This window comes from Pantherophis guttatus, chromosome 3 (genome assembly GCF_059756535.1).
Source record: "Pantherophis guttatus breed Tessera chromosome 3, ASM5975653v1, whole genome shotgun sequence".
Lineage (NCBI taxonomy): Eukaryota > Metazoa > Chordata > Lepidosauria > Squamata > Colubridae > Pantherophis > Pantherophis guttatus.
In genome coordinates, this window is record NC_142065.1 from 137,815,288 (window position 1) to 137,887,376 (window position 72,089).

Sequence of the window (72,089 nt, forward strand, 5' to 3'; positions counted from 1 at the left end):
AAAGGATCTTTGGAATTCTAAAAAGGAGTGGAAGTGAGACACATACCAGAAACAAAGAAGTTGGAATGTTTGATCATAGAATTTATGATGTGGCCTAAATCCCAATATAACCATTTGCATATCCACCTTGGAACCTGATATTTTGTGAGCAGCAAAGGAATTTATATGCCTTTCATCACATGTGGCATAAACATTCAGTCCTTTACTGTGAAGTGATCAAGATTCCCTTTGATGAAACCTTTCAAGCCAGGGAGGAGACCTGATATCTTTTCCTGAAGATGAAAAATATTCACACAGTTTGTTTCAGTGAAACAATTCAGGGAGCCTGAAACCAGTAGTGGGTTTCAAATCCCGTCACTACTGGTTCGCTCGTGGGTGCACGTTCACACACATGTGCAATGCTTCTGCATATGCGCAGAGACATTTGGGTTGTTACCGGGGTGAACCCGGTAACAACCCACCACTGCCTGAAACCATGAAATCTTTTTTTCACATACAGAACTGGTTAAATTCAAAGTGGGGACTGTGGGGACACCAGCAGCATTTTAGCAATACCATGCAGCTTGCAAGGCCATCCATGTCTACCGCTCTCGCTAGGAGGCTGCAACTCCTGTATTACTATTGGTTACACCACAACCACTGGCTAGGCAATGCTGGACAGGGTAAATAATTTACTTCTTCCAGAATGTGCTGGCCAAGTTATGTGAGAAGTCATGCTAGGAGTTAATTTGGTAGCGCCACTGGCTTCTCTTCCCAGGATTGGCTGTTCTCTTCAGGATGTATTGGAGTTTTTGCAGCCGAGCAGAAAGATAGTGATGTCTATTATCTTTCTCCTATGCTGGCCAGGAATTTTTACAAACCAGTTTTAAGAATGGGAAACAGATAGTGAACCTGATTTTCCTGTCTGGGACATGTTGGTCCTGGAGCCAAAAGTAATGGTCTGGAGCCAGAAGTAGTAGGTAGTTAGCACTACCAGCTCATCTACCCAGGGGCAAGTTTTTACTAACCACTTTTGCTAAGTGATTCTGATGAATGATGTTTTACCTTCTCTAGGATGGACTGATAGTTGCTGCCAATAGCTAAGCTTTGCCAGGATGCACTAGGGCTGCCAGTTGACCTCTTTCCAGAAGCTTTGATCAACCAGTGCTGGAAGGAGAGAAGTGGATTATATTCCATTTGGTGTTGGAGGAAGACAAGCAAGCACTATTGCCATGGTACCTTCCATGACACACTGACAAAAAGTGTTCATCAGTTGGTGCTAAAAGAGATAGTGCTGAATGAGGCAGCAATCTCAGTCGACTTTTTTCTGGTCAAATTCTGGTCTTGGAGATGCCCAGTCTTGCAGATGCCAGCTCTTAGATGTAATCAAGACAAGAAACAAAATCATGAGTGCTAACACAACCATTTTTATAAGGTTACAGTAATAGAATCTTGCAAATCTGAAAACATTCTCTCCTCTCCTATCTTTACTTTCTAAAGAACTTAATGTTTTCAACACCTCCATTCCTTCTGTGGTCTGAGATATCTCTTGTCTAACAATTGTCTGGGCTGTGGCTCTTCTTTCTGTCTTCCAAGATTATTCTCACAGCCCATTATGGAAGATCCTACAAGACCTTCTCAAACTGCTCTTATAGCATGCACTCTATGGGAAAAAGACTGGGTGGATAGACCTCCAGAGAAAATCCCACAAGTAAGGAGGTCCCCATTGTTTCTTCCCAAAGCACCCTCAAGGCTCATTCAAAGTTTTGTTAAAGCAAAGCAGGCCTTTAAAGGCTCTTTTGGCAGCTAGTGCATGACACGTTATAGTCAGTATTTGACAATATTTGGCAGCTAAGATTTAATAGATATTAATATCTGCTAGGATCTATTAAGCAATTATCAGGATTTGGAAGTATGTTATACAGTAATCAATTTGCAAGTTTTACTCTTGGACATTTGAATAGCTATAATTTTGGTATTACATTTTTAACATATTAACAGCGTGGTACATCAGTTAGGGTGTTGGACAAGACTTGAAGAGACTTAAATTCAAGGCTATCATTGGGCATTGAAGCTGACTGAGTTATTTAGGGCCACCTATATCTTCTCAGCCCAGATGTGGTGGCTCAGTGGCTAAAACGCTAAGCTTGCCGATCAAAAGATCAGCAGTTCAGCGGTTCTAATCCCTAGTGTCGCATAACGGGGTGAGCTCCCGTTACTTGTCCCAGCTTCTGCTAACCTAGCAGTTCGAAAGCACATAAAAAATGCAAGAAGAAAAATAGGGACTACCTTTGGTGGGAAGGTAACAGCATTCTGTGCACCTTTGGCATTTAGTCATGCCGGCCACATGACCACAGAGACGTCTTCAGACAGCGCTGGCTTTTCGGCTTTGAAATGGAAGTCAGCACTGCCCCCTAGAGTCAGGAACACTAGCACATATGCAAGGCAAAACTTTACCTTTACCTATATCTTCTCAGTCCAATCTCCAAATAACTTAATAAATAAAACAAATAAATAATAAATTCCAGAACGAGTAGCTCAAGTGTTGACACCTACCTTATTCATTTGGCATTTGAAAATACATTCTGATTTTTTTTCAAATGTGCATATTAGTGTGGTGAAAGAGTTACATTGCTCCCTGTCAGAATTTAATTAAAAATAACTCCAAAGAAAATCATGTTTCACATTTCAAAATAGTAGTTTTCAAAGATTTCTAGGCATCCTGTGGGTTTTTCAGTCTTTCAGTTTTCTCAGTAAGAGAGAAAATACTCTTTCTGTGAAGAGGGGAAGAGTGATAAATCACAAAACAACATATTTATTAGTGTTCAACAGGACCAATATCAACACAAAGTATTTTAGTGCACTGTTCAGGTTTAGAAATGCAAGATCTGTCACATTTACCCTAAATATTACCATGAAATTTGAAAAGGTTGAACAAATATTTTCATTTGGGATTGGTATTTTGAATATGTTCTACTATTTTAGGAGAATGGTATTAAATTAGCTTTGTACAAGAAAGGCAAATTTAAATCTCTGAAGGCAAACTAGGCAATTTGGATTACATACTTGTGGATTTAACTCCTCCATTGGTAAAAGGAAAAGATGAAAAGTAGAGAATATTGTGATTATTCAGGGTTGAATTAAGGCATGGTTTATGCTGAGACTAAATAGGCTGTAATGGAATCTTATTTGTCTCAGCAAATATTATTTGTGGCGTGCATATCCAAGTAAATATATTTTATGTATATAAAAAAACCTCTATATTTTGGTATGTATCTTACTGGAAAATATGTTCCATGTTTCCCATGACCAAAAGACTGATGTCTAATAAAGGAGCCTATCTGTAGCTCAGGATTGAAATGAGGGGTCCTTGTTGCTCTCTTATCTTGCTTGTTTTCTTGCAGAAGTTCCATTACCCAAATTAGGTAACATCATCAGTGCTAGTAAAATGTGTGGTTTGCTGTCAGTTTATATTCTGGTGGCTTGTCCTATCAGTGGGGGTTGTCTTAGAGATTCTTTGCTTGGGCTATTTACTGTTGGCTCTTTGGCAGTTTCTTGATTGCAGTATTGTTTACTTGATTGTTAGTCTGATGTTAACCTTTGAGTTAATCTATGTTGATCTGGGTGCTGATTGCTGGTGGAAAGATGCTTGAATGTTTTTTTTCCTCTTTGGAATAGTTGGTTGCCTCTTTTGCATAGTCTATAGATATTGTTAATGTCAATGTGTCTATTGATGGGTGAATTGTCAGAGTGCCAGGCTTTTCGATATTCCCTGGCGTTTTCGGACTTGGCCTGGTCTAGGATTGTCAATTTTTCTCAATTGAAACTATGGTTAAATCTGTCTATAATGTCTGCTACAAGTATGCTGGAATTTTTTTCCCCCTTCAAATAAATAATTATTCTGCACCTTGCCTCTAGGGTTGTTCACAAACTGTAGAGCACAAGTATGGTGTTGTTGGCTAAAAACTTTGAAAGTCAGCAGCAAGTTTCTATACTAAGAAACTATCTGGTAGGATAGTGCCAGAACATTTTGAGCTGTATCACCAGCTTTATAAGGGTCAGAGATTTGCTTTTACTGCGCTTTACTTGAAAGCTGGAAATTTTGGCAAGCAAGTGGGTCCTCTGAAATGAAGGGCTGAGAATTATGGCTCCTTAAAATCCAACTAGTCTTCTGAGACTGTGCGTGTCACATAGAATTAAACTACTGGTGTTCATTTATTCATGTTCGTTTGTACACTGGTTTTTGCCAATCTCTGATATAGTCAAAGTCATCTGTCAAGTCCTCTTCATGCCAAGAAACCCTGCAAGCCATAGCAATAATGAAGAGTAGCACACTTTCCAAGAAATACCACAAGATATCTTTGAGAAGAAATATCTTTGAGAAGAAATGGTGGCAGAGTGGGGAGCGGGTGGTGGTGGTGGTGGTGGAATTCATAATTTCAAAAGGAAAAAAAACACATGGCATGAAAGAAGTCTAACACTGTCTCTGCTGCCAAAAAAACCCCACATCATAAATTACTTGAATGCTCAGGAATTCCTACGTCTTTTGAAATACATTATTTGGCAAAAATTAGACTTCTCAAAAGGATTAAAAGCTTTAGTTAAAATAGATGTTTACCTCTTTTTTTATGAAATTTCCTATGTAAGTATAGACTTCTGTTTGTACAAGCTGTAATATTAAGCTCTATCTGCGAGCTCTGATATTAAATTTAGGATTATTCTTATTTGAATGAAATTGTGGAAGGAGTTTCTATTACTGATATCTTCAGTCAGTGACCTGTTATTTTGTAAAGAGTTATCTGTATTCTTCCTCCAAAAGAAAGTGTCCTAAATATCACCTACTGTTTTTCTTTAAAAAAAAAATAGAGGAGGTAAGTGGCTGTATAATTGATGCCTGAGTTAGCTATATATTGACATGTATTCAGATATATTTCAGCTGAAAATCATTCTTGGAAGGAAGATTCTTGAAGACTCTTCTCTGTTGAAATCAGAAATACTTCCAAGAAGCTTTGAGCAAATTATCCCCTCAAAAGAACAAGGTATATAAAAGCAGCCCTTCATCCAATTGTAGTGAATTATCCCCAACTTTGGAAAAAAATAAATGACCAAAACAGGGGTGTGCCTAGAAAAAGTCAAACTTCATAGTTTCTTTTTGCTAAAATAAAAGTGAACTATGATGAATCAAGGTTGTATCATGGAGAGAAAATCATGACTGTTTGTCTGTGGAATACACCAAAAGGTAATCAATAGCTGGTTTGGACTAGCCTACAGGACGCAGTGGCTCAGTGGCTAAGATGCTGAGCTTGTCAATCGAAAGGTCAGAAGTTCAGTGGTTCTAATTCCTAGTGCCACGTAACAGGGTGAGCTCCTGTTACTTGTCCCAGCTTCTGCCAACCTAGCAGTTCGAAAGCACGTAAAAAATGCAAGTAGAAAAATAGGGACCACCTTTGGTGGGAAGGTAACAGCATTCCGTGTGCCTTTGGCGTTTAGTCATGCCGGCCACATGACCATGGAGACATCTTCGGACAGCGCTGGCTCTTTGGCTTTGAAACAGAGATGAGCACCACCCCCTAGAGTCGGGAATGACTAGCACATATGTGTGACGGGAACCTTTACCTCTACCTTTTTACAGGTCAATCAAGGAAGGGCCATGAAATGTAGACCACATTTAAATGCACACGTTAGGTTGGCCAAGACTTTCTGTGGCTTGTTAGGAACAAGATTGGTGCATCACTGTGTGCCGCGATGGAGAACAAAACTGGCAGATCTCACCAATATAGTTATCTCACCTGGACAGAAAGACATGCTTGATAATCTAAGGATTAATCAAGGTGAAATGCCAAATGAGACATTCAAATAAGCCTTACAGTGATATTTTCCTGCCTCATATTCCTTTTTTTTTTTTCTGCAGCTAGTATATAGAGGGATAACTTCTGAGTGGGTGGCATGCATATATGATTGAGCAATAAGTAATGAATAAGTAAAGGATATAGAGTTCCAGAATAGCAATGTTATGTAGCTGAAAGGCACTTGGCCTCAAAGATTTGCAAATAATCAATGTGTGGAACCTATTTCCCCTCCCCAATGTAATTTAATATGGAAAGGGAAGGGAACAGATACCAGGATAAGTATGATTAGATTGATCATCTCTTCTGCAGTTAGAAAAGTGTTCTCTATGAAGACACAGAAGTTCTATGAGTTTGCTTGCACCTGATAATACTTCTAATATGATTTATTGGCAAGGATTGTTGCGTGGCACTCTTTTCACATTTTTGTACACAAAAATAGAAAGAAAATGTCTTGCCAACCATAATCATTGGCCAGCAAGCCCCTCCATCATCAATAGTGCACTTGTAATGTCCTTTTGGCTTAGTTCACCATGGAAACATTTCCAGTATTGCTCACACATTCACATCTTTTGCATCCAAACCAACTTGTCTGCAAAGTAGATTACTCAAACATTTATTTCTTTTTTTCCCCAGAGGTAGTAAATGTATGTGTGTGTGTGTGCATGCTCACCAGGGGTGGGTTCTACTTACCTTTACTACCGGTTTGCAATGGGACTGTGTGTGCGCTTCTGTGCATGCGCAGAGCATCAATTATGATGTCTAGGTGGGTGGGCAGAGCCTCCTGCCACTTTTACTACTGGTTCTAAAGAACCGGACAGAACCGGTGTGCACACATACACACACACACACACACACACACACACACACACAGTATATCACAGAAGTGAGTACACCCCCTCACATTTTGTAAATATTTAAGTATCGGTATATCTTTTCATGAGATAACACTTTTCACATTTCTGTGAAGAAATGGCACTTGGCTACAATGTAAAGTAGTGAGTATAACAGTGTAAATGTGCTGTCCCTCAAAATAATGCAACATATAGCCATTAATGTCTAAACTGCTGGCAACAAAAGTGAGTATACCCCTAAATGATAATGTCTAAATGGATCCCAAAGTGTCAATATTTTGTGTGGCCACCATTATTTTCCAGCACTGCCTTAACCCTCTTGGGCATAGAGTCTACCAGAACTTCACAGGTTGCCACTGGAATCCTCTTCCACTCCTCTATGATGACATCATGGAGCTGGTGGATGTTAGAGACCTTGCGCACCTCCACCTTCCATTTCAGGATGCCCCAAAGATGCTCAATAGGGTTTAGGTCTGGAGGCATGCTTGGCCAGTCCATCACCTTTACCCTCAGCTTCTTTAGCAAGGCAGTGGTCGTTTTGGAGGTATGTTTGGGGTCGTTATCATGTTGGAATGCTGCCTTGTGGCCCACTCTCTGAAGGGAGGGGATCATGCTCTGCTTCAGTATGTCACAGTACATGTTGGCATTCATGGTTCCCTCAATGAACTGTAGCTCCCCAGTGCTGGCAGCACTCATGCAGCCGCAGACCATGACATTCCCACCACCATGTCTTAAATCTGCTTGTCTGAAGCAAACCATTTGTGGGCTTTCTTGTGCATCATCTTTAGAAGAGGCTTCCTTCTGGGATGACAGCCCTGCAGACCAATTTGATGCAAGGTGGGGCATATGATCTGAGCACTGACAGGCTGATCCCCATCCCCCCACCCCTTCAACCTCTGCAGCAATACTGGCAACATATAGTACATACATCTATTTCCCAAAGCCAACCTCTGGATATGATGCTGAGCACGGGCACTTAATTTCTTTGGTGGACCATGGTGAGGCCTGTTCTGAGTGGAACCTGTCCTGTTAAACCAATGTATGGTCTTGGCCACCATGCTGCAGCTCACTTTCAGTGTCTTGGCAATCTTCTTATAACCTAGGCCATCTTAGAGCAACAATTCGTTTTTTCAGATCCTCAGAAAATTCATTGCCATGAGGTGCCATTTTGAATTTCCAGTGACCAGTATGAGAGAGTGAGAGCGATAACACCAAATTTAACACACCTACTCCCCCTTCACATCTGAGACCTTGTAACACTAATGCGTCACATGACACCAGGGAGGGAAAATGGCTACTTGGGCCCCATTTGGACATTATCACTTAGGGGTGTACTCACTTTTGTTGCCATTAGTTTAGACATTAATGGCTGTGTGTTGCATTATTTTGAGGGGACAGCACATTTACACTGTTATACAAGCTGTATCCTCATTACTTTACATTGTAGCCAAGTGTCATTTCTTCAGTGTTGTCACATCAAAAGATATACTTAAATATTTACAAAATGTGAGGGGGTGAACTCATTTTTGTGATATACTCTGTGTGTGTGTGTGTGTGTGTGTGTGTGTGTGTGTGTGTGTAAATATAAATATATATCCATTAACAACATGTGAATAAAAGATTTGGGGAAATGGCAGCATGGGACTGTTTCTTCTCCAAAATGCCAAATGGAGATGGCAACGGAAGGACAGGGTAGAACATTCTGAATTTATGTTTCAGAGTTTTGTGCATCCAAGATTTTTAAAAAGCATGATTTTTTCCCCCCAACAGCATTGCATGACAAATATTCAATCATACCTTCGTTTGTAAGCAACAGTGACTGTCTGCTGTTTTCCTAGGACCTTTACAAAGTATCAGCATTTTTTACAGACACGAAATGTATTTGGTATAAAGATTTGTTGACAGTGGAGTGATAAGCCATTCAAAGCATGACACTGCATGACAGGGTTATGGAAATCACACAAGAATATTAAAAACTCATTACCCAAATCACAGTGAAGTGTGATTTCTCGTTTCCTAAAATTGTTTATTTCGCTTAGATATTTTTGTGAAAGAGAGTGTTTGCTTTTCATTTCCCACCACTGCTTTCTGTTAGAACTTTGCATTACCAGTCTATCTGCATGTGAAATGCAGGGATGGAGAAAGATTTAAATTATTCAAGCTTCCAAATCAGCTGCCAGCTATAATTCACTCCAACTTCTTGATCAGCAATTGGAAAGAAGGCAGAGAAGGGGGGAGTCATCCTCTTTCTGAATATTTTACATACTATCTGCATAGTTATTGGTAGCATAAAATGACATAAAGCAGAAAAACCTTCATCAAAATAACGATTACATATGGGGGCCATCAATTTTTATTAAGATAACAGATTCCCCAAAAAAACGCTAGCTAGGATTGTATCTAGCCAAAAGAATACCACATTTATCTTGGTGATACAGACTTTTATTTAAGAACATCCATACCAAAAATATTTGTAGTTATATTAAGTCATAAATATTCAGTGTGATTCCTACAATGCAATTACAAGCAGTTTACGAAGGACTGCCCATTCATCTAAAAAGTTGTCTGTTGTTATACTTTTAAAATGACTCCACTTGGCAAATAAGCAGGTGAACATTGTTTCTCAATATAATTTTTATTTTAAAAAAAATTAAAAGGAAGATTATTACTAATACAGACTAATATAAAAGAAGAAAAAGGAAAAGAGAAAAGAAGAAATAAGTTTGTTACTAAGTTTTCTTAAATAGAGATACTTTAGACTTTTTCAGATCATAATTCTATTAATTTAGTTTATAAAAGAAAATTGATTTTTTAGATGGACACTAAATAAACTGTTCCTACAGAAAGAAGCAATAGTGAAGAATACTAGATATAAATTATTATTATTTTTTAAATAATTCAAGGAAAGGCACTGATTTAAGAATGGTTTGTGATGCAAGCACACCTTTTATTAGAAATTATTTTATATAACATAATAGAGGTTAAAAAGAAGAATCAAGATAGAACAGAAACTATTTTTGATGAAATAAAGAGAAAAGAATTTTAAAAAATGGCAGAAAAGTATTTCTCAGCAAATTAAGCTTTTACAATGACAATTTTCTATGTTAATAGTAAGAGAAATTGAAAGAAAAATGAATTATGTACAACAAAAATAAGGCATTAGTGAAGTTGCTAGCATATAAATTTCAAAGAGAAATAGAAAGAAAATGATATTGAAATTAAAAGAGGGAGATACTGTATTAATAAACAATATGGCAATTTTTTTTCAATGTATATAAAAGAAGTGATATCTCTCTAGAAAAAAACAGTCAAATATCTAAAGAAGCAGAATTTATCAAGGTTTACAGAGGAATAGAAACAGATTGTTATAACAATAAAATTTCTGAAGCTATAAAAAGGTTAAATTAGAAAAGATGCTTGGACCAGATAGATTATCAGGTTATTATAACTATTTTGAGGGTGAACTTTATGTTACAATATGAATTTTAAAAATCATTGTTAGTCATGCCATATTGATAATATGGAATAGATACAAACCCAGATTGTGTCTGAAAACATGTTTTGGCTCTCAGCATAAGAAATGTTTATAGATGAGAAATAATAGGCAAACACAAATAGTTAATTTATCACTTATCCCTTTTGTCAAAAGGGATTAAAAGAAGAATTGGTGGCAGAGGATATAATTATTAATGAGTTTCTTGTTTACAATTAGAAAGATTTAAAGTACACAAAAGATTTTGTGGTTTTTAACAATCTAAGGTGGAATTTAAAATAGAACTCTGTACAAATGATCGTCATGTAATTGCTAAAAATGTATCTATTTTTATTGAAATTTGAAATAGAAGAACAAGTGAAAGAAAGTATGATAAAGTGCGCTGAAATTTTTGGTTATAATATACAGATGGAACAATCAGAAATATGTTGTAGAAAGGTTTTAATATTACATTATATTATAATCTGAGAGATAATTATTATAAAATGATGTACTATGATATGTGTCACCGGATAAATTGTCTAGAATGTATAAAAGCCCTTCAAATTGATGTTTTGAACAACAAGAAGTGACATTTTATCATGCTTGGTAGCTGTGTAAAAAAGAAAGAAAAATATATTTTCAAATACATATACTGATTAAAATGATTGAAAGATAAATATACAATTGAAACTAGAATTTTTATTTTGGAATTGATGGTCAAACAGTTGGAAAAATGTTATGGAACTTTGTTTTTGTATATGATAATTCCAGCAACATTATTTATACAGAAAGATGGAAACATTTTGCATTAGCTGCAATGGAGAATGGATGGTGAAGAGGGTGAAGTGGGTTACCTGCTGCAATGGCTAAATTGATCTGGGAGAAAACAATACATCAGGAGTGTCAAACTGATGGCCCACGGGCCAGATGCGTCATGTGCAGGCCACATCCACCCCAGCTCTGCAAAGCCAAAAAGTGTCATGATATGTCATGTGACATCATATGACGTGATCGAGTTTGACAGCCATGCAATACATAATCTACATAGGTGAAGATTGTTTTTCATCTCTAGACAGTTTACACTTTTCACTTACCTATAGTGGCAGTGTGAAAAGTTTTGCTGTAGAGAGCTACTGAAAAGCTTGCAACTGTACATTAATAAGAACTTGCCCCTAAGCTACGCAATCAGAACATTATATCCCAAATGCTTAGATATACTCTCACTCAGGGGTGGGTTCTACTTACCCTTACTACCGGTTCGCAACGGGATCGAGGCGGGCGCTTGCTTCGCTCATGCACGTGCCTTGCTTCTGTGCATGCACAGATCTCTGATGATGACGTCTGGGGCAGTGGGTGGAGCCTCACATCAGTTTTACTACCGGTCCGAACCGGGGGCAACCCACCACTGCTCTCACCCCCTCGTACTTTGCCACTGGTTGGGTGAAATTTGGTACATGGGAGACAATGCTATTAACTGCATTTATTTCATTTAGTTATAATTTTAATGGAATATACAGATGCATTTGAAGATAAATTCAATAAAATTGAATTTTTGTCCTGGTCATCCCCCAATGCTATTCCCTATTTGCAATTTAAAAGACATGAGCAGCTCTCAGCTCTTGTATGCACCAATTATTCAGAGTTCAGAGCAGCTCTCAGCTCTTAATTGTATACACCAATGGTAGCTCATTATTCTACCTCTGGTCCTTTCCACTATTACAGCATATTTCCATTTACCATTTTTACCCATTTACCAGTCCATCATATGGAAGTACTGAAATTGAATTTCTTTGATGAAGTTGTGTATGAACTTCAAGGTAGTTGGAGACTTCATTTATACTACCTAGTGTTCCCTATACCACTACTTGCAAAAACAAGAAGTTTTAGAATATGTAGTGTCAGACTGTTATAGGATTTAAAAGACTTTCTAAGAAAATAAAAGAAACTGCAGAATTGCCTGTTTGAAGAACAAACAATGCTTGTTGTAAAACAGATTCCTATACTTTATATATCCTGTTTTGCAGGTGCTCATTCTTATTTCAAAGCAAAACAAGAATATAGTATGAAAACAAATGATTTGGTGATTTTTTTCCATTTTAAATAAATGTTTTGAATAATCCAGATTACAAAACAAAAGCAAAAATGCAAAACAAAAAAATGAATCGACTAATAACATTTCACATATGTTTGGTCTCATATTGTTTATTAGACAATAGCCTTGTTGATATTTCTTACATAATATGGTAGTCCAAGCAGTCTACATCAAATCAATTTTTTTTTTTAGCAAGAAAAGGGTAGAATTTTGACATTAAGAACCGTGGTGGCACAGTGATTAGAATGCAGTACTGCAGGCTACTTCTACTGATTGCCAGCTGCCAGATGTTTGGCAGTTCAAATCTCACCGGCTCAAGGTTGACTCAGCCTTCCATCCTTCCAAGGTCAGTAAAATGAGGAGCCATATTTTTGTGGGCAATATGCTGACTCTGTAAACCAGTTAAAGAGCACTTTGAAGTGGATATAGGTCTAAGTGCTATTGCTATTGCTATCTCAATCCTATTTCTGCCTATTCACAAATAAGCCTCACTGAATTCATTGTTATTGTCCCCATAGATGTTTATGTTAGGCTAAATCATGAAAAATATGTTATTTTAAAAATATGTTAGCCAATGACTTACATGTGCAAAACATGCATTCTACTTTTGTGCTTTGGGACATCTCAGTCTCTGCCAACCACACAGCTAGCTAAAATACATTCATCACGTATAAGTACAGCAGAATTGATTGTGACAGTAGTCTTAGGAGAAACAGAAAAGGAGCATCTGTTGTGTAACATAACCTGTCATTCCATAATTAGCAACCTCAGAAAGGTAAGGGTTTCTTGTTGTAGTATGTGGAAGAATGTGTTCTTATTTACCTTATGTAAAATTTACACACAGATCATTGTCGCTCTGTCTAATTAAGAAGGATCTACTATGTTTGCAATTGTTAGGTAATATTAAGGAGGGAACTCTGAATGCCTGAGAGTAGCTCAAGCACATTTGCTTTAACGATTATTGGCAATATAACTATGTACAATAATATGTTCTCCTCCCCTTCCCCGCCATATCATCTGATCAACTCTTTTGGCCCATAGGCAGAATTATTTCATCACCTTGTTGTGATTCCCATATGTTGAAGAGGAAGCAGTGTTAAAAGAGGAAGCACTGGGATATTTGTGTGCCCGCCATTTGAAGAACATAATCTTTTCTGTATGAAGGCAACCTAAATTTGAATGGAGGATGCCCCATACATGTCAAACTATATGAAGAGACAGCCTTAACATCAACTATCAAGTACCCATAGAAAGAAGCTAGAAAAGATATGCAGCAGTGGTGAAATCCAATTTTTTTTTTACTACCAGTGGCTTGGTGGGCGTCACTTGGTGGGCATGGTATGGGAGGGATACTGAAAAATGTCCCCACTCCAAGGGAAGGATATTGCAAAATCTCAATTCTCACCCCACTCTGGGGCCAGCCAGAGGTGGTATTTGCCAGTTGTCCAAACTGCTCAAAATTTCCACTATCGGTTCTCCAGAACCTGTCAGAACCTGCTGGATTTCAGCCCTGGTATGCAGACTAGAGTTCTTAATCCCATACTGGCATCCATGTATATGCTTTGATATCCATACATTATATAAATCCCTGCCCTCATCATCTTTGTAGCAGGAAAACAGGGGCACATTGGTTAAGAAAAAGAAAGTTGGAGAAGAGAAGTGTTTCAGTATATGAAAACAAATGGGGAAAAATGAAACCTGCCAGGGAAAGACTAAGTGGGAGATGGAATGAAAAAAGAGATGCATGTATTGCCAAGAACTACAACAGTGAAGATTTGAAAATTGGATCAAAATAAGTAAGTTAATCTTTGAGTGAAGGCTTCTAGCTTCAGCTGGATTTTGGTGCAAAATAAGAGGAATTTAATTATATGTCAAGAGAAACAATGAGCACAATGGTTTTTTGTTTTTTGTTTTTCTGCTCCAACTTCTTTTTTGTTTTTCATGGATCAAAGACTTCTCAGCAATTGAAATGGATCGTTCAACTCCCATCCAAGATTTATTTTCAGTACCTTTTCTTTCCAGCCTCTTCCTCCTATATCAGTTCTTGGCTCCTGATTCACTTCTTCCCAGCTCCATAGATTTCATTATTGGCAGAATTGATAGAGTTTCACAAATGGTACCTTTTTTGACTGAACTCTATATCATCTTGGGTCAGCCAGGTCATTTCTAATTCATTTCTAGCAGGAAAAAAAAATGTCTTCAGCTGAAAGCTTTCTAGAAATCTAATCAAACAGCCAAAATCCCAAAAGTTTCATATGAAGCTGTAGCTTTAAAATCCCAAAGTCCCTTTTCAATAGGCTAACCAAAGTAAATTTTCTAAATGCCATATAACTGTGTTTAGGCCAAATGTTCCCAAAATTGTTCCTTGCTGCTTTTAGTTTGAATACAGATTTCTGTCATTCCAAGGAATTCCTCATTTTGATGGATGAGTCTCGGGGTTGATGGTTGCATAGCACTAGAGACTTCTGGGAGAACAAAGAATTGCTCACCATGAGTTGCAGAGAACTGGGACTAAAAATTTAAAGTAGGAAGTCTACAAGAGAATATCTATTTGCATCTCCATAAATCCTGAAGAATAGCAAAGTAACAAAGTCATGGAGAAAAAGTCTAGTAACATTGTGACACACTTGCAACATGTGTGCTATGTTTGTATTCTTGGCCTTGGAGGACTCCAATTCAGTGGTGGCATTCAGCCGGTTCTATCCAGTTTGGGCAAACTGGTAGCGGTGGCTGCGGGAGGTTCCCCCCACCCGCCCAGTCGTCATCACATCCCGTTTTTGACGCTTGCTCACATTTGCGAACCGGTGCAAACTGATCAGATTACTAGAAGAGAATGTGGGAAATCAAGCATTCCTTCAGGGCTAGGCCTGGTTTCCTAGTTCCTGATGTTGTCAACAGATACTCAGGAACTCTAACATATGACACAGTCCTTGTTTACCTGGGGAAGTACCAATTTAGTATAGGATTCTTTTTCTGTTTTCTCACCATATTAAATGGATTAATGAATACACTTAGTCTGGTTTTTCCTCTAAGACCTGTCTGACAGGGGTGACCATTCTGGTAGAATACACTACCACCAACAAAACTTCATCAGAGCATCACAAGCCCCTCTCTCATGACAGGGTTATGTATAGAGGAGATTATTGTTATTTAATACTAATTATCATATCATTGCCTGGGAGCAAATATCAGAAGGGCTGCAGATAATATATTGGTCCCTGAGAAGAATGGGATTATGGGACTCTGCTGTCAGAGTTTTTCATAATTTTAATAAGGATAAATTTCACACTACAGATTTTGACTTAAGAATTGCTATAAACCTACATCTTGTTTCTCATATGTTTTGGCATCTAGATCTGTAGATATGAGCTGAAGTGTTAGTTTCAGAACAGTTTATATTTTTTTACATATATACATCTACATATGTTGCTTTCTTCCCCTTGCCTCACCTGTTTTCCCCATTATCCCAAAGTTTCAGTAGAGTTGTTTTTAGTATATTCATGTGGGTTGGTGTGTGTGTGTGTGTGTGTGTGTGTGTGTGTGTGTGACATCAGGAGTACATCAGGCATCCATTGAAAATTAATTTGGAAAATGCTGAGCAGCCATGGCTGATGTAGTCTAATGAGCTAGCTCTCTAAATGTTGCAAAAGTTCAAATCCCAGCCTACTTCACTATTGTTGATTTGTATTGGAACTGCTGGAAAATCAGTAATTATTGGAAAGCTAAATGTTCTATCTCCTTATGTCCAGGTTAATTTGATTTGACTCCAACAAGACTTAACAGCAGCATAGCATAAAAGATGGAATCTCTATTGCAAAGAGGCATCTTCCATAAACAATCAGCAAACCATCTTTCCACAAGTATTTAAATGAATCCTAGTTATGATACTTACTAAGGTAAAGTAACTAATTTGGACATTAGAAGTTAAAACTGTTTGAGACAATCCTAATATTTTGAATGTAGAATTTCAAAATGAAAATCATGGTGATAGCATTAGTTCAAAGTAAGGATTTTCAGCAACAAAATGTCTTCTTTTTCATTTTATGAATATTAATATGGGTACTTTATTTGTAGGTGCATCTGAGAGGCAGTTTCTGCATCTCTCTGGTTTAAAGGTACAAATCCATAGAAAAGGATTTTGTTGAAAATTGTGTATTGACTTTGGCCAAATCTCAAAAATCTAAATCTTTAGCTCTAAAGTTAAAAGGGGCCTTCTGTGACTCTACAAGATGAAGTCAGAAAAGCAGATTTTAGGCCTCTTGAGGTATTATCTATAGTACCAGCAGCAGCATACCATAATTCAAGCAAATCAGAGAGTAAAACTGCTAGATCCCACATATTATGGTGCTAGCACATGCAGAAAATAACTGTAATGAACAGTCTTCTGATTCATACAGAAATTAGGTAACTGAAAATTAAAGCACTTTCCTCAAAAGAAAATAAATAATGATCAAAATTCCTAGGAACTTACTTTGAAGTCCTCCACCAAGTTTTTATTATTTGGTGAGCCAATTCAAAATATTTTAGTATCATTTTAAAATCAATCTATTTTTACAGAATGTTAGTAGCTGAAAAGAACACAACTGCTAGGAAATAGAAAGTTGTTGCTGTTGTTGTTGTTGTTATGGTTGCACATTTTATGGGATTCTTGAAAATTAATTCCAGTGAAAATTGAAAAGTTTAAATATAAGTAAAATATAAATGCATTGCATAAAGAACACATATTAGAAAATACTAATTAAATAACCCCACTATCTTTCACTTAGCCTGAATTTATTAAACTTTAAATAGATCACAGGGCACAGTATGTCATCAGGCATTTTGAATTAAAGCCACATTGAAATCACCATGGTGATCAGATTATAGATGGCTCCTTTGATTTAAATAAAGGGTCAATCAGTGTGTCCACCATAAATCCTGGATTTGTGGTTTATTATAAATTGTCACTGGGGTCAGACACATTGGGCAGTCTTTTAGTCCTTGATTATTTTTTTAATGAGGTACAATGAAAGACTTCCTAATTTTGATTGTGCAGAAGATATTAAATGTAAAGTTCATTTGCTGGGTTTTATTAGAACTATGAGAGTTTTCCAAAGGCAAAAAGAAGTCTTTATTTTAGCACTTAATCAAAAGTCCTTTATGTGAGGTTGAACAAATACATCTAACTGGTCCTGGAAGTTTCAGGGATATTGCATCCCAAAAGCTATAAAACTGATGAGAGCAAAAGCCGAAATATACCTTAGGATTTGGATTATTTACACATAGATATGTTAGAATTAACATTGAGAGGGAGAATATTTCCATCTTGATTTCCGTAGCTGCAATGCAGGGGTGGGTTCTACTTACCTTTACTACCGGTTCACATCGTGCTGCATGCGCGCATGGGCAGTTCGCTTTTGATAACATCTGGGTCAGTGGGCAGAGCCTCCCACCAGTTTTACTACTGGTTCTTGTGAACTGGTCCGAACCGGGGGCAACCCACCACTGCTGCAATGTAGTCCTACATATTGAATTCTGACTCTGATTAATTTGGTAATCCTAATTATGTTTCAATTCCACCATGAAAGTTCAAGTATCATATACTCAGATCAAATACTCTTCACATCAATATAGTAGTTGCTCCTTTTTACCATGTGCTAGAAATCAATATGGTTGCTCCCATCCTCTGTGGTCAAGATGTATTCCGCAGCGGAGCTTCTTGGTCTGCGAGACTCCCCCCTCTCGCAGGCTTGGCCCTCCACTCTATCGAGGGCCTACCTCGATGACGGGCTTTGGAACCCCGAGAGGTGGCATGCCGCAAAGAGGGGGTTGTGGGGTTTTTTAAGATTGTCTTTTTGTAATCTTTTAAGGGGCTTAGGGCGGGGGGTGGGGAGGGAGGGGCATAGGTCAGGCCCGTTACAGGGGCATGGAACGGAAGGCGGGGAGCGGGGTGTGGAGGAGCTCAGTGTGGATAGGGTGGAGGGCAGTTCTATCAGGACCGTGGTTGGGAGGGGCAGATATGGCGGGAGTAGGGGGCCACATCAGGTGGTGGGGGCACGCACCCGCTATCTCCAAGCGGTGGCATGCCTCGGCCCCCATGACTCTTCTCGTTTCCCCGGCTGTCCAGAGTCTCAGAGCCCAGGCCTTAGACTGATGTTGTGCAACGCCAGGTCCGTGGTTAATAAGGCCCCCCTCATTTGTGAGCTAATACAGGAGGGGGGTGCGGACCTGGCAGGTATTACGGAGACCTGGTTGGGCCAAGAGGGGGGGGTCCCCCTCGTAGAGATGTGCCCACCAGGTTTCCGCGCATTCCATCAGCCAAGGGCCCAGGGCAGGGGTGGGGGGGGTGGCGGTCGTTATAAAGGAAGGTCTTGATCCGAGGGAGGCCACTGTACCTCAGATAGCCGGATGTGAGTCTCTCCTGGTGAAGTGGGGCCATGGGATGCAGGTGGGCCTGCTGATCGCGTACCTGGCTCCCTGCCACGTGACAGCGGCCCTGCCCGAGCTTCTCAACGTTATTGCCGGGGTGGCGGTTGATACCCCCAGACTTTTGGTCATGGGGGATTTCAACCTGCCATCTACCGGTGGGGCGTCTGGGATGGCTCGGGAGTTTATGGCTTCCATGACAGCCATGGACCTGACACAATTAATTCATGGCCCCACTCACGCGGGAGGACACACTCTGGACTTGGTTTTTATCTCTGGTCAGTGGCGGAGTAGTCTGGATATAGGGGATATAGTTATTGAACCCCTGTCATGGTCGGACCATTCTCTCCTGAGACTGGACCTTTCGACCGCTGCACCCCACTGCAGGGAGGCGGAACCGACCAGGTGGTTCCGCCCCAGGCGCCTGATGGATCCTGATAGGTTCCAGAGGGAGCTTGGGCCAGTTCCTGAAACTCTGGCACACGACTCGGCTGAAGATCTGGTGGCTGCCTGGGATAGGACAGCCGCCGGTGCTCTGGACCGAGTCGTGCCTTTGCGGCCTCTGACCCGACGCCGAACCTGCCCGGCCCCTTGGTTTTCCGAGGAGCTGAGGGAGATGAAGCGCCGGAAAAGATGCCTAGAGAGTGGTTGGAGGGCGAGTCGCTCCGAATCCGACCGAACACTAGTTAGGTCTCATATTAAGACCTATCTAGTGGCGATAAAAGCGGCAAAGCGTAACCACTTTTCCGCTCTTATTGCATCGGCAGATAACCGCCCAGCCGCCTTGTTTAGGGTGACCCGCTCCCTCCTACATCAGGGAGCACGGGAGGACCCCTTGCAAGGGCAGGCTGAGGATTTTGCACAGTATCTGCACGATAAAATCGCTCAGATTCGGGAAGGCTTGGACTCTGACTGGGTAGATCCCGGCGGGGTGACTGAGGCTGGTCTTGAGAATGTTACCTGGGATGAGTTCGACCCTGTGACTCCTGAGGACGTGGACAGGATCCTGGGGAGATTAAACGCAACCACATGTTTATTGGACCCGTGCCCCTCCTGGCTGGTACTGGCCACCCGGGAGGTAACACGAGGCTGGCTCCAGGGGATCATAAATGCTTCTCTGAGAGAGGGTTTCTTGCCTCCCGCCTTGAAAGAGGCGGTGGTGAGGCCCCTCCTCAAGAAGCCTTCTCTGGACCCGGCCGTTTTGGCAAACTATCGTCCGGTCTCCAACCTTCGCTTTGTTGCGAAGGTTGTGGAGAGTGTGGTTGCGCGCCAGCTCCCACAGTTCCTGGATGAAACCGTCTATCTAGATCCGTGCCAGTCCGGCTTCAGGCCTGGGTACAGCACGGAGACGGCATTGGTCGCATTGGTGGATGATCTCTGGAGGGCTCGGGACAGGGGTTGTTCCTCTGTTCTGGTCCTGTTAGACCTCTCAGCGGCTTTTGATACCATCGACCATGGTATCATGCTGCGCCGGCTGGAGGGACTGGGGGTGGGAGGCACCGTGTTGCGGTGGTTCTCCTCCTATCTCTCTGACCGGTCGCAGTCTGTGTTGGCAGGGGGGCAGAGGTCGACTTCGAGGCGCCTTGCTTGCGGGGTGCCGCAAGGGTCGGTCCTCTCGCCGCTCCTGTTCAACATTTATGTGAAGCCGCTGGGTGAGATCATCCGTGGTTTTGGGGTGCGATGCCATCTGTACGCTGATGACACTCAGCTGTACATTTCCACCCCAGACCACCCCAATGATGCCCTCGAAGTGATGTCCCAGTGTCTGGAGGCCGTGCGGGTCTGGATGGGGAGGAACAGGCTTCGGCTCAACCCTTCCAAGACCGAGTGGCTGTGGATGCCGGCGTCCCGGTATAGCCAGCTGGTGCCATCGCTGGCTATTGGGGGCGAGTCACTGACCCCCACAGAGGGGGCTCGCAACTTGGGCGTCCTCCTGGACACACGGCTGTCTTTAGAAGAGCATATGACGGCCGTGGCCAGGGGGGCTTTTTATCAGGTTCGCCTGATACGCCAGTTGCGCCCCTTTCTGGATCGGGACTCCTTGTGCACAGTCACTCATGCCTTGGTTACGTCACGCCTGGACTACTGTAACGCTCTCTACATGGGGCTCCCCCTGAGGAGCACCCGGAGGCTCCAGCTGGTGCAGAATGCGGCTGCGCGGGTGATTATGGGAGCGACGTGGCGCTCCCACGTAACACCTCTCCTGCGCGAGCTGCATTGGCTCCCGGTGGTCTTCCGGGTGCGCTTTAAGGTGTTGGTTCTCATCTTTAAAGCGCTCCATGGCTTAGGGCCAGGGTATTTGCGAGACCGCCTGCTGCTACCGATAACCTCCCACCGGCCAATACGCTCTCACAGAGAGGGCCTCCTCGGGGTGCCGTCGGTCAGGCAATGTCGGCTGGCGGCCCCCAGGGGGCGAGCCTTCTCTGTGGGGGCACCCGCCCTGTGGAATGAGCTGCCTCCTGGAATACGATTGATCCCGGACCTCCGGACCTTCCGTAAAGCCCTGAAGACGTTTTTATTTCATCAAGCCGGCAGAGCCTAAATGGTTTTAATTGGGATTTTAAATTTTATGGATTTGGGGTTTTAAATTTGGGTAGCCAATGATTTAATTCTTTTAATTATATTAACTTTTGCATTTGTATGTTTTTTAATTTTGGCTGTTCACCGCCCTGAGTCCCTTCTGGGAGAAGGGCGGTATACAAATTAAATAAATAAATAAATAAATAAATAAATAAATATGTAGATCACTGAACTCTCTAGTCCAGCAGTCCCCTACTTTTGTGGCTTGGCGGCCCTGCTTGGAGGGAAAGAAGGAAACCGGGCTGCATGAGTGATGGGCCAGTATGGATGCACATGCAGATCAACTGCAAGTTGAGCTGCATGAACATCCATGTGTACACTAGCCCACCACTCATGCTTGTTGAGTTGTGCACACAGGTGCGCCAGCTTGCTGCTGACATGAGTCAAGCTGCATGCACACATGTGTGCGTCAGTCCACTGCTTATGCAGCCCAGTTGTGAATAGGTCATGACCCAGTAGTGGGCTACTGCACGGAGGTTGGGGACCCATGCTCTAATCTGAACTAATCAGAGTAAAAAGTTAATGTAATTCTTTAACCACACATAAACACATTAATGTCAAAATGTAGTTATTTGAACTATTTGCTTAGAATCAGATACAGCCATATGTGCAACCCAAGTGCTTTCAAAATAAGGTTACAAAGTACCAGAAGCCTTTTGTTAGATTTCTGACAAATAAGGGGTGGGGGGGGAGTTTTAAGGGTTAGGGTTAGGGTAAGCAAGATGTTTTGAAAATTTCCTACAGTAGGAAAACTTTAGTTGCTCAACGATAGTAGGAATTCATTGTATTGGAGCATAACAGCGACAAAACAGAGTTCTTGCCATAATATACAAATGACAAAAACGTACACCTAAAGCTCTTCAGAATCTAATTTATCCCTTCAGTTGTAAAAGAGAAGCATTTTCAATGTTTACAGCCCATGTTCAGCATCCACTTGAAGCAATTATCACTAAGATGCTTACAATTTTAACACTCACTTGTAGTAGTGTCTCTAATTATTCTATTTTGCTGGCTTCAGCTTGTTCAGAAAATCTGTCCCGTCATCCTATTTACTAAATTCTTCATGCCACTAATGATCTTTTTCATCCCTATGGTTTTTACAGTTAGTCTTAATCATGCTGGTTTCTCTTGCATTGTTTTAAAATTTGTATTTTACTGAGCGGCAAGCCTTATTCTTCATGCATCATATACCTGATAATTAATTTCTTTTTTATGTAAACGAATCTATGTGCTTATAACGTACTCAAAAAACTCAGATTGTTGCAAGACTTTAGACCTAAATTCCTTGTTTTCTAAAAAAAAATCTGCTGCAACAGCAAGAACCTAGAACTTCTCTATTTCACTAGACTTGCTTTCTTCCAACTCTTTTCAATCCTGTTAAAATGTTCTCAGGAATGATAAGATATATTTTAATCACTGCAGATCTAAGTAATATAAGGACAGTAAAGTAGGTAGCTATGCATCTTTTACATGGTTACTAAGAGTAAAAAAAAGACTTGATGGCACATAATCAATTGATTGATCAATTAAAGTTGATATATCTATGAAGTCAGAACTCTCAGAGAACTAAGCCTTTTGGCCTAGAGTTCAGAGAGGAGGAAAAATAGCATATATATATATTGTTTACTTGCTATCCTTTCAAGCTGACCAAAACCTAAATCCTCATCTCATTCATTCAGGTTTCACTTTATCCATGCTTAAAATTATTAAAAATTGTAGGATATAGAAGATGGGAGAGATCACAGTCTTTTTCAGTGGGAGAACAAATGGCCTTTTTCAGTACAAGATAGTACAGAAATGTTATTTCTACAGCATCATTGCTTTATTGAATGTTCCATTAACACATGAATATGACAACATTGGTCACAATTGTCTCTCTTTCCCATCAGCTTCATATCATCTTACAATTTAGACTTCATCTTTGACAGACTTCTTCGTAGAAAGACAGCTACCGACACTCATGTTCGGTTGGTCTGCAGCCAACAATAAAAGTCAGGATTTAGCTACCAAGGTAGTATGAATGCTTTCTTTATTGGATTATTTCATTTTTTAATGACCTTTATAAATTATTGCAACTCAGTGATAATGTACATGCTCTTGTATTCAAAAGATTTCAAGATTCATTTATTCTCCAGGTATTCTACCTAAAGTGATGAAATCACAAACTAATAGGAAACAACTGTTAGTGGCAGCTCAAGTACACCAGCCTTCCTCAGCTCAATTCTCTTTGATGATTACACCATCCAGATTTCATATCATTATGGAAGCTGTAGTTTAAAAGCATTGAATTAGAATTGAAATGTCTAGCGGAAACAATATTGAGCTAAATGGTCAAATCTAAACTGAAGTTAGATAGCTTTTAGCTACTAGATATAGCTTCTACCTTTTCAAGATGGGCAAACTTCAGAAAAATGGAATCACTAAGTCCCAAGATTTGTTAACCAGCACAAGAAGAAAAAAAATCCTTAAATGGTTTGTTTTCCTTTGTTTTAGCATCAGAATTCAATGCATGCTTCTTTAAAATGCTCTTCTTTAAAAATATGCATTTATTTCTGACCCTTCCTCTCATCATTTCAACAATATAATTGTGGAATCATTTTATTGTTGCTAGTAATAAACAACTTAAAGTCAGAAAGTCTTGCCAATCTATTGCTCATAGATCTGTACAGTATGTGCTTTCTGCCTTTCCTTGCTGTATAGTATCTTCCTCACTATATCCCTTCTAAGTGTTTTGGATCCCCACTTCCAACATTCCTTATCAATGGTGGTAACAGGCTTTTTTTAAAAAAAATCTAGATGTTGTTAAGTTGGTAAAGATGATTCAAAAGCTTGCCCTGAAGGCAATATTTTGTTCTCCTCATTTAGAGCTGAAGTATTCAGCTTGTGAAAAGGGATTTTCTTTTCTCTGTGGTTTATGAAGACGTATGAGTTATTGGTTGTCATTGATAGTAGCAATGTTGCCACTTTGACTCTTGGGAGGACACCAAAACTTACAAAATGTCAATATCAGCAGAAAGAAATTGATGACAGGAAAGAAACCAACACTTCCCAGTCAGGGTTGAGCAAACTTGATGCTTACCAAATATTGGTAAACATTGGTTTGGGTGGGGAAAGACAAAGGAACTAATTTAAATAAGAACAAACAGTAATATATTATAGAATTTGTTCATTACTTTTATTTTATATTATTGCATATCCTGTGAAATGTTAAATTCCATTATTTTACATGAAATGACTTTAAATTTGCCCCAAGTTTTCTATATTCATATTTATTGTTCAGTCTTTCAATTGCCGCTAACACTTAGTGATCTAGCAGATATCATGTTCCTCAGACTTTAATTACTGCTTCTTTGACTTCTTTTAATCTCATGCTTGTATCTTCAGTGATTTTTACCTATCCACTTTGTCTTCTATTGGCATCATTTTTAACCCCTTCTGAATTTTCAAAATATATCAGTCTTTTCAAAATATAGTCCTTTGGGGTCTTAAGAAAATCTCCATACTATCACCTTTGTCAAATATAAAAGAATTCTCATGCTATCGAAGTTTAATTCCATTTCCTCTATGTTGAAAGAGGGAAGACTTAACAATATAGTATATATTATTCACAGAACTTCTGTATGAACTTCTAATACTGAAACAGTTGTTCACATTTTATTCTATTGCTCCCTTTATGATATTTGGCATGTAGCACTTAGATGTTCACTTCCTATCAGCTTACCCTGGCTGGTTGGCCAGAAATCAAGAGCATTCCACTTTTTACCTTCAGAGTTTTTACTGAAGATTTCCAGGAATGTTGTCATGTTATGCTGATCACTATTGCGATAAAAAAATGTGGCACAAAGTTTTTACTTTATAGGGTCATATGGCTAATCTCACTTCAAATCATTTTTTCCAATCTTCTTTTGGTGTGTTGCTTTCATTACTGTGTATTACATTATAATGCTGAAGCTTTTGTTTTATTTATTTTTAGTAATTTAATATTTCATGCTTTTCCTTACCTTTTGGGCTTTGATTTTAATCAAGAAAGAAAGTTAAGTCTTCTATAATGAGTCTTGTCTACCTTTTATTTACAGTATTCATTCCATTCCATTTCTTTCATTGGATTTTCTGGGCATGGACTGAAGAATGCTTTGAATATATTTTGGAATATGGAATTTGGGATAATATCCATCTTAATATCTTTGAGAGATTGACATTAAACTTTAGGCCAGTAACACTAGTAAATTAAAGATCACTATTCATATAACATTTTGAAAAGTGCTCATATTGTTCACATTGTTTTATTCTTTGTTGTTAGCCGCCCAGAGTCCCTCGGGAGTTGGGCAGCATAAAAATGTGACAAATAAATAAATAAATAAATAAATAAATAAAGAAATAAATAAATAAATAAATAAATAAATCTAAAAGTAAAAATTTATTAGAGAGAACTCAAAATAATTTGTTAAGGAGGATGCTTGGGGTAAACAATTCCACTTCAGCTGCAGCCGTCAGAGCTGAATTGGGACATTTCTCACTGTACACCTATACAATCACTAGGGCGGTAGCCTACTGGCTAAAAATGACCCAGATGGATGCCAGCAGACTCCCCAAAATATGTCTAGAGGAACAGCAGATTTCAAATCCTCAAAGGTATTCCTGGCTAACCCGGCTGTCAGAAATATTGAACCGATATGGCGTAGGGTTCCCGTTGTGTGACACACTGAACCAAGTTAAACAACGGATTAAAGATATACATGGGCAAATGGACATGGCAACCCTTTCAACTAATCATTCCCTTAAACTGCTGACAGCAGTTAAAACAACTTTCACTCTGGAAAAGTATTTACATTTAGAAATGCCATCAGTGGAGAGACAGTTATTTGTTAAGTTTAGATTTGAACTTCTAGATACAAACGTTAGATTCGGCCGTTATCGGAAAATCCCGTATGACAAAAGAATATGCATATGTGGGGTAAACGTCGTGGAGGACACGGCGCATATAATATTCGAATGTAGTCTCTATCAAGAAGTAAGAAAACAATATCTGTCCCCAATTATAAATAAATTTCCCCACTGGAATATAAGCCAAAAACTAGCATTTCTGTTGAGGGCTGACTCTCCTCCCCTGGTAAGAGCGATCACTCGATATCTTAAAAGAATGACAGCAATACGAGCCAGTTATATCAAAAAACATTTTATCGATTGTAAGGAAGATGAGCTCAGTTAGAGAGAAGCTATCCTATTTGGGTTATCTAGTCTTGGCAACTTAGCTATTGAAAATTGATATTGTAAAATTTTAACGTCATCTATCATATATTTTTAGATTGCTATTTTTGTGACCGTTTTACCTTTTTCCCTTTTTCTTTTCTGTTTTGTTTGAAAAGGCCTTTGGGCTATTCAATAAACTATACTATACTATACATCTAAAAGTAAAAATTTGTAACTCTATGCTTATCAGCTTAATTAAATGTTTGGCTCATTTTCTGCTTTATCTCCAGTGGGGAGGGGAAAGTAATTGTTGCTATTTGCCTGATCAATTTCCTGATTGATTAAAACACAATTTAGCAAGTAAAGCTTGTCAAATACAGCTCATTATGCAATATTTGCTACTTAGCAAATAAAATATATCAAATGCAGTTGGGCAGTGAAAGCAAGAGTTTAATAAACACCTGGAAGATCATTTTCCCTTGCTGATTATTATTATTATTTATCTGTTGCTTGAAATTTTGGGATAGAATTTGTAATACATTTTACAAATGGGAGGATAGATTCTGACAGGAAGTAGGGGGATCAGATTGGGGGGATGGAAGAATTGTATTTCTTTGCAGTCATCTGGTCAACAGCTGTCAGAGAGTGCTATCGACCAGATGAGTGCAAATAAATATAATCCTTCCACCACCACCCCCATCCTATCAGAAACTATCCTTCTATCCCCCAGCCATCAGAACTGATGAAGCTTCTTGGATGAGAAGTGAAATGTTTTCTTTTTCTTCCTCAAAGAAAACAGTCCACTTGCTGTTTTGAAGAAAAAAGCACCTTTGTGATATGTGCATGCATGTTTATGTATATGCACACACATAGACACATACATGCAAACACACATATACATACCATGCTTGTATACTCTCTTTATGTTAAAATTCCTAAAAGACATGGAAGAAAAATCATAAAAAAAAAAAAAACATCACAAGCATAAAAAATTATCTACTGACAACTATTCCAAAAAATCAGGGGTGAAATGCTACTGGTTCACACAGGTTCGGATGAACCAGTAATAATAAAAGCTACCGGTTCGTCTGAACTGGTATTTCCTTCGAGACTGACTTCTGCCACCAATAGCCTCCCACCGGTCAGTCCGCTCCCACAGAGAGGGTCTCCTCAGGGTGCCATCGGCCAAATTATGTGGGCTGGCGACACCCAGGGGGAGGGCCTTCTCTGTGGGAGCCCCTGCCCTGTGGAATGAACTGCCCCCAGAAGTGTGTAAGCTCTCCGACCTCCGTGTATTTCGCTGTGCCCTCAAGACCCTGCTGTTCCACCAGGCTGGGCTATCAATGTAATGATTTTAAATTGGGTGTTTTAAATTTTTGGGGTTTTAAATCTGAGCCGAAATTATTTAATAATTTTAATTATTTTTAATTGATGTCTATCTTTGTGCTTTTTAATAGGCTGTACACCGCCCTGAGTCCTTCGGGAGAAGGGCAGTTTAGAAATAAAATTATTATTATTATTTTATTTTCGACGATCAGCTGTGCCGCACAATTTATATTCGTTAAAAAGCAGGAAATCCTGCTTTCTAGCAAATCTAAATGGCACGTCACAGCTGTCCCCCCCCTTGCTGTTCTACTTACCTTCAAACAGCTCCTTTTTCCATGTGAAGCACACATTTGGTGTGCACTGCACATGCATGCATGTGCAGCATGTGTTCGGCACACACTGCGCATGTGTGTGCACAGTGCACATTTGGCATGAAGCACGCATGTGCAGGCAGCAAACCGGTGACAACCCGTGGAGGATTTCACCACTGCAAAAGATTAATAGACCTATTATTTCGTATATATAACGTAAGTTTAATAAAAGCTTATCAATTTGAAGAACTGAAGAAAATGGTCAAAAGAAGCTGTGCAGAAAACTAAACATGAAGTAGCTAATTAGATTGTATAATTCTTGTGTTTGTTATGGTATGCAGAGAAAATGTGAGGAATTCTTAATAGGCGGAATTTCCCAAGTTTTTCTAGGGCCTTTCTTAAGAGAAAGCTACATCTTTCTTCTCACAGGAAGCCACATACTGGCTTCTGCTTAGAACGAAAACATACCTGGCATATCTTAACACAGCTTTTAATAATGAAATTCAGTAAACTATGCACATGAGATAGTCTAAAAGTTGCCAGATATACTATGCCATGGATAGGGTCTCATGCTGTAAACTTTCAAATATTCTCAGTTGATCATTTTTGAGTCACTCTGCTTGAGCTATCAAGGTTATGTTGCCATATAATTTATTTGGAGTTGTTAAAAGGGTATGTAGCAAAATCATCAGGCATTTCATCAAGCATCTGCTAGTCGTAAGGAAAAAGGAATACATTTCAAAAATGACATTGAACATGAATGTGTATAGAGTACTTGACTACCATTGTATTGCAACATAAGTTAAAATGGGAAAATTCAGTACTGCTGAATATTTTATACATTAGTTAAACTGTATGCATGTTTGATTTTGATCACTGAATAATATTTCTGTCCTTTAGCCACACAAAATGCTGTAGTGAGTCCTCTTTCACACACACACACACACACACACACACACACACACACACACACACACGTACATACATTTCCAATTTGTAAAGGATTCTATTCTCCCTCTTCCTTTCAGATTATCCATTTTATTCTGACCATTTTAGGAGCAGTTCAATCCATCAATTTAATTTCATCCACCTTCTTATTTTTCCACAACCTTATTTTGTTTTATTACATTTCTACATTTCATTTCGGCCTTTCCTTTTTGAAATCCATAAGAAAATGCATATAAATTTTCATTTAAATTTTGCATGTTTATGCATTATTACACATTGTAATATTTTAATATGTATTTCTCCAAGCAAGCTTCCTAAAATACATTTCAGCGTATTACTTCAAAGGATATATGCAATCGTTGCATATTTCAATGGAGAAGTGCACCTCCATATTCTGAAAAGAAGTCTAAAAAGAAGTAAATTTGTTGTTGTAACAACAGATCATAACATATAACATACCATAAAATAGAATCAAAAAGGTTAAATATGACAGTCACATTTTGGTTCATGTAATAATTTGGGGAAATTTAAATTAAGTATTATTTCCATATAGCCAAAATTCTTTGATTATTGCTTGGTCTTCAGGGAGGTGTTTTGTTGTACTTTCCCTTCAAATTAACAAGAATTAAGATATGCTGCATTTTATTTAGCTGGATTTGATAATCTTATGAGAGAGAAGGTGCCCCATATTTTGGAGTATTCAGATATTAAATTATAACAGCTACCCTGGGAAGCCTTTTGAATTTAAAACTGTAGTAAATGTTTAAAAATGCAGTGTTCTACGCATTAGTCATATAGCTCATATAATTCATAGTTACAACAAAAATACTGTTGATTAATATTTTCAGAATGATAAATTATAGTGCCCTTCAAATTGTAAGGTACCCAACTGTAGTTAAGGATAAAATTTTGAAATTATATTAATGTTTCAATATTTAAATCCTATCCTCTAAATTGTTTGAGGGAAATTATTCTTATTTGTGCTACACAAATAAATCTATCTTTAGTTAGACTTTGTCATCTTCACTTACTTCTGTCCACAACTCTATAATGTTTGTAGTAAAATGTACATTGCATTCAGGGGTGAAATGCTACCGGTTCCCTCAGTTCAGTCGAACCAGTAGTGATAAAAACTACCGGTTCGGGCAAACTGGTAGTGAAAAAAAAAAAGCTATGATCCGATGATGACCTGTGCCACATAGTTTAGCTTTGCACTTTCAACTGAACTTTCAACTGAACTTTCCACTCTTGCAAATATCAAACAAATGAATTGTTTTCTGCAAAAGCCCCCTCCCTGTTTGCTCCTCTTTTGTTTCTTATGGGAAGGGCCAATCATCTCCAAAGTGTGGCTTTACTCCCAAGTCGACCCTGCTTTCTGAGTTGTTATATTTGATATTTGATATTTTATTGAATTTCTATACCGCCCTACTCCCGAAGGACTCAGGGCGGTGAACAGCCATAAAATAAAACACATACATATACAAAATTTAAAATTGAATAAAATGAATTAAATAAATTTGGCTGAATTAATACCCATAATTTAAAATCCCCATATTTTAAAATACATTAAAATTTAAAATTTGCACTTAAAAGGGAGAAGATTTAGGCGAGGCCAGCTTGATGAAATAACAGAGTCTTCAGCTCGCAGCGGAAGGTGTGCAGATCCGGAATCCTCCGTATCTCTGGGGGGAGCTTGTTCCAGATCGTCGGTGCCCCCACAGAGAAGGCTCTCCCCCTAGGGGCTGACAGCCGACATTGTTTGGCCGACGGCACCTGGAGGAGCCCCTCTCTGTGGGAGCGTACTGGTTGGTGGGAGGCTGTTGATGGTAGTAGGCGGTCCCATAAATAACCAGGTCCTAAGCCATGGAGCGCTTTAAAGGTGGTAACCAGAACCTTGAAGTGCACCCAGAAGACCACCGGGAGCCAGTGCAGCTCGCGCAGGAGAGGTGTTACATGGGAGCTCCACGCCGCTCCCATAACCACCCGCGCAGCTGCACTCTGTGCCAGTTGGAGCCTCCGGGTGCACCTCAAGGGGAGCCCCATGTAGAGAGCGTTACAATAGTCCAGACGAGAGGTGACAAGGGCATGAGTGACTGTGCGTAACGAGTCCCGATCTAGAAAGGGACGCAACTGGCGAATCAGGCGAACCTGATGAAAAATCCTCCCGGTCACGGCCGTCAAGTGCTCTTCTAAAGACAGCCGTGAATCCAGGAGGACGCCCAAGTTACGAGCCCTTTCCGTGGGGACCAATGATTCGCCCCCAATAGCCAGTGATGGCGCCAGCTGACTATATCGGGACATCGGAAACCACAGCCACTCGGTCTTGGATGGGTTGAGCCTGAGCCCGTTTCTCCCCATCCAGATCCGTACGGCCTCCAGGCACTGGGACATCACTTCAAGGGCATCGTTGGGGTGGTCCGGGGTGGAGATGTACAGCTGGGTGTCGTCAGCGTACAGATGGTACTTCACCCTGAAACCACGGATGATCTCGCCCAGCGGCTTTACATAAATGTTGAACAAAAGGGGCGAGAGAACCGATCCCTGCGGCACCCCACATATAAGGGGCCTTGGGGTCAATCTCTGCCCCCCTGTCAACACAGACTGCGACCGGTCAGAGAGAAAGGAGGAGAACCACCATAAAATGGTGCCTCCCATCCCCAACCCTTCCAGCCGGTGCAGCATGATACCATGGTCGATGGTATCAAAAGCCGCTGAGAGATCTAACAGGACCAGGACAGAGGAACAACCCCTGTCCCGAGCCCTCCAGAGATCATCAACCAACGCGACCAATGCCATTTCCGTGCTGTACCCAGGCCTGAAGCCCGACTGGAACGGATCCAGATACGATGCTTCATCCAGGTACTGGGGAAGCTGTCGCGCAACCACACTCTCAACAACCTTCACAACGAAGCAAAGGTTGGAGACTGGACGATAATTAGCCAATAATGCCGGGTCCAGGGAAGGCTTCTTGAGGAGGGGCCTTACCACCGCCTCTTTCAGGGCGGTGGGGAAGACACCCTCACCCAACGAAGCATTTATAATCCCCTGGAGCCAGCCTCGCGTCACCTCCAAGGAAGCCAGCACTAACCAGGAGGGGCACGGGTCCAATGAACATGTGGTTGCATTCAATCTACCCAGAATCCTGTCCACGTCATCTGGGGTCACAGGATCAAACTCATCCCAGATAACAGTCTCAAGACCTGCCTCCGTCACCCTCGCTGGATCTATCCAGTCAGAGTCCAGACTTGCCCGAATCTGAGTGATTTTGTCATACAGATACTGAACAAAATCCTCGGCTCTTCCCTCCAAGGGGTCCTCCCGCGCTTCCTGGTGGAGCAGGGAGCGGGTCACCCTAAACAGGGCGGCTGGGCAATTATCTGATGATGCAATAAGAGCAGCAAAGTGAGTACACTTTGCTGCTTTTATCACCACTAGGTAACTCCTAATATGAGATCTTACCAGTGTTCAGTCGGATTCAGAAAGACTAGCCCTCCAACAGCTCTCTAGGCGTCTTTTCCAGCGCTTCATCTCCCTCAGCTCCTCGGTAAACCAAGGAGCCAGGCGAGATCGGCGCCGGGTCAGAGGCCGCAAAGGCACGACTCGGTCCAGGGCTCCAGCAGCCGCCCTATCCCAGGCGGCCACTAGGTCTCCAGACGAGGCGTGAGCCAGAACCTCCGGGATTGGCCCAAGCTCCATCTGGAACCTGTCAGGTTCCATCAGGCGCCTGGGGCGGTACCATCTTATCGGTTCCACCTCCCTGCAGCGGGGTGCAGCAGTTTGAAGGTCAAGGCGAAGGAGCGAGTGACCATGACAAGGGCTCGATGACTATATCCCCTATCTCGAGATCACTCAACCACTGTCCAGAGACAAAAACCAAGTCCAGTGTGTTTCCCCCAGTGTGCGTAGGGCCATGAATTAGTTGGGTCAGGTCCATGGCCGTTATGGAAGCCATGAACTCCCGAGCCACCTCAGACGCCTCATCCACGGATGGCAGGTTGAAATCCCCCATGACCATAAATCTGGGGGTATCAACCGCCACCGCGGCAATAACGTTGAGTAGCTCGGGCAGGGCTGCCGCCACATGGCAGGGAGCCAGGTACGTGATCAGCAAACTCATCTGAACCCCGTGGCCCCACTTCACAAGGAGGATCTCACAACCGGCCATCTGAGGAACCGTGGTCTCCCTCGGCCTAAGGCCTTCTCTAATAATAACCGCTACTTCCCCGCCCCTCCCCTGTGACCTTGACTGATGGAATGCGTGGAAACCTGGTGGGCACATTTCTACTAGAGGGACCCCTCCCTCCAGGCCCAGCCAGGTCTCCGTAATACCCGCCAGGTCCGCTCCCCCCTCATAAACAAGATCACAGTTCTTGTCTTCTGGCAGCTCTGTGCATGCACACACTGGGAATGGGCTCCAGCTGTTCCTCTGCCTTTTGTGCTATCTATCTCCCTCTCTGCCTCCAATGCAGAGCCCTCACCCGAGCTTTCCCAGCCCCGAGGCCCATGTTCCTCCCCTACCTCCTCACTGTCTGACTCTGCTGCCAGCTCTGCTGGCTGCTGGCAGGCCACAATACTGTGCAAGTTTATGTATATGTCACATTTTTCTGCCTATGTGCTATGCCAAAATTGTGTACAATAATTAAAGCACATATCAGGCATTTATTCTTATAGGATCAGATAAGCTCCGTATTTCTTCGGTATACAATTTCTAGAAAGTCTGATTCACAGATAAATGTGATAAACATTACAGGCAGTGGAGAGAAAATAATTACACAATACCTATTCTGACAAACGGTATGACATAACACCCAAATTTACCAGATTTTGCATAGCGGTATGTGAAAACAAGCAAAGAACCTGCTTAGATAGCCAAAAATGGCTCAGGCTCAGCATTAATCATTGGCTTTGAGATGTACATACCATGGCAGCTATCTTTTCCAAGGGGTGGGTGCTGCAGTGGAGAAGGCTCTTCTTCTGGATCCCAAAAGTCAGAGTACTTTGACAGGTTCCAGAGTAAGCCCTCTTTGCCAACATAAGTAGGACAAGCTTGTCCTAATGGGACAAAATGGTTCATCAGATAGCCTAGACCACAGATGTCAAACTTGTGGCGTCACATTGCCATCAAGTGACATTTTGTGACTTTTCCCCCTTCACAGAGCTGGGGTGGACATGGCCTGCATGTGATGCATCTGGCCACCAGTTTCACACCCCTGGTCTAGACCAATACCATTAAAGGCTTTAAAGGTCATAACCAACACCCTAAATCCCTTGATCAAGCAGTTCAGCTGACCCTGATCCATTTCAGACCAATAGTGTAGGACACACTCTTCCTAACCTTCGCTCCAAACTAGCAGCTTTGGGATTTTCAAAATTGAGCAACCAGGAAGTTGATCCTATCCAGGTTCAGACTGGATAGGTTCAGTAACCATTGCAGGAGTGTCACTAATCCTCAGTGAATCATGGAAAGTCCACTAAATGCATTCAATCAGGGGAACCCTCAGCATGTGCTGAATGTCATCCAGGTGCTAGTTATTTTTTCAATTGCTACCCTGTTTTCCCCAAAATAAGACATCCCCTGATAATAAGCTCAATCAGGCTTTTGAGTGCATGGCAATAAGGCAAAGCATTTATTTCAGGGTTCAAAAAAATATAAGACAGGGTCTTATTTTGGAGGAAACATGGTATTTATTTGCAGCTCAATCTCTACTTAGCAGAACTACTTTGTGTTAGATCATTGCTAGATGAAAGACTACTTTCAATCTACTTGCTGAAGACCCATTGAAGAAGCATCTTTTCAATCTTCTTAGTGAAGGACTGTATTGCTTCACTCATTACGTTCAAGAGAATGGTTCCTTCAGAGCTTCAAAATATAATATTCCTTGGAAGATTCACAGAGCTATAATATATTGTCTGATGTTTGACATGAATAGGAACTTCCAAATTGTTTGCACCACTATCATGATTATCCCAGTTTTTACTCCCTTTTTTTTCCGTTGTGTATTTTCTGAATCATATTAGTATTTTACATGTTTGTCTTATATTTTGACATATGCACTTATATAAACATATACCTATCATTCCAGAGTAAAAACGCTATTTGGATCTGCATTTGAACGTGGGGAAAATGGCAATCTCTGTAGTCCCGATCAGCAATGTAAAACAGCCATCACAGAATGTTACATGTTTTTATTTTGCCCCTCACAGTGCTACAGATTGCTTCCAGAGTAGCATAAATTTATTTGCCTTTGCTATGCTTACTCTACGCATAGAAAATTTAACCAGGATTTGCCTAACAGCTGTAGGAATTCATTTGCCACCATCATGCATCAACTTCCTGAATGCATAATTGTTCATCAATGCATTGATACCTCTGAATGAAACATGTATCACCCACCATCTACACATCCTTGCAAATGAACTCTGCTCAGTTTCTCAATTAGGTATGAGGCTGAGTATGAATAAAATTGGATAAATCATTTCCAGCCCTTTCTCATTTCTTAGCATTCTCAACTTCCTGATGTGACACAATATAATATTCCCCGCAGTGCTTCTTCAGAAAAGGAGATAGTTTTTTGACAAATGCTTTTAATCTGAGGGGAAAACAAAACACCTTTCTTGGTAGTTCTCTGATTTTTATGGAAGAGAAAATGGAAGGCTGTTGAAACTTATTTTCTGCTTTAATGATGTTAGCACTTTCTGTCGAGTGAAAGAGTGCCATTTTGTTCCTGTGGCAAAATGTGCACTGAAAAAATATATGTGATAGTCCACTTCCATAATTCACAGCGATATGGAATGAAGGGAAATTCTATTAGTCCATCTGACATGTGAGAGTTACTTCTCACACTGATAAAGGGAATGGCAGTTATCAAAATAGGAACAGAGACAGACTTTCCTGCCTTCACAAAAGAGCCGAGCTGTCACAAAAGACCCAAGCATGTGAAATGGGCAAGAGCTTTGCTACCTTAAATTTCTATAGCTGGAGTCACATTTGAAATAAGATACTTGCTGGAATTCTTGTTTGTATCCTTACCTATCCTTCTAATAAATGCTAATTATCAGAGCTTTTCAATGCTTACTAGGCAGCCCATGGCCCCATTAGGTCATAGTTTCAGAGATATTTCCTTAGCTAAACATGAGAAACAGAATGACCATTGGGCAGTCCAAAAAGCAGTGGGAGTGCATGCAACTTCAGGCTTACTGCTGACTTTCCCACTGAAGCTGGCAGGGAGCATCAGCAATGAATCTTCCTTCCTTCCTTCCTTCCTTCCTTCCTTCCTTCCTTCCTTCCTTCCTTCCTTCCTTCCTTCCTTCCTTCCTTCCTTCATCTCTCCCTTCCTCTGAATTGATGAATGGGTGAATGGCATAGGTTGGGAATCTAGACTAGGGGTGTGCTAGAAAGACTGTGCAGGTTGGGTAGGGTAAGTAAGGGAATGCACAGATCAAAAGGGGTATGTGGGAATCGTCAGGGTGTATAAGAGTTGCTGGAAAAGTCAAGTAGGGTATGAGGGGGATAAACCAAGTTTTTAAAAAAGGATGCATGGGGATTGCAGGTGTGTGTGAGAAGTCACACCAGTCAGAAGTGGTAGATGGGGACTAGGGTGGGTCAGAAGTATGTGGGGGGCTGCCTAAAAGGTGTCTCATGAGAACATAGGTAGCAGGATTGTGAATTAGAGACAGTGTGGGGAGTTGAACAGGAGGTACCACATGGAGCAGAGAAGATGAACATGAGTGGTGCAGGTCAGGAAGAATGCATTAGGTCAAGAAGACACACAGGGGAGTTGCCCAAGACTTGCTACATGGGTCAGAAAAGGCAAGCAGGTGGGGTACGGGTGGAGGAGAGTGTGTGCAGATGAGCAAGAGATGCCATGTAGTTCAAGAAAGGCCTACAGGGAGTGCATAAATTGGTAAAAGACACTCAAGGGAGTGCATGGTTTGGTATCAGCCAGGAAGAATGCACAGGAGTCACTTTTCATTCTCTTCCCTTCCCCTTTCTATCAGGCAGGTAAGTGACTGGTGCTGGGTGGGGGGAACCAAACAAGGGATTTTGAGGCTGGCTAGAAAACTGTCATGGAATGTTGAAAATGAAGATCACATGACTGTAGCAGCAACCTAGCAGCAGTGAAGCTGCCACCATTTTCCTCATGTTTCATTCTTTCAGGTTTCATGGGTTCTGACTTTTGAAGAAATTCTGTAAATTAGTCCATTTGAGGTATCTTGGTTCAGAAATTGTTGCCCTGTAAAGCACCATTTTGCCCTGTTAAAGGTCACGATGGGAGTTTTATTAGTAAATAAATTCCTTGGGTTAACTGTTCCTAGTCTAGAATGCAAGGAAGGAAGGCAGAAATCATGAAAAGTATCAAAAAGCGTGAGCAAATCCTAAAAGCTGTCTGCTTCTTACAGCCAGATTAGCAAGGCAGCGTCTCTCAGGCATAGAATCTCGGGTGCTGAGGAAACAGTAATTATCATTTGTATAGAGCAGCAAAGCTTTTTCCAATGTTATTTTATAATGTTTCTTAGGAGCCTCTCACATATTTGAGGTAAAAATAGCATGCAGTTTAACATTGGCTATTCCAGCTTATCCAACGCGCAGGGAGACGGCATTATTAAAACTTGCCCAAGACACTTCCTAAGGTATATAAGATAAATTCTGCATGCAATCTGCATTCCCAATGAACTCTCTTAATACTCCTTTAATTAATCCTTTGATTAACATTTGTAAAATGGAAGAATTCACCATAGGACCATCCTATTTAAGGCCTAACCATTAAACCATCCTATTTTAAACCCAAAAAGATTGGGGAGGGAGCAGAAGAATGACTCTAGGCTTTATGTTTGTCATGTTCTTCTTTCCTCCCCATAGTTTAGTTTCCAATCTAAACTCCTGCTGATTATTTTCTGAATCTTGAAGTGACCCTTTGGGTTTGATTTCCTTTATTTTGGTAACCTCCTTCCTACCCCAATCCAGTCATGTCACAGAATTGAGATACTGGCCATCTAAACAGCTCTTCCCTTTCCCTCTCAGCAGTTCTGCATTCCTGCTTATCCTAGTGAGAACATGGTTTCAACCAGTGGTAAAATCTAAAATTTGTTACTACCGGTTCTGTGGGCGTGTCTTGGTGGTGGTGGGGTAATGTGACTGGGTGGGTGTGGCCAATTTTTTTTTTTACTTTTAAAACCATTTTTTCTACAACCTCTTCGGTGAAGAGGTTGTACAAAAATGCTTTCAAAAGGCTCTGACAATCCCAGCTGAGTTGCCTGATTGTCAGACGGTTTTTTAAAAACCCTCTGATGATCAGGCAACTCAGCTGGGATCGTCAGAGCCATTTAAAAGAAAAAAAGCTTCTGATGATTGCCTGGCTCAGCTGGACATGGGGGGGGGGCAGTGATTTTTGCTAACGGTTCTCCGAATCACTTGCCTCCATCGCTACTGGATCAGGAGATCCGGTCCGAACCGGGAGCATTTCACCCCTGGTTTTAACCCACCATTCAGCTTGTGGGGAAAACAATTGCCAAGGGTATTTTCCTGTTTCACTGCAAAATGTCTGTCTCCCATTTTCTGAGAGATGATGAATAGTTTGTCCGCTGTGTTTTGTAACGTTGTAAGGAAATTCCCCCACTCTAGTCTGGACTGTGGTGGGAATGCCTCAACCCTGGAGTCAGGGGTGAAATCCAGCAAGGTCTGACAGGTTCTGGAGAACCGGTAGCAGAAATTTTGAGCAGTTCAGAGAACTGGCAAATACCATTTCTGGCTGGCCCCAGAGTGGGGTGGGAATGGAGATTTTGCAATATCTTTCCCCCAGGAGTGGGGAGGGAATGGGAATTTTGCAGTATCCTTCCCCTGCCACGCCCATCAAACCACATCAAGCCACACCATGCCCACCAAGCCACGCCCACAGAACCGGTAGTAAAAAAAATTGGATTTCACCACTGCCTGGAGTCCCTGTCGCTTTGTCTTGGGTGCTGAACTCAGCACCTTTTCCCAGAAAGGACATTTCCAGAGTTTGATACACTGAATCATTAATTTTCTGGAAGAGTATAATTCATTAGATCTTTAGATTCATTAATATAATTCATTAAATCTAGTTATTCATATGGTGTAATTATAGCCATCTATTCCTACTAGTTTTCAACCACACAATGATGAAATAGCCTTTTGCTCTGGTTTATTATTTTGTATATTTTTTGAATTTTTTTTAAAAAGTTTGTTTTAACTATAAAACCAGTGGACCATTTAAATGTTGATTTTCTCCCCTCTCCCTCTCTTCCTTTTACCCAGCCTCAGATAAATGGTAAATCCAGTGACAGATCCTTTGCCTGTTTACCCATTTAGGCTGTTTGATAGCTGGGTGAAACTGACAAGAGTTTGCTAGTTTCCCCTTCTACCTGAAGTGACAATTAAAGCACATAGTTAAAACACACCCAAGTTGTGTGTGCTTGTTTTTAATCAGTGAAATGAACAGCTCAGGGAAGAAAAAAAAGTTTCAGAAGAAATTATTTCTGCCCAGGTCGGGACTAGAGATCCCTTACGTATGAGACAAACACAATAGCCACTGCACTACTACAATATTATGGCAGCTGCTGCTGTTATGGCAGATTAATGAGCCAAACTTGGAGAAACACAAGAAAGTTATTTTAAATTGGTTGATGTGTAAGCATATGGATGACTTTTCCATCCGCATTCCAGCAAGGTGAGGCAGGTACATATTTTGCCTTTTGCTATCCATAACTGATCTTTTCTTTGTAAAAAACCCCGCCCAAAATATTCAACCTCAGCCCAAAACTCTTACTCCTTCCTTCTTAGTTTGCTTAATTCATTTGTTTTCTTATACTCAATCTGAATTGTTGACCATTGTAGTCCAAGAGTTTTGTATTAGCTTTCCGGCACTCAGTATTAAGAACTCTTTGTTAACCTGTAGACTGTAAATATTTTTAATGCTTTCATTTTATTTGCATGGTAGGAATCCTCATACTAATTCACACTTCATCCTTCTTTCTTGAACAGAAAGTATTCAATGTCCCATAATCTGCGAACCTCTTAAGAACTCTGTCTTGTCTTTTCTGCTGCTACCTTCTTAAGATTTCTGTGCTGGCTTTTTTATTTTAACAATTCAAAATCTTACTAGTTTGTAAACTATTAACCATAACTATCTAATAACAAGAAATTATTTGATGGTCATGTATGTATTAGCTCAAGTGTTGGTTAATAAAATGTATTGTTTAGTTATTAATTACAGCTTCATGTATGTATGTAGGTTATATGTATGTATGGTATGTATATATTTGGCTCCTATAAAACACAAATATGTATAATACCGATAACATTCAAACTCTGAAAAAACTGGGGCTATTGCATTAACAAGACTGAGAAGCAAATTTTCATCTAGTCCTGCAACAAAATCTATCTCGTTCCATTAATCTCAAATCCTTAGCCAGAATTAAATCCATCCAAAGCCAAAAGACAGTCCAAAAGGGCACCACTTAGGACTTTTAGAGCTTTTTGACAAGCCAGGGATGGAACAAACAAACCCTAGACCTCCACCTAAAAAGCTCTAATGAACTTGGCACTTCCTCCTGAGATAATTACACAAGAAAGAAGATTCAAGACAGCCATAATGGCAAGCATAAATTCTCCTTGAAAGGGATGTATTATCTAATAGTTTAAGCTTCTGGAAGAACAGCAGGATTCTAAAGCATTGTTATCGTTGTCATTGATAACACCCGAATCCTTAATTTGACTCTGGAATATTCACAGTATGTGCTGTTAATTTGAGCCACAGCAACTCCTTACGACTTTCCAATCTTGTGGGGGAGAGGCCTAAATATGATTGACCCCCCCACCTTGAAGATCCTAGATTCTGAGCCAAAGCAGATACTAGATTTCCTCCCATTTCAACCATTGCCACAATTATATGGAATAAAATTATCTGACTCTCAATGTTGGATTAACAATGTGCTAAATACTACAGAACTGGATTATGCACACTTTCCTTCCTTACCATAGCAACATCTCCTCTGCATCAGTTAGAAAGAAGACCAGAGGGATCAAAACACTCCCCACCACCACACTGACAACAGACTGCCTTATAAATAGGAATCTAGTATCCTAAAATACAAAATCCAATTTCCAAGATTCTGTGGCTCAAATCAGACTGAGACTGTAAAGTAGGAGTGTCAAACTCGCATCGCCATGGCGGTGTCCCATGATGTATTGTGACTTTTTCCCCCTTCGCTAAACCGGGGGTGGGCGTGGCCAGTGCATGACGCATCTGGCCCATGGGCCATGAGTTTGACAGCCCTGCTGTAAAGAATCTGGAAATCTTGACTGTGAGCAGTTGCTAGAAGGATTGGGTAAAATCCAACAGCCAGTAGTGACATTTCTACTATGGAGTCATTATTGTTTCCCACTGACCTTATCTCTGAAGGTGTTGCTAGGGGCAGGTTTCAAAAATGAGTGTGAATGCAAGGAAAGGCAATTACTCATTGAAACAAAATCCTTGTGGATTTAAAGTCCTACATGTTTCTTTTTTTTTTCCCCTTCCCTCTTAACTAACAGGAATTTCACCTGTGCATCTTTTCTAGCTCATTTAAAGATAGAAAAAGCAGGTTTTTCCCACTCTGCAACTACTGGTGCTTTGTAGACTCTAAAGGATTTTTCCTTATTATTAATTGCCCTTTGTGTTTTTGAGAAGAGTGTTTTAATTTTCTGTATCTCAACTTTCACTGTTAAATATGAGAAGACCTGAGAAGCAGTTGGCTGTTATTTTCCAGACAACATTGCATATTTATATCTTACCACAATACATGAAATCAGCCTGATGGATTAAGATCCCAGATGAGCTTAAAAGAGTTCTAGGAGATTAGATCTCAAATATCTTTTAGTATACCTTCCTTGGTTCACTGCATTTTCTGCTTGCCTAACAGTGAATTAAATATGAATCTGGCAGAATTCCAGATAGACTTATTCAAGCTTAAGAGCAGACAATTGAGTGAACATTCAGTTTGCTTTCTGCTAGACATATTTTAATAAGAATGTGCCCAATGTAACACTTTGAACCAATGCATCTTCAAAACTGCTTCTCTAGGTTTTGTGATGCAATTCTTTCTTCAGTCAATTTTTCCAGTTCATATAAAAATCCATGCATTTATGCAGCTTAGTTTTTGGGGAGGAAAATAGGAAAAAAAAAATCTGTCTACCAGGTATTCATTTGGCTAGCATCCTTAGTCTGGTCAGCTTCAGCACATTCGTTTTCTGATTTTTATCCCCTGCCTGGGGATAAAAAAACAGCTTTTAAAGCACAACTGATCTTTGGAGAGAGAAGCAATGAGAAAAGCAGGCAAACCACTGAGATCGCTTCACTCGCTAGCTCCTTGTTAGGGCTGAAAAAAAAAAACTTCACAGCTGAGAGTCAGAGGGAGTAGGCAAAGTGCTTCACTTACTAGTGCCTCATTAGGGCTGGAAAAAAGCTTCACAGCTGGAGGGAACAGGCAAAGCAGGGACGATCGCTTCACTGAAAAAGCTTCTAAAGCACAGCTGAGAGTAGGAGGTAGATAGCTTCACTCGCTAGCGCCTCGTTAGGGCTGAAAAAAAGCTTCGAAAAAGCTACATTCAGAGTATAAGATGCACCCAAATTTTCAGCCTCTTTTAGGAGGGAAAAAAGTGTGTCTTATACTCTGAAAAATACGGTATATATTATATTTCACCAATAAATACGTTGGTGAAAATAACAGAATAAGTACAAAGGAATACTACTTACAAAATAAATGCTTTAGTTAATTATTCATGTGTGTGTGTAAATGTAGCATGGTGGCTCAGAGGTTAAAGATGTTGAGCTTGTCAGCTGGAGCTGGGAGCCCAGGTTTGAGGCCCAAGCACAGTACTCCTGTTCTTTGCCCCAGCTCCTGCCTACCTAGCAGTTCAAAAGCATGCAAATATGAGTAGATAAATAGGTACTATTTCAATGGGAAGATAACAACATTATATGTTCCTCTGAATATAGTCATGCTCGCCACATAGCCATGGAAAATGTCTTCAGACAATGCTGGCTCCCTTGGCCAAGAAATGGAGATGAGAACTGCGCCCTAGAATTGGAGGTGACTGGACAGGAAAAATACATACATACATGTATACACATGACTGGACAGGGAAAATACATACATACATGTATACATACATATACATACATATACATACATATATATATATATATACAATATACATATGTATTTCATATATTTGGTCCAATATATTCATTAAAATGTGTGATTAGGGAAATTCTAATTTCCGATTTCTATATAATGATGATATATTGGGATGGCTTTCCCTAATACACAAGTGGAATTGCAAGAAGGAAAAAGTCTGGACTTCATTGAAATTAAAAAAAAGAACTGCCATAGAATGATGGAAGAGAATAATTGACTGCATGACCAGATTTATTATCCACATCTTTCTTGTCTTACATTCATAAAACGTACGGATGAATTTGATCTACTCACTGTCTGTCTTCTTTACTTACCTCAGGATTGTTATGAGGATAAAAGCTTATTGAAAGAAAGATGTAATGAAAATGAACTAAAATTACTGTTAATTGCATTCAGAAAAAAGTTTTTGGCTAAAAGCTTTGAAGATGAAATAGAATAGAACATAACTTTATTACAGTCATAGACCAGCAATAGACATCACTGTTTACAATATATTAAAAAATAGTACTGACATTAATAGTGGATAATAACATCCCTGTTAAGAAAGTACATGTTCTCAAACAATTAGGGTCACTCCCTAGTTTACATGAGTGGAGAGCTGATACGTATGTGAGTAAATAATTTTCCAAAAATTGTTAGGGATATCCAAAAAATTGGCACAAGTTGACAGCTATAATTCTGTAACCATTTTTTTTCTCTGAAGATGAAAAACAATAGTTGTGTTTAAAGACAGAAATTGTAGATCAGTGTAACTGAACTGATTTTATTTCAGTAATTCTTTTCTTTGAGAATGATGTAAATTACTTGGACTTCATTTTGTGACTCTGGAGAAAGATATTATATTTCATAGAATCTAAATGTTTGCTTTCATCAAACTTGTGCATGGGTCTTAACCAAAAGTTATAATTGCTAGTGTTCTGCTTTGGGAAGTGCTATTACCACCTAGAGCTATTTCATTTTATTATTAATGATTGCTTTCTATGTTTGTTTGTTTTAGAATTTTAATTTTAATGTGTTTGTAGCTCTCCTGCAAATGACCCTTTTTATAGAATGGTACCCTAAAATCAAGAGGAAAATGGAGTTTGATGGCACAACTTGACATCAAATGAGATAGTCCAACACTATTCAAATATTTCTTTTAGGATTATAAATCCTAGACTCAAAAGCAATTCTGGATAACTCTGGTCTGAGAATATAGGTAAATATCAAAGACAGCAGTCTTCCTTTGATTCTTATCTGAAGGATTATCTAATTAGGAAATTCTTCCAAGTCAGTGGGACTCTTGTGGTGGTTAGGAAATTCTAAAAGTTTAGGTTCACACAGCTTAAAGTTACCAAGTTTGAGAAATGCTGCTGTAAGCAGAACACAATTTTCCTCACAAATCAGTGCTAGAGTTGCCAGGTGTCTACTATTTGAGCGGACAGTCTGCTTTTTTCACATTATGTTCACTATTTTTTTTTCCACAAAATAGTAGACATTTTTTTTATTCAAAAGCTTTTTTGATGAAATGGTACGTAATCTAAAGCTGTACAGTCTAAGAGAATAAGGATAGGAGAATCGCGTTTTGTCTTTTTTTTCATAAGTTAGAATGAAAGAGCCAGCTCCGAGTTTACTGAAACTGTTCCAGTATTGTGCATCAATTCTGGTATCAAATGCAAACGTTGAACGAATTTTCGGCATCATGGGAAATTTGTGGACTGATGAACGTAACCGACTGCTTGTACCATCAGTTCGAAGTGAACTTTGTATATTTTTTAATATTTCTCAATGTTGTACTGAAATTAAAGAATTATTCCTTAAACACAAAGAATTGATCAAAGCTGCGCAGTCAAATAAAAAATACACACAACAGAAAAGTAAAATGTAATTTAATATTTTACATATTATTATAATATATTTGATGTTTTGAATTTTAAGTAAAGTTTTGAAGTGATTATTTTAATACGTGTTAAAATGTTTGTAAGAAAATATATAATTTAATTGTAATTTTTTTTTATTTTTTTTACTACTTAACCCCTCCCCCCCCCACTTGTCCACTATTTTTTGGAAGCAGACCTGGCAACCCTACAAATCACTGTTTTTGATCAGAAGCTGAATCGGGAGAACAATTGAACTGCCAATTTTACTAGTAGACAGAATTTGGTGACAGTCAATGTTATCTGAGGCACAGGAAGAAGGACATAAACTAAGGACCAGTTCTTAGGAAAGTAATTGAAAGTTGTTGACCTTTGCTGCAGCAAAGTCAATGATAGTTTTTAATTAATGTTTATCTGCCAGTCTAAAATTCTAGACATGGAACTGATATGCAAGGCATCTTCTTTTAGTTTTCTCAGCAGCAGCAGCAATAGCAACAGCAGCTTTCTTTTCTCTTTAAAATAAAATGGAAAGAAAGCAATGATTCATTTCTAATGAATATGGAAAGGGCCCACCGTACCTGCATCAACCTGGGGGAAAGGTTGATGCAGGTACAGAATTTCCCTACAGATTTTGTTGCTTTAGGTTCAAGAAGTGACCTTCTCCTTCTCCATCTCCATTTCCATCTCCTTCTCATTCCTTCTCTATCTTCTTTCCTCCTTCCTCTTTCCTTCTTCTTCTTCCCTCCTCCTCTTCTCCACTCATCTATCCTCCCTTCTTCCAATATGTTCTTCTTTGAGGCATTTAACAACAGGGGAAAAAAAAAACCTAGTAAAAAAACCACAAACCCTCAGCTAGGCTAACAAGTCCTTTTTTGCATGTAGTCAGTAGGCAAAATAATCTGAGTCTGTTCTGAGAATCAGTTACACTTTTCAAGGTGTTTTTAACACAGAGGTTATTATTTTTCCTCTTACATTGTCCTACATATGATCCATTTTAAGTTCTCTGTGCAAAGCCCTGTTCTGCACAGAAAGGAAACTACACACAAGCAAAAATTGCATTTGATGATAATTACATATTATAGCAATTGTTTGTGAGTGAATGAATGAATGTGTGTGTGTATGTGTATGTGTGTATTTGAAGCAGAAACATCATTTTTAAAAAGATGGATTACCTTTTAGTATTTCTATCTGAATCATTGATTGCTTCATTATCTAAAAATAAGGCAAGATTATTGGGTATAATAAATGCAGCAGCGAGCTATATGCAGACAAGATAATTCTGCTCTGACAAGAGAAAATAAAATACTTTAGAATATGTCCGTGTTCTCTTGCTTTCATATTTTTTTTAAAAAAAACCCAACTGAGGGCTTATTAATCTCATAGAAGAATTGGGAGAATAGCCAAACTTGCATTTGAATATTAAACTATATCTGCTGTTCCAAAGACAGCAACTGGTAGAGCAGAAGGATTGTATCACAAAGCAGGAAGGGATTTGAATATCTGAGAACTTAACATTCTCCGGATTCGTTGCAGTTCACAGTTCTGTAAGCAGATGTTCCCACAATTATTATTATTATTATTATTATTATTATTATTATTATTATTATTATTATTATTATCATCATCATCATCATCATCATCATCATCATCATCATCATCATCATCATCATCATCGCTATAGACTACCAGAAACAATACACTGCTGTTATTGAAGTGGCTTGATTACAGATGCATTTGTACCAAAGGAATTCTAAAATTTGCTCTTTAAGTGAAATTTCAACTTTTTAGGTTCTAGAGCAGCGGTTCTCAACCTGGGGGTCGCGACCCCTTTGGGGGTCGAACGGCCATTTCACAGGGGTCGCCAAAGCCCTCTCTCGCCCCCCCCATGCCTTCACTCACCCTCACCCTCTGCCTCTGTTGGATCGCCCGGTCGCCGGTCGCTTACCCCGCCCACTCCCAATCTATTGCTGCCTCCGGAGTCCCAGCTGATGGCTAGAGGGAAAAAAAACTTTAAATTCTTGCCGCGGGGCTTCAAAGAGCTAGCTGCAAAAAGGTAAATTCCTGGAGCAAGTTTTTTTTTCCCTAGCTATGCTGAAAAGAGAAAGCGAAAGCAGGGTCTTAGCTGCAACGTGACAAAATGAGGCAGAGAGATTTCTTTTTCTTTTTCCTCACCAAAAAAGGTAGGTACAAAACTGCAAACAATGGGAAATTTAGGGCAAGAGGAGGTTCAAGATTTTAAAACACAAAAGAAAAAAAGCTCTATTTAACTAGGGAATTGTAATAATTGAGATACTATTAATTGTATATTGTGTTGAAAGCAGAAATGGTTAAGTTGTGGTTTGGAGGAATATATGGGGGAAATTATTTGGTTTATTATTATTGGTAAATATAATTAATTGATTTGTAAGAAATTGGATTGCATGGAAATAATTGGAATATTCATGTTCATATTGATTAATATACAAAAAAGGTAGTTATATAACTAATTGATTTATATTAAAATGTTGAATTTGTATTAAACAACTGTATTACATAATTAACGAATGTGAGGATGGATATGAAAATAGATGACAATGCGAAGGGGTATAATATAGAATAGAAGGGAAAAATTGAATTTGATTAAGATTAGAGATGAGGATGAAGGGTAATATTGGTTTTTTTAAAAAATAGATGAGGAATAAATATGGCAAAAAGGAAATATAGAAATTGTAAATGTAATTGAAATGACTAAATACTGTGTTGGAAGAAATATCCTTCTGGGTTCTGCTCCAAGTGGGGAAAAAGACACTGGAAACATGGAGACTGCTTGGAAAGATGTTTTAATGGTGGACAGGATCACATGGCTTGATGGGGCCCATTGTGTTAGTTTCTGTTGCTATTGTGTTGCAAATGTCCTTTGACAAAGGATTGACTTTCTGCCTCTGGCCCATTAACAAAGGGTGGGGGGCAGGAAGGTGGGAGCTGCTTTGTCTGTAAAATATGCTTCTCCATTTCTCATCCAGGGAAATATAATATTCTGCCTTTTTAATATTTCCCAAAATATTTCATTCTTCTAGGAAAGGGGTGGGTGCTAACCTCCTACAACTGTTTAAATTTGTGGACCGGCCAAATACTCTGTTCAAAGAAAATACGTTGTATGTTTGTATGTGTGTTTCTAATTATTGCTATTTATTCCTATTTGTTCTCTTTTATTCTTTAAAGTTTAACAATTCATTCTTTATCTTAATATCTTTATATTTGTTTGGGGTTGGCTTTCTTCCCTTTCATCTTTTTTATTGTACAGCAATCTTTCTCCTCAAACCTACCACCTCTGTCTTTTCTTTCCTTCTTACTTTCTCTTCCCCCCTTCTTCTTCACCCTACTTCCTCTTCCTTTCTCCTTCCCCTCTTCTCTTCCTCCCTCTCTTACCCTCACTCCTACTCTAATTTCCCTTCCCTTCCTTCATCCCTCTCTATTGCTGTATCCTTTTATGCATATGGACTACTCAGAGGGCTGAAAAAGTTATTTTTGACTGATCCTCGCACTTTTGACCAGTCCTCGAACTTACGACTGTCCTCACAATTTATGTTTTTGCCCTATCTTGTCACCATGGTGAAGAGAAGCAGTTGTGAAATGAGTGACACGGTTGTTAAGAATGGTACAATGGGCATAAATGATGACCAGTCATAACTGCGAAGACCGATCAAAAGTGCGAGGACCTGTCAGAAATAACATTTTTCAGCCTTCTGGGTAATCCTTTTGTGCACAGGGACTACTCAGGGGGCTGAAAAAGTTATTTTTGACTGGTCCTCGCACTTTTGACCAGTCCTCGAATTTCCAACTGTCCTCACATTTTACGTTTTTTGCCCTATCTTATACCATGTTGAAGAGAAGCAGTTGTGAAATGAGTGACATGGTTAAGAATGCTGCACAGGCATAAATGTGAGGATGGTCATAAGAGTGAGGACCAGTCAAAAGTGCGAGGACCTGTCAGAAATGACTTTTTTCAGCCCTCCGAGTAGTCCCTATACACATAGCCATGGCCACCTGGTCACATGACCAGCTAGCCACGCCCACCCAGTCACATGACCTCCAAGCCACGCCCACAAAATAAGCCACGCCCACAGTACCGGTAGTAAAAAAAATTTAGAACCCACCCCTGGTTGGGGGTCACCACAACGTGAGGAACTGTATTAAAGGATTGCGGCATTAGGAAGGTTGAGAACCACTGCACTACATCATCTATCTCTGGTCTACAACATAATCCTTTCAGCAGTTTCAAGAAGGCTCCATACCCATTTTCACCACTTAGGTGACCCTGAGGACACAGAAAAACCTCCAAGTGGCCTCAACAACTCTCTAAAAGAATGCAAATGACCATCTGTCTGTGAGAAATATAAATCCTTCCATTCCCTATCACCCAGTCATAGCTGAAGAAACTTCTCGGATGAGAAGCGGAACATCTTCGAAGAAAAACAAGAAAGTCCAGTTGCTTCTTGAAAAAGCACCTTTGAGATAACCATGACCTGGATGACTGAGAATCTCCATAGATATTTGGTCTGAACTGAGTAGGCCATATTCTCTTATTTCTTGACAGTATTTAATAGCAAGTAAATATTTCCAGTCAGTCATCTTTTATAGATCAATGATCAGAATTCTACATATTTCTAAAAGAATTGCATTTTATTCTCACTTTGTCTCTTACATTCAGTGGTGGGATTCAATTATTTTAACAACCAGTTCTGTGGGCGTGGCTTAGTTGGGGGTGTGGCTTGGTGGTCATGTGACCAGGTGGGTGTGGCTAGCTGGTCATGTCACCTGTGGGCGTGGCTATCTGCATAGGGACTACAGAGGGCTGAAAAAAGTCATTTCTGACTGGTCCTCTCACTTTTGACCGGTCCTCACACTTATGATCATCCTCACATTTATGCCCATTGTGGCATTCTTAACAACCGTGTCACTCATTTCACAACTGCTTCTCTTCACCATGGTGACAAGATAGGGCAAAAACGTAAAATGTGAGGACAGTCGTAAGTTCGAGGACTGGTCAAAAGTGCGAGGACCAGTCAGAAATAATTTTTTCAGCCCTCTGAGTAGTCCATATGCATAAAAGGATACAGCAATAGAGAGGGATGAAGGAAGGGAAGGGAAATTAGAGTAGGAGTGAGGGTAAGAGAGGGAGGAAGAGAGGAGGAGAAGGAGAAAGGAAGAGGAAGTAGGGAGGAGAAGAAGAAGGGGAGGAAGAGAAAGTAAGAAGGAAAAGAAAGAGAGAGATGGTAGGTTTGAGGAGGAAGATTGCTGTACAATAAAAAAGATGAAAGGGAAGAAAGCCAACCCCAAACAAATATAAAGATATTAAGATAAAGAATGAATTGTTAAACTTTAAAGAATAAAAGAGAACAAATATGAATAAATAACAATAATTAGAAACACACATACAAACATACAACGTATTTTCTTTGAACAGAGTATTTGGCCGGTTCACAAATTTAAAAAGTGTTTAGTCATTTCAATTAAATTTACAATTTCTATATTTCCTTTTTGCCATATTTATTCCTCATCTATTTTTGTAAAAAACCAATATTATCCTTCATCCTCATCTCTAATCTTAATCAAATTCAATTTTTCCCTTCTATTCTATATTATACCCCTTCCCATTGTCATCTATTTTTATATCCATCCTCACATTGGTTAATTATGTAATATTACAGTTGTTTAATATAAATTCAACATTTTAATATAAATCAATTAGTTATATAACTACCTTTTTTGTATATTAATATGAACATGAATATTCCAATTATTTCCATGCAATCCAATTTCTTACAAATCAATTAATTATATTTACCAATAATAATAAACCAAATAATTTCCCCCATATATTCCTCCAAACCACAACTTAACCATTTCTGCTTTCAACACAATATACAATTAATAGTATCTCAATTATTACAATTCCCTAGTTAAATAGAGCTTTTTTTCTTTTGTGTTTTAAAATCTTGAACTCTCCTCTTTTCCCCTAAATTTCCCATTGTTTGCACCTACCTTTTTTGGTGAGGAAAAAGAAAAGAAATCTGCCTAATTTTCCAACGTTGCAACAAGAGCAAAGCCAACAGCCTGCTTTACTTTCTGTTTCGTTTTTCAGGATAGCTAGGGGGAAAAAAATCAGCACTCTTTGCAAGCAAGCAGCAGAGCCCTGAGCAAAACAGCTGAGAGCAAATCAGCTGAGAGTCAGGAGCCGATCTAAGCAAGGGCTAATTAGCCTATGCTGAAGCTCTGCGGGCCAATAAAATTACAAAAAAACACCGAACCTTTGTTAAATTGCTGGCTCGCCCGCCCCTCGCCCACCACTATTTATTGGCAATAAATAGTGGTGCGGAGGGGCGGGGTGAGCCAGCAATTTAACAAAGGGTTTGGCCGAACCCCCTAGAACTGGCCCACCACTGCTTACATTCCTCACTAGATGACCTCCCATACAAACAATGGACCAACCTGTCAGCTTCAACAATACTATTGTGCCATTTGCTTTCAAGCAGCATCCAGAAACTTTGCATTTACTGACCATAAGTCATCTGTTGCTAAAAAAACCTAGACAAATTAACAAAAATTCTTTAACTAAACAATCAACTCTCCATTATAGGCATACAAGCTACAAATTTTGAGCCCATCCCTTCCTCCTCCACCCAAAAAAAAAAAAAAAGCAGAGAAGACAAATGACATTGGAAGCTGGCCCTGGTTTCTGAGCAAAAACACATAGTGGTAAAAAAATTCATTTCTAGAAGAGTTCTTAGAGCTTTGGTTGATACCTTTGAATCAGGGAATTATGCTTGAGATCAAATTATAGAATTGCTCAGTGGAAGTACAGTTGCCAAATAATTCAAGAAAGATTCTGATCTTAACAAAAAAAAAAAATCCTAATATGTACACAGGTTTACAAGAAGCCTCCCCTTTCCTTTTGCCATTCCAGTTTTGCTGAAATGGAGTCACACCTGTACTGAAGGACAGCAGACCCATAAATTGCAGTCGTGTCTCCAAGCAGGTAAAAGAAAAACAAAGTGACAGCAAAGCAATATTATTTTTAAACAGTAAAAATGCATGTAGATATTAAATACTTTGACTCCAAATCATTTCCCCCGTCCATTTTATTTCTGGGTTTTTCCACTGGTATAGAAAAAGAGTTTAACTTGCCAGGAGAAGGGAAAGGAAGGGAGATTGAGAAAACAGATTTCAGGAGTAAGAGTAGTAGATTCAGCAGATTGCCCATACTCACCTTGGGGTCTGAAATCATACTATACATGAGCCAGATTTATTACATACTGTTACCTAAAAGGAAAAAAAGTAAGATTGTGCAGCACAATTTGTGCTTCAGACAGAAAGTGAATTTGCTGCTGGAGATTAGAGGAACTCAGTGCGCAAGTGATCGTCACAAGATCTCCCTGGAAGTGATCAGTTATCTGTGAGAAAACAGGGACTGAAACTGATAAGGTCTTCAAACACATATACCGAGAAAGATGAGGCAGAAGAGGGGGTTTGCAAATAAATTCAGATTTTTAGAATTTTTGCTTGTTGCTGATCTATAGATTCCAGGATAGATAACTGAAGAGTTCTTGGAGAAAGAGTAGATCACTGGAGATAGAAGAAGATGGCACAATCTAGAATCATATATACCTGGTGTACATTTCTCAGGATCTGAATATTTACTGATCTAGAGCAGATAAATTGGTATCTCATACATGCAGTCCAGTTTTTAGGTGATGTCCACCTCAAAGTGTCAGGAAACTTTATTAATGATTTGGGGCACTTTTATTCAGAAGAGATGTCAGGAAGGATTAGAGTGTTACCAATAGCCTCATATTTTTCACCTGATGATATTGATTCCTTGATCAGCACATATCACATAAATTGTTGGATTGTGATAGGTGAAAGAATTCTCTTGAAAAAAGGACTGGCTAGCTTCATTCCAATTTATTTTGTTTTATTAGCATATTTCATTAGAGGGAAGAGTAATTCTTTTTCTCTTCCCTCCCTCCTTTTTTTAAACTTTGAATTCAAACAAGTGAGCAACATAGAAAGTATGAACAGATCACATGAAGCCATCTGCTTGTTCAAATATTGGGGAAAGTATGAAAATGAGATACATTTTTTAATGAAACAATGATTTTTTTAAAAAAGAAGTTTGTTCATTTTTCAATATTGACATCTGGATTTGAGAGCTACTTCTGTAATGATCGTCTGAGGTAAATGTAATCTCTGTGTAGGAAAGGGTAAGCGTGTGGAGAATTCAGTGCAATGGTTTAATTCTCTCTCTGGACAGTTTTTATTCATTTCCTGTCTTTTTTTACCACTTTCTGCAGTGATTATAGAAAGTTATTATGTAGTCGTAATGCAAACAAGAAAAAAAAATGATTTCCCTTCCTTCCATTAAAAAAAAATCTCCATATGTTGAGCAATAATTTCATTTCCTTGCAACATTAAAATCTCTGCTGACAACAAAAGAACTCTCTTTAACTGGAACTGTTGTTTCTTTTTTTAAAACTAATTGAGGTTGACTGGGGTGGAACTAGTACATAATTTCCTTCCTCTTTTTTTGCTTTTCTTAACAAAGTCACACCATGACTTTGATTTCAGTAGAAATTTAGGCAAGGGTTTCAAAAGAGAGAAATTTTTCCAAAATACATTCAAAGCGTATTTCTGGATTTCAAGTTGCATCTTCAGCTTCACATTTGGCATCTGGGTGTGGGAAGGGAATGTAGAGTGGGGAGGATCATTATTATAATTCATTAGTTCATTATAATTCATTAGAGCTCTTTTCAGGGATGGATGTTCCTCCTGGGAAAGGTGATAACATCCCTTCCCTCCTGGCAGTCTGAAAATTCTTTAGAGCATTAAGAATAGACCAAGGCTACAAAAACTGATACCATTGCATTACTCTTTAAGATTATCCTTTGCATTTCTGTAGCTGGACCAAAAAAACTCTGCCTTGTACAATTCACCTAGCATGAGAGTAAGGTGCAGGCTACAGTGCCCTTCTTTCTGTCTCTCCTCATTTCTGTGAATCTTCTGTCCCTGCTGCGCTCTCACCCACTGCAGTGTGTGAGAGTGTGTGAGTGTGATCGCTCTCCTTTGCTTTTCCTTGGCCATTGCAAACAATACATTTCTCTTTCTCTTGCTGACTTGCTGCCCTTCCTGCATTTATCGCCTGCATTGCTTCTCAATTCTTAATCCCTGCTTTTATCTTTCCCCAATACTCATCCTTTTCTTCAGGTTCTCTGTACACCATTCCCTAATCCAGTCCATTCAATCCTTCCAGCCTTTTGGATGTGCTATCCTTCGAGCCTACCTGAATTTTCCAGCTTTCCCACACATTCTGTTCTTGATTTCCTATGTTGCCTGAAAGAACATTTATTAATACAATAAATATTAACAGAAAATGATACATCATCCATTTATTCCAAAATAAAGAAAAATAAACACTGCATCTTTCATTTGTTGTCATTAAAAGAGGCTATGAAACAGTTTCAGTGCCATAGCATCCTCTACTGATAAAGAAAAAAGTAATTCCTGCTTCTTCTACTTATTAACTGATTTTGTTGACTGGCTGTCAATCAGCCCCAATCAAAACCTCCAAATGTGGAGGAGTAAAATAACCAAACATATCCCAAATTAGCAAAAACTACAAAAGCTCATGCGTAATCAAGGGGGGGGGGACAAATTGGTTAAAAAAAGTACAAATCCAATTTTCACTTTTCAGAGCCAAATCAGCAGGCTCAAATTATATTTTTAATACATTATGTGGTGACCTAGCTTTTTGGAGAGGCTGTAATGTTGGGAAAGACAGAAAGAAAGAAAAGAAGAGGAGAACCAGCAGTAAGGTAAATGGATACAATTACAGTGGCAATGAATACCTGGTTGCAAGACCTGAAGAGCAAGGTTTGGAGCAGATCATCTTGGAGCAGATCATCTTGGAGAATGTCTGTGTCATAATTAAGGGTTGATAATAAATAAAACTTTAAAATATTTTTAAAGTTTGCCCTTACCCTAATTCATTTGTGCAGTGTCAACGTAGACATGTCACGGAAAATCCAGCAGAGGCCAGAAAATCCAGCAGAGGCCTGACAGAAATTGTTAGCCCTGCTTTAGAAGAATAGACTATTTATGTAAGAATGGGTAAACAGTCATATTCTTCTTCCAAAATCCTTATTGACCCTCTCTGAGGTGAGTTTGGATCAGCCCCTTTAACCTGAACTGACATATGTCACATTCATCTCTTAATTTTGACTCCATGAGTTTGTGGATTCTGATTGTCCAAAACTGCTTGCTCAGATATCTTCTTCATATTCCCTCAATGCCTTCAGTAATCCTACATGAAGAGAATTGACTTCTATCATGCCCAAACAATGCCCCCAAAAAGCATATCTCCATGTTTTTATCATTTGTACAAATGCTTCATCGGGAGCAAATATTTAGGGATCTGATAAGAAGAGTCACCAAGCTCAGGATATATCTTTTAGAAGCTGATGTTACAGGTTTTCAGTTTTGCAGTGTAATGAAATTCTAGAATCACAAATTTGTGACAACTTTTGTGACAACTTTTGAACTGTTCCAAATGTTTCTGCCCATATGTTCAGGTCAAGTTGAGTCGCACACTTTGCAACCTGGTGATTAAACCATGTCAACTTGTAGGACCCAGAAAATAGGTCATCTCAGTTTAGGTGCCTGCCCTTTGGAATGACATCCCTCTAGAGATCCATATTGTTTCAATCTTTGATTTTCTAGAAATTATTTAAAACCTGGTTGTTCTCTTGGGCCTTGGGAGAGAATGTTTGTGGGGTGTGTGTGTGTGAGTGGTGGGTTGCCCCCGTTCGGACTGGTTCTATAGAACCAGTAGTAAAACCAGTGGGAGGCTTAACCCACCAACCCTGACGTCATCAGGAAGCTTCTGCGCATGTGCGCACAGCTCCATTGCGAACTGGTAGTAAAGGTAAGTAGAACCCACTCCTGATGTGTGTGCGTGTGTGTGATATTGAGTTAAACTACCAACTCTGTATCTCTGTGTGTCTCTCTGTGTGTAATTCCTTTTCTTTCTAATTATAAATATTTTAATTCTTTTAATTAATAGGTTATAATAAACAAAAATCTCTCCTGAATTTGACTCTTTGTGCCAAGTCAAATAAATGGCATTCTAGATGGAGATGCAGTTGATAGGGATAGAGGCAGAGATCCAGTGGTCCCAGTTCTATCCGGCTCCCAGTTCTATCAGGTTCTTTAGAACTGGTAGTAAAAGTGGCGAGAGGCTCCGGCCACCCACCCAGATGTCATAATTGACGATCTGTGCAGAAGCACGCACACACTCCTGTTGCGATCTGGTATTAAAGGTAAGTAGAACCCTCCCCTGGAGAACTATATGGGATGGGAGTAATTTGACAAAAGCCTGAAGCCAAAGTACTTGCTGATACCCACCATTCCTTCATCACCTTTCATTGTTGCATTATAACATTTGCACAAAGCTTTCTATCACATTCCATTCCTTATGCATAAGTCTCCTTCGGGAGTCCTGCTCAGAGTACATAATAATTACCTTAACTTAATCTATTACATCAGGAACCTTTCAAATTCATTTCCATGGTAGTTTAATGGTCAACTGATGGTAAAGATGTTCACCACAGAATGATATGTATCTATATCTTCTCATAGGGAGGTTAAGTATGATGTTAAAATAGAGTGTGCATTTCATGTGTTAGTTACCCGGGGGTGGGGGGTGGGAGGAGGGGGTAATCATAACCACATTTAATTGCTGAGAAGCAGATACTTCAGTCAAATGGCAGATAATGCTCCACTGTTCTTCCCTTGATGTGCATTATTTTTCTCCATCTGGTGCATTATTTTCCAAGTTTGCTTCATTTGGTTTTTAAATGTTAGTTAACAGCTGGTGGAAAGATTTTTCTGTTTGTTATTGTGCATGTCCATAGTTCATATTATTTTAAATATTCTCTGTAGCATTTAGTTTCTGGGGGCTTTTGATTTCCATCTAGATTTTTGTATATTCTGAGACAAACAAAAATGTTTCTTAAGTAAACTGGTCGACCTCCTTTAAACCTCAACATATTTCCAATACGTTTTAAGGATGACTGCTATATGATTTGTTTCTTTTGTTTGGGCTCTTGAGCTATTTGTATTTAGAGGAATGGGACATTTTAAAAAAATTAAGGAGATTTTGCTGAAACAAACTAATTCCAAGAAATGCTATGATGTTAACATTCAGAAAAGTTTACCGTTTGTAAACGCTTGTGAGTTTTACATACACATTTTATCTAGCAATAGGCTGCATTTTTAAATTTGCTGCTGAAAGCTACAATGCTGGCATCATGACAGCTAACCCCTTAAACAATAGTAACTGAACTTGCCCAGAATGTTATGTGAATCTCATATTTGAGATGGAATTGATTCATCAGATATACTTTTCCCTGGCATAGCCATTTTCTTTTATTGCTAGTTATTTTTTTAATGTTATTAGCCATCTTTAATAACCATCTTACAACCATCTTCTGTAAGACAACCAGAATTGTTGGTAAATAATCAGGCTTAGAAATTAAAATTATAAATGAAGATACAAATAAACTGTATGATCATCCCTCATATTTCCCATGTTTGGAAGAAATCGATAAATATCAGAGCTGAGTGAAAATAGTGCCTCTGCCTCCATAACTTTAGTTTAAAAAGGGATTATTTTAGTTTAAAACAATCCTTGAAACGAGCTCCTTTGTTACCTAGATTTACTCCTTCGCATCATTAGCCATATCCTTCTGCCACTAACAGACAAACATCTTAAAGCAGCCTTAAAAGAACGTCAGATTTTGTATTTTCAATGAAATTCTGAGAGACCTTCCTATCTCTTCATTTGAATCAACAGATCCCACAAAAGTATTTCTTCGATTTTGGAGAAAGTTGGAAGTTAGATAGTGTCAAATCTGAACTATATAACAGATGGATAAGATAATGAGATCCAACTTTGGTAGCTTGTAGGATGTAAAACATAGTTTTGTCATATTGCATCAACATTTCCTTCTTATGCTTCTGAACTCTGTTTAATAATTGTTTCACAGATTTTGAGCATTGTAATGTAGTATTCTGAATTGATAGTGCTGTCATGTTCAAGGAAATCTATGTGAGTAGTATCATCCCTCTCCCAAAATAACTGTAACCATGAGATTTTCTCCCTGTTGAAGCCAGGGTTTGATTTTTTTTTCCTCCACACGTAAAGCTTTGAGATGTTATTCCATAGAGTGACAGATCATTTGTGAGTCATAATGATGAGCCAATTTTCATTGGCTATCACAGTGCTGTAAAGAAATTCCTCACCTTCATTCTTGTAGCATGATAACAACTTTTCAACTCTTGAGGTTTTCATCTTTGCTGTCAGCATGCAAAGAACCCATCTTGCACAAATATTCAATATTAAAGGACATCAATAATGTGACCCACAAGCTCCTATACAATGCCAATCTTCACAGCAATTTCCTTTCTAGTGACTTATCAATTATCTTGACTCCATCAGATTTTCTCATGTGAAACTCCTTAGTTGCTGTCTCAGGTCGTCCATTCCATTCTTGATTATACACATTACCACACTTACATTGTTTGTGATCCAGAAACACATAGTGCTCACATTTCATAATGCATTTCAATTGGAGGCACTTTAGTCAAAAATTCAACCATGCTATGTTGCTTCAACTATATTGGCAAGTACAGGTTTCCATTTCACAAACAAAAGCAGCACAACCTTTTCTCTGAGCAACTTTCTGCCAGTTGAAATGAAAGAACAAATGCTAAAGAACATGTCAGAACTTCTAATGCATCAGTAGCGCCATCTGCTGGCAATTATAACACTGCAGACACTTCCATTCATTCAACCAGATGCATTTGTACCGAAAAAGCATTGATGTTGGGGTAAGATTAAGAGTTAAGCTCTTGACAAAATTAAATAGCTGTTGATTCAAAGCAAAATATAGTTTTGCCTATGATAATTTCAATTCTCTATAAACTGTTATTCTCTTTGCATTTGATTATCTACTTCCCTTTAAACAAATTGAAACCCACAAGAAATAAGCAGGAATATCTTGAGGTTCAGCTCTCTGCATTGACACGTCTAATCCAAAGTTAAATAGAAACTACACTGCAGCATCCAAACTAATTAAGTTTTGAACAGAGGAGAGGTGTTTAATAAATACACAACAACACTACAGTTTAGAGAAACTTCACTTTTATTGCTAAAAATGTTTTAAAACAACTGTCCATTCAAAGTGTAAACATATGAAAATAATTACTCTCAGAAGGATTTGAAACAAAGGAAACCTAAATCCTACTTCTGTTATTATGATTTCGGACAATTATCAAGGAAAGATCCATAAATTTTAAATTCACTGCCAATTTCTGCTGTTGCAACTTTCAATGTGTAATATTCAGCCACAGGATATCAGAGATGGTAAATGTGATGTTGCAACTACTTCCTGCACATTACTGTTGCTTATATATCAATACCAGCTATTTCCATAGCCTTAACCATCATTTGGCACACAGCATATTATATAACTGCAAAAAGACTTTACTGTTGTGTCTTCTTTCCCACTTCCCCAAAAAAGTTCTGTAGTCTCTCCCATCATTTAAGGTTGATTAATGGATGTGTCCTAAAAATGCAGCAATATCTTGTTCCTCTGTTAACAACTCATCATGTGGAACAGCAACACTGGAGGGGGGGCGGAATCATATTCTTATCTTAAATGCTAAGGCCATCAGTATCATTTTGAAAGGTACATAACTGAGAAAGGCTGAGATGTTGATCACAAATTCTGTTCAGATTTTGACCATCACCTAGGCAGCAGAAACTGATCAGAGGAATGCTTCATGAGTTTTAACTAAGTATTTTTTTTTATAGAAGACGCTTCTGATCAAAGAACATGGAAGATGTATCTCAAAAATTTGACTCAAGGTTCAGAGCAGAGGGTTCTGTAAGGCAACAATTTAAAAAGTCTAATGTGAAAAAGGGGGTTCTGCAAATGAAGCACCGCCCATTTTTAATGTGCATTGCACAAATAAAAATACAATCACACAACACAACACATTGCACAAAGAAATTGCACAATTGCATGGGCCCTCTTGATTTTTTTTTGATACCCCCTGCCCCCGGTTAACACTTCTGCTTAGAGCTATCCCATCCAAATGGTAGAGCAGTACTACTTACCTAAAAAGATAATATAGAAGAATTAAGAATGGCAGTATTTGAACTTTTTATGACAAAAATCTCAAAAAAAGTCACAGTGACTCAAAAAGACACAGAAAGGAAGCTTTATTCCCTAAGGTCATGGGTGGGCTGCTGGGGGTTCTCAGGGGTTTGGGAGAACCTCTAGCTAAGATTCTGTGCAGTTTGGAAAACCCACAAATCCCACTCCTGGCTGGTCCCTCCTGCCCCTCCCAGGAGTCCCAATGTGACCCATTTTGGATGCAGGTAAGCGCAGGGTGCACACGGAGGCTCGGGGAAGGCAAAAAATGGGCCTACCGGAAGTTCAGGAAGCCTCCAGAGCGCCTCTGGATCTGGGGAGGTTGTTTTAACCCTCCTGGAGGCTCGAGGAAACCAAAAATACCCTCCCACCATGGTGCAGGAGGCTGACTAGGCCATGTCCACCATGGCCACGCCCACCCAGCAACCAGGCAGAGAATCCCTTGCTAACATTTTTGAAGCCCACCCCTGCCTGAAGTATACACTAAACCTCACCTTACCTTAGACTCTAAATCAGGAATAAACAACAGATTCCTGCAGGGTTGGTTTGAAAGCTGTATTTCCTGACAGTGGTAGGCTAAGTTGAAACTTAATTATTTTCTTGCTAATAATCCTCTTTTTCTTTTTTTCTCTCTTCACCAAATTAGGCTGCTGGGGAATAAAATCCTCATCTCCTGATGGAGGCCTGCTATCAGAATAGACCTAGTAGGATAAGAATTACATATAGCCCTAGAGCTGAAGATTCTCTGCCTCTGTGGTATACCTTAAGTGTATTTAAACAAATACAGCTGTCAATACAGACCTTTGAATAAATTAATGTAAAGTCAGTCATGTGGGAAATGTTCTAATTTAGTTTCCTTCCAGATGTGCTGGCTTCCTATTTGTTCAAATAATGTCATGTTTATGTTCTTTTTGGTAAATGTTAATTTTCTACTTGTTGATTTAATTATTATTATTATTTATTTATACACCTAAAATAGTGCATTCAATTTTACCACTTTAACTCTGTTCCATAGTATGGTCTTACACGCTCGCTCGAGAATAAATTTCAACTGAATAACAAAGGAATCAGTTATGAATCTATTTCCATATTTATAGTCACATAGCAGAGATAATTCAGTTCCTGAATCATCAGTGGCCCAACCAATATGAATTGTTTCTAAAAATAATGGGAAAAATCACAGTCTATATTCAGACAAACACTGAGAATACAAAGTATTGCAGTTATAATAGCTTTAAAGTTTCATATTTTTTTGGAGTGTGTGTGTGTGTGTGTGTAAAAATAACATTCTGACAAAAACTTTAAATAATAAGGAAGCTCTTGGGTATAAAGTGCTCATGTGTGCATCATTTGGGGTGTCCAGTTATGATGTTTGTTTAGATTGCCCTGAGAATCATTTTTGGAGAAGTAGAAATGAATGAAAGAAAACTTGAATATATATTATGGCTTTTGCTTTTTGAAACTTAACTGCATAGTTACACAAACAAAAATCAGATTTTTTTGTGAATCTATTGGAGTGCTGCCATACCACCCGCAGAGCACCAGATGTCCCACATAACTTCTTTAGATAAGCTGGCAAGAAAATCAGCAGGGGACAGTCAAGCTGTTGATTCTGTGTGGGTGCACAATATTCCACTTGATACGTTTTACTCCTCAGAGGTTCAATTATATCTATTTACATGACTTGTAGATAATATACATTTGAAAAAAAACCCAAAAACCCATCATTCCTCGTGTAATCTTATCTCATAAGCTAAGACCAGAAGAATTGCACATTCTTGTTAGCTTTTCATAACAAACAAACCCGCAATTCATGGAAATTATTTGAATTTTGAGCATTTGATCTACTAATCTAAAATTATTTGCACCAGCTTGATATACAATCGTCCTCCAACAGAAACCCCTGAATGGAAAACAAAGTTGAATGGAAAATTATACTCTCTGAAGAAGTAAAATGAGACTGATACAGCTTGGCTACTTCCATTGCTTTATTCTCCAAGTTTCTAAGAAACCTCTTACCCGCCACCCCCTTTTTCCCCCTTTTTTATTGTTTGTACTGTACTTGGTGCCCAAATGATTATATTATATGGTGGATGTATAAACATAGTAATAATATCAGCAAAATAAGGTATAAATGCAGTCCTCAATCTACTACTCTACAGGTTATTAATTTTGGCTTTCTACCAAGACTTTCTACCACTGGTGTAATAATGTAGAATACATGTCTGACCTGACTTATCTTCAGAGCAAAACTGCTTAAATCTTATGACTGAGCAAAGTGTAGCCTGATGTTATTTGGCCTTGCTTATTTTCTGATCTATTTTTCCTAAATGCTCTTGTTGTAAGTGATGGGGTCTCCTTTTTATTAGAAAAGTATGATAATAAAATATCATAAGTAAATAAATAATAATAAAAATAATAAACAAATAAACAAACAAACAGATAGATAGATAATTGAAATCTTGACTCATATTCAGCTTCTATTACAACTAAATACACTTTCTGGTGGATTATATATTAATTCCAGAACTAGTAAGTGAAATGAGAATATAAACATCTCCAAATCAGAGCTTATTTCCCTTATTATTTCTTGACTTTATTCTGGAGTTTGGGAATCTTTTTTTCTATGCCACACTTCATCATGACATGGTAGAAAAATCCTTTGAGTATTTTTTAAATTTGCAAAAATAAATAAGCAAGGAAAAAACGTTGTACGTGGGAATGTAAAATGGGACATTGCTGCTAAACATTTGAAAGAAATGATACCAGCAGTTTTGGGTGGGGAATGAATTGCTTTTGCTTTGCTCTGAAAATTTCAGTATTTTCAACAGTAAAAAAAATTACTTATTGCAATTGAGACATCTAGATCAAGTTGTTTAATAGTATCAGGGTCAAATAATATAAAGGATTTATTGAATAGAAATGTTATTTGCTGTTACATATTATTTATGAGCCATTCATTTGAAAACTTGCTCAATGTCAAACAACCTTGCTATTGCTACTACTATGTAATAAATACAGGTTTCCATCATTATTATAAACAACATAACACTAAAACACTTCCTAATGTTCTTCAAACAATTCATATAAACAAAAAACCCTGTTCAGACATTATCAGTGTTGCTAATACAGAGTCCTAATTTGTATGAAACCTTCTGTGGTACAAAGACTTATCTTCTAGAGACTTTTATGCTTACATTTGCCAATATCATTTGAATTATGATGGGAGAGTAGGTTCATCAAGAATGTTCAGATTCCAGCAAATGTACCTGTAATGTATCTCTATCAAACAGAGTAGATAGATATAACAATATGTTGCTAAAATTGAGGTCTCATGGAGTGAATTCCGTGTACGTAACAGCTATATTGTATCAACTTGCAATAAAATTAATTGATTGATTCCACAGTTAATGCAAGTTTTAAACATAGAATGAAACTGGTTGGCAGAGAGTTAATATGGCTGTTGATTTGAGCTCCAAGCTTGGCAATTTGGTTGCAAATGTTTCATCACCATTCGAGGAGATATCGTCAATGTGTTTTGAATTGTGCTTGTCTGTCAGAGCACAGGACTTTAAATACCTTTTTATGAGATGCAAATTAGTCTGAATATTGTTTGTTCAGATGCTTCTGAGTCATGGTTTGATTTCGGACTGTTTGATTGGCTGGCTGTTGTTGCTGGGCTGTAGTTAATTATGTCTGTGTGATGCAGATTAGGATTAGAGTTGTTATCTTGGTGCTTCTGAATCCTGGTCTGGTTTCAGCTTGTTTGATAGTTTGAGTGGCTGTTGTTACTGAGTCATGGTCCAATTTCCTGAGAGCCAATGAGTTATAATTTTGTTGCTGGGTAGTGAAGTGCCTGTTTGTTCATTTTAAATACTACCTTCGGGATCATGGTTGATGCAGTTCTTTCGTTCTCAGTGATTGGTAGACTAGGTTGATGTCAATGTGTCTGTTTATTAACTTATTTGTGGAAAATCAGGCTTCAAGGAATTTTCTTTCTTTCCTTGATTTAGCCTGGATTAGAGAGAGTTAATATATCATAACAGAGATAAGGAAGGACACCTAAAAATATAATGTTTTATTGTAGATATGTGGTGGTTAGGTAAAATAGGTTGAGATCCAAACAATGATTAAGGAACTTAAGTTGGTGTGATTCACACAAACAAACAAGCTACTGATGTGGGTTATGAAAAAGCTCCTATGGAAAAGCTTTCATGGTCCTCAAATTCTGTCCGGAGGGGGGGGGGCAATTTTTCATTATGTTGCCAACAATAGGCCAATATTCTTTTCAATCTTCAGAAGATCTTCTGTTACCAGCTAGTTATAGACCCAATGTAGTTACAGGTTCAAGTATTGAAATACTTGGGAACAACCATGTATATATGATAGTATCTATTTTGTGAAATAAATTTAGTAACATGGTATTTTGAAAAGAATGTTTTTGTAATATTTGAAGTTAATTTTTAGATACATACTTAGTGAAAATCCTCAACTACATAAAGACAGGATGCAGTTCTATTGCATTCCTTGTGAAGAATATAAAAAAAAAACCTCATAAAACCACTTTTCTATTCAAGTAGATATAGCAACTATAACAAAAGTGAAGTACCAAAAAGTAAGGGAAAATAAATCCAGAATCCATTTGGATTATATATGGAAGATCCACTCTCAATGAACTTCTCTGAATCAAGGGTGCAAACCATTAAACAGAATCCAATAAAAACAAATCAAACCACTTAGAAGTGTATAAAACACATATATCTTTATATTACCAAAGCATATACTTCAAATAAATTTGTTCATCAGAAAATATCAAGAGAGCATAGAATGTTTTTCAGATATCTACCCTCTGGGAGGGAACAAAAAAGACTTCTCCATTAGCAAGGTAACCAGGTCAACATTCCACATCTATATTGTGCAATCCAGCTGCAGTTGAAAAATAATTAAAGGACATACTGTAGCAGCAACATCCAGAAAGAGGGGGTCAAAAAGTCAAGACAGTGATTGTAACAAAGCAAGTCCCATATTTTTTTCCCTTTCCAAACATGCACTAATGTCACTGGAATGACTTTGACAGAAGTAAAGAAGTTCTAACTTGGCTGCCAAAATTCTGCCTGCAAAGATCAGTAACTGAAAGTTAGAAGCAAGAGGGAAATAGAAACCTCTAAAGAAAGTAAGTAGGCTGAGATAAGGGGAAAATAAAGTATTGCCAATCCTACAAGGTGGACTAGGCTAAGAAATCAATGTCATATAGGTCAAAACTATTTTTATTGTAACAGCTGTAGCAACAGAATCTTGCAAGTCTGGATGTATTTGCCCCTCCCTCATTTTATCTTTGCCTGAATTAGGGAGGGGCTGCCTTAGATTTATTTGAGTTACTTTCTAAGTAGGTACTTCGAGTTATCTACTTTACTTTAGGATTAGGGTTAGGGTTAGGGTTAGGGTTAGGGTTAGACTTGGCAACCAAATTGGCTATGGAAGGTTCAAGACTGGAAGAGCCAGAGGGTGGATAAGTAAATTAGATAAAATGGGCCAAAATGGGGAATATCCAATCCAAAAAGAAGAATCAAGCAGCCAGGCAAAAGAGATTGAGAAAAGTTGTGGGGGACATTTTGCAAGGGGTAGGTGAGTTGAGAGTTGGTTTGTTTATGCAAATGCATACTATGCCTATGAGATGTACTGTACTGTAAGGAGGGAGGGAGGGGGAGAGAGAGAGAGGGAGGGAGGGAGGGAGGGAGGGAGGGAGAGAGAGAATGAGAATATTTTGTAATAAAAAAGATATAATATCTGTGTCACAATTAGCATAATATACAAGGCTTATACAGTATGCCTGGAATATATACCGGTAGCTTAGCTTAATAATAATGCTGCACCTTGAAATAGAAATCCAAGCTTTAAATTTGTTTCATTCTACTAGGAATCATTTTCCAGAATTGTTCAGCTTTGCAACTGTGCTGTCAAATATGAAGAAATGATCCCAACTGCTCACTATTTTTTAACATTTCGATAAAGACCAGATTCCTTTAAAGAAAAAGGAAAAAAAAATGGCTGAAATTGTACAATTGTCAGAAATCTCAGTTCTTGAGTTTCAGGCACAAATACTAAAATCTTGTTTGTTCTGAGGTGAGATTTGCAAGAGTTCTGAAAACTTATGAGAGCTGTCTCATAATGATCAGCCATCTTTAGTCCGATTCTTTTCTTTTCTTCCTTTGTCCTCTATCAGAATACAATGGTGACCATACACAATTACCCAAAATTAAGTCCTATGGAACATAATGAGTCTTAATTTTGAGAAAGACAGGTAGGTTTACTCAGTCTCATTTTCTTTTCTTCTTTTACTATTAATACTTTGGATTCAGTCTATTGATTTATAGCCTTTCACAATATCAGCAATGTTTCCTTTTGTGACATGTTTATACAGTATGAAGCTTGATCCTTTTCTCACATGTTTAAACAGTATGAAGCTCGACTTAATCACACAAAACCAGCATGAAGATTTTAATATTCAACTTGGACGTAAAGAAAATGCACCAAAGATGTACCATTTCAAGTCATTAAATCCATCAATTTTGAAAGTCCTGTTCAATATTTATTCCAGTTTACGTTTCCAGTTTTTATAGTGTGTTTTCTTGTCACTGTAACATGCTGAGTTGATGGAAAAGTGTCTCTTTTCTATAGCAATCCCCCAGCGTTTTTGACGTTTTTTAAAGCATCTGGTGCTAACATTCTATAAAAGTGAAGTTATTTTGTGCTCCAGTACCAAAGATGCTGTTTTTATTACCATTTATATAGCAATTTTATATATAATGTGCTTTAAAATTCGTAGTTCATTTTCTCACAAATATTTCTTAAAGGAAGGTTATTTATTTATGAATAAATATCATCAAGAGAAATCAAAGTCTAGGACAGGACTTGAGTTTTTGAAACTGTTGGCTGTATCCAAGACATCACCCATTGTTGCTATCTATTCATTTTATACTTTTGTATGTCACAGTTAATCTATTGTATCCTATTGAGACCACATAGATCATCCACATATAAAAAGGATATCATAAAGTAAATAAAAAAATGTTACTGTTCTTGAAAACTCTTTGTAATACTTACGGCTTTTCTGCCATTCACCTTGGTTGGTGGATTCCCCTGCCTCTATATACCTTGAACTATGCTGGGAATGCAAGCATCAAATGCTTTCATTTCCAGAATGAGTTTTTAAGTACATAATTCTTTTAGTCTACCTCCTGTGCCTAAGGGGCTCATGACAATAGATAGCATATGCATATTAAGCTGGCCTCAAATGGTAACATAAATGTCCTTTAAGTGGAGCTATGTACAGGTGAGGGATATGGTGGCTCAGAGGCTAAGACACTGAGCTTGTCGATCGAAAGGTCAGCAGTTCAGCAGTTTTAATCCCTAGTGCCGCATAATGGGGTGAGCTCCTGTTACTTGTCCCAGCTTCTGCCAACCTGGCAGTTTGAAAGCACGTAAAAATGCAAGTAAAAAAATAGGGACCACCTTTGGTGAGAAGGTCTTTGGACAGCGCTGGCTCTTCGGCTTTGAAAAAGAGATGAGCACCGCCCTCTAGAGTCAGGAATGACTAGCACATATGTGCAAGGGGAACCTTTACCTTTATGTACAGGTAAGTTCATATGCAATAGTTTGTCACTGTATTATAGGATATTTTTATAAGTTCCTAGTCTAGCCTAGTCTAACCATGAGATTCTTGGTGTCTCCCATATAAGTATTAATCAGACCCAGTCTTGCTTAGCTTGTTGAGATCAGCTAGGTACTGCCATTCAGGCAAGCATGCATACAGACATAGGGATTATTCAGGGACTAAATATTCTTTATTATGTTGTTCATGATTAAAGTCATTTTTGTTACATAATTCCATTACTGGGTTTATCTATTAGCTGGAAATATTAAAAGAAAGTTGGGTTTGTTTATTTGTTTTACATTCTGAGAGGAAATACCAGGATCACAATGCAAACATAGGCTAATTTCAAAAATTTCTTGCAGATAGGTGTAGTGAATAGAAAGGGAGAAATGGTCAGATATGCACTAACAAAATAATTGCTGGTGCATCTCCATGTTTTCCCATAATAATATGATAATGGTAATGATTCTTCACAGTTCCTAATTTGCTCTAAGAAGAAAATAGTCAGAAGAAACAACTTTAGGTCAAAGGTAAGTCTCTGGTTCCTGCTATAGAACATGCAGTAGTGATGTGTCCTCTCTTTATCAGAGTAACATTGGGTCTTTGTTGAAGGCAGAATGAAAGAGACAAATAAGAGCTGTGTGAGACCGCCTGGAGAAATGTTAATTTTTCACATGTTTGATTGTTGATAATGACCTCTTTTTCAAAGTTCAAAGTGCCTCCTGGTTTCTCAGAACCATTCTTTCTGACTCATAAATCCCAGAATACTCTGAGTCATTAATCACCATTTCAAATGCTGCATTATGTCTGAACAAGGAGAAGTACTTCATCATTTGAAGTGATTGATTACAAATAAAAGAAGCAGGTGCCTACTAATGGCAAAAGAGCTTGATGGATAAATCTTTAAGTAAAATCACCAGGAAAAGAAAGATACAAAGGGGAGGGCGGGATGTCAGACTTATATCAAGCTCTAACGAAGTATGAACCTAGTTTATATATACTTTCTTTGGTGAATGTATTAAACATAACCTTGAACGGCATGTTAAATGTGGTTGGCAGGCATTCGCCAATCTATGCATAATTGTCAACAACCTCCCCCTATGCCTGAAAAGAAAAGTTTTAGATCAGTGTGTGCTTCCTGTTCTAACATACGCTGATGAAACATGGACACTAACCTCACAATCGATACAAAAGCTATGAGTGATACAAAGAGCCATGGAAAGATACATGCTCAGCATTACAAAACAAGATAGAAAAACCTACACATGGATTAGAGAACAAACAAAAGTATACGATATCATCAAGAGAGTAAAAGAATTGAAATGGAAATGGACAGGTTACATAGCAAGAAGAACAGATGGCAGGTGGACCAAGGCAATCATAGAACAGATCCCACTTGATTAAAAACCATCCACGAGAGAGACCTAAAAAAGATGGATTGATGACATCAGCAAGCATTGCGGGCCCAATTGGCAAAAAGAAAGTTCTGGACCGTATTGGTTGAAAACATGAGGAAGAGGCCTTCATCCTGCAGCTGATAGACAATGACTAAAATGATGATGATGATTTATGAGATAAAACATGTTAGCTCTAGCCCAAGGCCATGAACTGTCCCTGAATCCCTTTTTGTGGCTATTGAAGCTTCCTGAGCTTAGAGTACCAAAAGTAATCAGCAATTTCCTGACAGTTGACAAGCCCCAAATCTGCAAGCAGCATTTAATTGTTATGTGTTTTCTATCATAGGCACTAATTAATTTTCCTATGGCATAATGTCCTTGATTGGTAACACCAATAATTTTTGTTGCAAAAGTTATTGCATTTTTTGCATCCCTTCTATTTGCATCTTTCCTGATAGTGATAGATAAAGCATGAAAGTCAAATGCAGACATGCCAATGGAATCCCATCAAATAGGTTATATTACATTGCACTCCCAACTGTTCCAAAAGAATTCCAATTTTTGCCTCATGGTCAATATTGGTACAGTTACTTTTTTTTTTTTTGTAGCTAATTTCCATTATTTCTTTTTTAAATTTTCCCCTGATCATACTATTTACAATTTCTCAGCAAATGCCTGTAACTCGGAAAAAAATTTTGTATCCATCTGTAGACTGCAGCTCTTACACACACAGAAACCAAACAAAAACATATGCTTCAAGACACTTAGCTTTTTTTAAGTGCCACAAGATGCTTTGGTGCTTCTAATGCAATAGACTTTCAAGACGTATAAAAGAGAGAGATTTCAGCATATTTAATTTTAAAATGGTTATAAGAGAAGTGACCTAGATCATGATATGATGTAAGTGCATAGATGCAATCTCCTTAGAGATGGGAATCATTTTTTTAAAAAAAAACATAGCATGAAGCAATGTTTTAGGACTAAACACTGTCATATTTTCATGGGCAATTTTCTATTTAATCTTTCAGACAGATACAGAAGAGAATGGATCAAGGCAACAGAACTTCATATCAGAGATCAATAATAGAATAATGAACCTTTTCCCCTTATACCAAATTATTTGGATTGTATTACATCTCTTGAAATGCATCTAAAAAGGGATGAAATGACTACATTTCTGAGAAAACAATCAGGAACAGATATGCTACTTATGTACCCATGAGCAAATACAGAGGCAAAGGAACAAACTATTTTTGTGGTGATATCATTTAAATACTGCCAATTTATGCTAATATCTGATATCATGATACAAGTATTCAACTGTGGTGTTTGTGTGATGATGTCACCATGTATATATAATCCTCTTGGCATCAGATATGCATGTGGTTGTTACAGACTCTGCTGAATCTATTTTAAATTATGGGAAATCCTTCCTAGACCTGATGATCCATAATTGTTATATCTTACTTTTTTATCATTACCTAATGGTAAGGACATGGGAAGGGAGTCATACCTGTCGCTCATATCCTGAATTTGCTCCTCGATTTTTCTCCCCTCTTATTTAATGAAAACAAATTTCACTAAGTATATGTATCATTCTGCCACAGAGCAGGATAAATGATGTATGAAGGCAGTCATGGGAGCAAAACAGAACAGAAGAGCTAAAGTTTGAAAGAGTTTTCATTGAAGGCTCTCACCTCATTTATAATTATGTTTATATAGTTATTTTTCCACAGATCATCATTCATTTGTGGAGCAAGTCTTCTAAGGAGAAGTTTTTTAAGGGAAGGTCTCCATACACTCCTCCACCCATCACCAATCACTTACTTACCTTTTAAAGATCTCCAGAGTTCAGGAGGATAATTAGGGAAAGAGGTTAGATTGCTCTGTTGCTGGGCTATGTTGCACAATTCCACAAGTGGCAATTGTTTTTCTGAACAAAAAATAATACTAGTGAAGCTCTTGGTTTTCCTTTACTCGGGAGATGTTAGTCTTAGTGCACTAACACTGGGGGAGCTAAGGTTCACATTAGCAAGGGAGAAAAATCTTCTTGGTTTTCCTTTCCTCACTAGACACTAGCCTTACCTCCCACAAAATTAGCATCCATCAATGAAAGGAAAACCAAGAGCTTTATTCAGAAAAAGATGGGAGGAGGGAGAAAGGAGGGAGAAAGCAGCTACTGGAACCAGCGGGGTGAGATACACAGCATGAGGTTTCTCAGAGGGTGGGGGAGGCCTGAGGCAGGTGGACTTGTGCCTGCACTATGCACTCCATGGTCCATCCCAACCCTGAGCCAACCCATTCTTTACTGAATGACCCACACATTCATTTAACAATTCACTGGGGGAAGCAGGGATGGGGAATTATTGGGTAAAACACTTTCACTTAATGGCTATCATGACATGTGACCATAATATGCAGGTTTGATAATGGTCAGATCTCAAACACTATCTGTAATTCAAGAACTACATGTAATTCTTTGTTGCCTTCTAGCTGGTGTTCAAATATTTTAGCCTAGATTTTATATCTCTGCATATATTAGCCTCAGACAATCTTCATAATTCAGAATCATTCCCTGTCAGCCATAGAAGAAAGGACTATCAGACTCAAGTAGTAGTGCAAAAAATAAGCTGTAGCTCTAGCTGTAGCTTCTTGTTGAACCTTTTCCTTTTCATTTCTACCTACGTTAAGAGGGAGAATTAAACAGGATAAAAAAAGGGTGT